Raw genomic sequence first — 68,287 nt, forward strand, 5'->3', positions numbered from 1 at the left:
GTTCGATGCCCGCTCACGGCCAACACCACTGGATTATCTGAACCGGTCCTGGGTCTCCCCAAGGTCGACTCAGCCTCAAATTAGTACTTGGTGCGGCACGTAAAAACATCACCACTCGGGAGACAAAGGCGGCTAGGCGTGGTGCTGGCCACCCACCCCCTCGTGTGCCGTTCTGGCCTTCATAGGTGCTCGCTAACAGCACTTGCCCAAAGAGTCTGTTGAGGCTACACGGGGGATCTTTGTCTTTCTCGAGTGTCCCAGTGTCCCCGTGTCTCCGTGTCTCAGTGTCTCAGTGTCACAGTGCCTCCGTGTCTCAGTGTCCCCGTGTCCCCGTGTCCCCGTGTCCCCGTGTCCCAGTGTCCCCGTGTCCCAGTGTCTCAGTGTCTCAGTGTCTCAGTGTCCCCGTGTCCCAGTGTCTCCGTGTCTCAGTGTCTCAGTGTCTCCGTGTCTCAGTGTCCCCGTGTCCCAGTGTCCCCGTGTCTCTGTGTCTCTGTGTCTCCGTGTCTCAGTGTCTCAGTGTCACAGTGCCTCCGTGTCTCAGTGTCCCCGTGTCCCCGTGTCCCCGTGTCCCAGTGTCCCCGTGTCCCAGGGTCTCAGTGTCTCAGTGTCTCAGTGTCTCAGTGTCCCCGTGTCCCAGTGTCTCCGTGTCCCAGTGTCCCAGTGTCTCCGTGTCCCAGTGTCCCTGTGTCCCAGTGTCTCAGTGTCCCAGTGTCTCAGTGTCCCCGTGTCTCAGTGTCCCCTTGTCCCCGTGTCTCAGTGTCCCCGTGTCCCAGTGTCTCAGTGTCCCCGTGTCTCAGTGTCCCCGTGTCCCCGTGTCCCCGTGTCCCAGTGTCTCAGTGTCCCCGTGTCTCAGTGTCCCAGTGTCCCAGTGTCCCAGTGTCTCTGTGTCTCCGTGTCTCAGTGTCTCAGTGTCACAGTGCCTCCGTGTCTCAGTGTCCCCGTGTCCCCGTGTCCCCGTGTCCCCGTGTCCCAGTGTCCCCGTGTCCCAGTGTCTCAGTGTCCCTGTGTCTCAGTGTCTCAGTGTCCCTGTGTCTCAGTGTCCCTGTGTCTCAGTGTCTCTGTGTCTCAGTGTCTCAGTGTCTCAGTGTCTCAGTGTCTCAGTGTCACAGTGCCTCCGTGTCTCAGTGTCCCCGTGTCCCCGTGTCCCCGTGTCCCCGTGTCCCAGTGTCCCCGTGTCCCAGTGTCTCAGTGTCCCTGTGTCTCAGTGTCTCAGTGTCCCTGTGTCTCAGTGTCCCTGTGTCTCAGTGTCTCTGTGTCTCAGTGTCTCAGTGTCTCAGTGTCTCAGTGTCTCAGTGTCTCAGTGTCTCAGTGTCTCAGTGTCTCAGTGTCACAGTGCCTCCGTGTCTCAGTGTCCCCGTGTCCCCGTGTCCCCGTGTCCCAGTGTCCCCGTGTCCCAGTGTCCCAGTGTCTCAGTGTCCCTGTGTCTCAGTGTCTCAGTGTCCCTGTGTCTCAGTGTCTCTGTGTCTCAGTGTCTCAGTGTCTCAGTGTCTCAGTGTCTCAGTGTCTCAGTGTCCCTGTGTCTCAGTGTCTCTGTGTCTCAGTGTCTCTGTGTCTCTGTGTCCCTGTGTCCCTGTGTCCCTGTGTCTCTGTGTCTCTGTGTCCCTGTGTCTGTGTCTCTGTGTCCCTGTGTCCCTGTGTCTCTGTGTCTCTGTGTCTCTGTGTCCCTGTGTCTGTGTCCCTGTGTCCCCGTGTCTCAGTGTCTCAGTGTCCCTGTGTCCCTGTGTCTCTGTGTCCCCGTGTCTCAGTGTCTCAGTGTCTCTGTGTCTCTGTGTCTCTGTGTCTCAGTGTCCCTGTGTCCCAGTGTCTCAGTGTCTCCGTGTCTCAGTGTCTCAGTGTCTCCGTGTCTCAGTGTCCCCGTGTCCCAGTGTCCCCGTGTCTCTGTGTCTCCGTGTCTCAGTGTCTCAGTGTCACAGTGCCTCCGTGTCTCAGTGTCCCAGTGTCTCAGTGTCTCCGTGTCTCAGTGTCTCAGTGTCTCAGTGTCTCCGTGTCTCAGTGTCCCCGTGTCCCAGTGTCCCCGTGTCTCTGTGTCTCCGTGTCTCAGTGTCTCAGTGTCACAGTGCCTCCGTGTCTCAGTGTCCCCGTGTCCCCGTCCCCGTGTCCCCGTGTCCCAGTGTCCCCGTGTCCCAGTGTCTCAGTGTCTCAGTGTCCCCGTGTCCCAGTGTCTCCGTGTCCCAGTGTCCCAGTGTCTCCGTGTCCCAGTGTCCCTGTGTCCCAGTGTCTCAGTGTCTCAGTGTCTCAGTGTCCCAGTGTCTCAGTGTCCCCGTGTCTCAGTGTCCCCTTGTCCCCGTGTCTCAGTGTCCCCGTGTCCCAGTGTCTCAGTGTCCCCGTGTCTCAGTGTCCCCGTGTCCCAGTGTCCCAGTGTCTCAGTGTCCCAGTGTCCCAGTGTCCCCGTGTCCCAGTGTCCCAGTGTCTCAGTGTCCCCGTGTCTCAGTGTCCCAGTGTCCCAGTGTCTCAGTGTCCCAGTGTCTCCGTGTCTCAGTGTCCCTGTGTCATAGTGTCTCCGTGTCCCAGTGTCTCTGTGTCCCAGTGTCCCAGTGTCTCAGTGTCTCAGTGTCCCAGTGTCTCAGTGTCCCTGTGTCTCAGTGTCCCTGTGTCTCAGTGTCTCAGTGTCTCAGTGTCCCCGTGTCCCCTTGTTCCTGTGTCCCAGTGTCTCAGTGTCTCAGTGTCCCAGTGTCACAGTGCCTCCGTGTCTCAGTGTCCCCGTGTCCCCGTGTCCCCGTGTCCCCTTGTTCCTGTGTCCCAGTGTCCCAGTGTCTCAGTGTCCCAGTGTCTCCGTGTCTCAGTGTCCCAGTGTCCCAGTGTCTCTGTGTCCCAGTGTCCCAGTGTCTCAGTGTCCCAGTGTCCCAGTGTCTCCGTTTCTCAGTGTCCCCGTGTCTCAGTGTCTCTGTGTCTCAGTGTCCCCGTGTCTCAGTGTCTCAGTGTCCCCGTGTCTCAGTGTCTCAGTGTCCCCGTGTCTCAGTGTCCCCGTGTCTCAGTATCCCCGTGTCTCAGTGTCCCCGTGTCTCAGTGTCCCCGTGTCCCAGTGTCTCAGTGTCTCAGTGTCCCCGTGTCTCAGTGTCCCTGTGTCTCAGTGTCTCAGTGTCCCTGTGTCTCAGTGTCTCAGTGTCCCTGTGTCTCAGTGTCCCCGTGTCTCAGTGTCTCAGTGTCTCAGTGTCTCAGTGTCCCCGTGTCTCAGTGTCCCTGTGTCTCAGTGTCTCAGTGTCCCTGTGTCTCAGTGTCTCAGTGTCCCTGTGTCTCAGTGTCTCAGTGTCCCTGTGTCTCAGTGTCCCCGTGTCTCAGTGTCTCAGTGTCTCAGTGTCTCAGTGTCCCCGTGTCTCAGTGTCCCTGTGTCTCAGTGTCTCAGTGTCCCTGTGTCTCAGTGTCCCTGTGTCTCAGTGTCCCTGTGTCCCAGTGTCTCAGTGTCTCAGTGTCCCCGTGTCTCAGTGTCCCAGTGTCTCAGTGTCTCAGTGTCCCTGTGTCTCAGTGTCCCTGTGTCCCAGTGTCTCAGTGTCTCAGTGTCCCCGTGTCTCCGTGTCTCAGTGTCCCCGTGTCTCAGTGTCCCCGTGTCTCAGTATCCCCGTGTCTCAGTGTCCCCGTGTCTCAGTGTCTCAGTGTCCCCGTGTCTCAGTGTCCCTGTGTCTCAGTGTCCCCGTGTCTCAGTGTCTCAGTGTCCCCGTGTCTCAGTGTCCCCGTGTCTCAGTGTCCCCGTGTCTCAGTGTCCCCGTGTCTCAGTGTCCCCGTGTCTCAGTGTCTCAGTGTCCCCGTGTCTCAGTGTCCCTGTGTCCCAGTGTCCCAGTGTCTCAGTGTCTCAGTGTCTCAGTGTCTCAGTGTCTCAGTGTCCCCGTGTCTCAGTGTCTCAGTGTCTCAGTGTCTCAGTGTCCCCGTGTCTCAGTGTCCCAGTGTCCCAGTGTCTCAGTGTCTCAGTGTCTCAGTGTCTCAGTGTCTCAGTGTCTCAGTGTCCCTGTGTCTCAGTGTCTCAGTGTCTCAGTGTCCCCGTGTCTCAGTGTCCCTGTGTCTCAGTGTCTCAGTGTCTCAGTGTCTCAGTGTCTCAGTGTCTCAGTGTCCCTGTGTCTCAGTGTCTCAGTGTCTCAGTGTCCCCGTGTCTCAGTGTCCCTGTGTCTCAGTGTCTCAGTGTCTCAGTGTCTCAGTGTCTCAGTGTCTCAGTGTCTCAGTGTCCCTGTGTCTCAGTGTCTCAGTGTCTCAGTGTCCCCGTGTCTCAGTATCCCCGTGTCTCAGTGTCCCCGTGTCTCAGTGTCTCAGTGTCCCCGTGTCTCAGTGTCCCTGTGTCCCAGTGTCCCAGTGTCTCAGTGTCCCCGTGTCTCACTGTCCCAGTGTCCCAGTGTCTCAGTGTCCCCGTGTCTCACTGTCCCAGTGTCTCAGTGTCTCAGTGTCCCCGTGTCTCAGTGTCCCAGTGTCTCAGTGTCTCAGTGTCCCCGTGTCTCAGTGTCCCTGTGTCTCAGTGTCTCAGTGTCTCAGTGTCTCAGTGTCCCTGTGTCTCAGTGTCTCAGTGTCTCTGTGTCTCTGTGTCCCAGTGTCTCAGTGTCTCAGTGTCTCAGTGTCTCTGTGTCTCAGTGTCCCCGTGTCTCAGTGTCTCAGTGTCTCAGTGTCCCCGTGTCTCAGTGTCCCTGTGTCTCAGTGTCTCAGTGTCTCAGTATCCTCGTGTCTCAGTGTCCCCGTGTCTCAGTGTCTCAGTGTCTCAGTGTCCCCGTGTCTCAGTGTCCCTGTGTCTCAGTGTCTCAGTGTCCCTGTGTCTCAGTGTCTCAGTGTCCCCGTGTCTCAGTGTCTCAGTGTCTCAGTGTCTCAGTGTCCCCGTGTCTCAGTGTCCCAGTGTCTCAGTGTCCCTGTGTCTCAGTGTCTCAGTGTCCCTGTGTCTCAGTGTCCCTGTGTCCCCGTGTCCCCGTGTCTCAGTGTCTCAGTGTCTCTGTGTCTCTGTGTCTCAGTGTCCCTGTGTCCCAGTGTCTCAGTGTCTCAGTGTCCCCGTGTCTCAGTGTCCCAGTGTCTCAGTGTCCCCGTGTCCCCGTGTCTCAGTGTCCCAGTGTCCCTGTGTCTCAGTGTCTCAGTGTCCCCGTGTCTCAGTGTCCCTGTGTCTCAGTGTCTCAGTGTCCCTGTGTCTCAGTGTCTCAGTGTCCCCGTGTCTCAGTGTCTCAGTGTCTCAGTGTCTCAGTGTCCCCGTGTCTCAGTGTCCCAGTGTCTCAGTGTCCCTGTGTCTCAGTGTCTCAGTGTCCCTGTGTCTCAGTGTCCCTGTGTCCCCGTGTCCCCGTGTCTCAGTGTCTCAGTGTCTCTGTGTCTCTGTGTCTCAGTGTCCCTGTGTCCCAGTGTCTCAGTGTCTCAGTGTCCCCGTGTCTCAGTGTCCCAGTGTCTCAGTGTCCCCGTGTCCCCGTGTCTCAGTGTCCCAGTGTCCCTGTGTCTCAGTGTCTCAGTGTCCCCGTGTCTCAGTGTCCCTGTGTCTCAGTGTCTCAGTGTCCCTGTGTCTCAGTGTCTCAGTGTCCCCGTGTCTCAGTGTCTCAGTGTCTCAGTGTCTCAGTGTCCCCGTGTCTCAGTGTCCCAGTGTCTCAGTGTCCCTGTGTCTCAGTGTCTCAGTGTCCCTGTGTCTCAGTGTCCCTGTGTCCCCGTGTCCCCGTGTCTCAGTGTCTCAGTGTCTCTGTGTCTCTGTGTCTCTGTGTCTCAGTGTCCCTGTGTCCCAGTGTCTCAGTGTCTCAGTGTCCCCGTGTCTCAGTGTCCCAGTGTCTCAGTGTCCCCGTGTCCCCGTGTCTCAGTGTCCCAGTGTCCCTGTGTCTCAGTGTCTCAGTGTCCCTGTGTCTCAGTGTCTCTGTGTCTCAGTGTCTCAGTGTCTCAGTGTCTCAGTGTCTCAGTGTCTCAGTGTCCCTGTGTCTCAGTGTCTCTGTGTCTCAGTGTCTCTGTGTCTCTGTGTCCCTGTGTCCCTGTGTCCCTGTGTCTCTGTGTCTCTGTGTCCCTGTGTCTGTGTCTCTGTGTCCCTGTGTCCCTGTGTCTCTGTGTCTCTGTGTCTCTGTGTCCCTGTGTCTGTGTCCCTGTGTCCCCGTGTCTCAGTGTCTCAGTGTCCCTGTGTCCCTGTGTCTCTGTGTCCCCGTGTCTCAGTGTCTCAGTGTCTCTGTGTCTCTGTGTCTCAGTGTCCCTGTGTCCCAGTGTCTCAGTGTCTCAGTGTCCCCGTGTCTCAGTGTCCCAGTGTCTCAGTGTCCCCGTGTCCCCGTGTCTCAGTGTCCCCGTGTCTCAGTGTCCCTGTGTCTCAGTGTCCCCGTGTCCCTGTGTCTCAGTGTCTCAGTGTCCCCGTGTCTCAGGGTCCGTGTCTCAGTGTCCCTGTGTCCCTGTGTCTCAGTGTCCCTGTGTCTCAATGTCCCTGTGTCTCAGTGTCCCTGTGTCTCAGTGTCTCAGTGTCTCAGTGTCCCAGTGTCTCAGTGTCTCAGTGTCCCCGTGTCTCAGTGTCTCAGTGTCCCTGTGTCTCAGTGTCCCTGTGTCTCAGTGTCCCTGTGTCTCAGTGTCCCTGTGTCTCAGTGTCTCAGTGTCTCAGTGTCCCTGTGTCTCAGTGTCTCAGTGTCCCCGTGTCTCAGTATCCCCGTGTCTCAGTGTCCCCGTGTCTCAGTGTCCCAGTGTCCCAGTGTCCCAGTGTCTCAGTGTCCCCGTGTCCCCGTGTCCCCGTGTCTCCGTGTCCCAGTGTCCCTGTGTCTCAGTGTCTCAGTGTCCCTGTGTCCCTGTGTCCCTGTGTCTCTGTGTCTCTGTGTCTCTGTGTCCCTGTGTCTGTGTCTCTGTGTCCCTGTGTCCCTGTGTCCCTGTGTCCCTGTGTCTCTGTGTCTCTGTGTCCCTGTGTCCCTGTGTCTCAGTGTCCCAGTGTCTCCGTGTCCCCGTGTCCTCGTGTCTCAGTGTCCCAGTGTCCCTGTGTCTCAGTGTCTCAGTGTCCCTGTGTCCCTGTGTCCCTGTGTCTCTGTGTCCCTGTGTCTGTGTCTCTGTGTCCCTGTGTCCCTGTGTCCCTGTGTCTCTGTGTCCCTGTGTCTGTGTCCCTGTGTCCCCGTGTCTCAGTGTCTCAGTGTCTCTGTGTCTCTGTGTCTCAGTGTCTCTGTGTCCCAGTGTCTCAGTGTCTCAGTGTCCCCGTGTCTCAGTGTCCCAGTGTCTCAGTGTCCCCGTGTCCCCGTGTCTCAGTGTCCCCGTGTCTCAGTGTCCCTGTGTCTCAGTGTCCCCGTGTCCCTGCGTCTCAGTGTCTCAGTGTCCCCGTGTCTCAGGGTCCATGTCTCAGTGTCCCTGTGTCCCTGTGTCTCAGTGTCCCTGTGTCTCTGTGTCTCAGTGTCCCTGTGTCTCAGTGTCCCTGTGTCCCTGTGTCTCAGTGTCTCAGTGTCCCTGTGTCTCAGTGTCCCTGTGTCTCAGTGTCCCTGTGTCTCAGTGTCCCTGTGTCTCAGTGTCCCCGTGTCTCAGTGTCCCTGTGTCTCAGTGTCTCAGTGTCTCAGTGTCCCTGTGTCTCAGTGTCCCTATGTCTCAGTGTCCCTGTGTCCCAGTGTCTCAGTGTCTCAGTGTCCCCGTGTCTCAGTGTCCCAGTGTCTCAGTGTCCCCGTGTCCCCGTGTCTCAGTGTCCCCGTGTCTCAGTGTCCCTGTGTCTCAGTGTCCCCGTGTCTCAGTGTCCCCGTGTCTCAGTGTCCCTGTGTCTCAGTGTCCCTGTGTCTCAGTGTCCCTGTGTCTCAGTGTCCCCGTGTCTCAGTGTCCCCGTGTCTCAGTGTCCCCGTGTCTCAGTGTCCCCGTGTCTCAGTGTCCCCGTGTCCCTGTATTGCTGAGACCTTCTGGCTTCACTTCGTCAGCTTCTCCGTAATATTCATCATCGAAGAATTTCTGAAAGCAGACAAGACACGGCCATCATGAACCTAGTGACATGGCGATTATTAACCCACTAACACGGCCATTATGAACCCACTAACACGGCCATTATGAACCCACTAACACGGCCATCATGAACCCACTAACACGGCCATTATGAACCCACTAACACGGCCATTATGAACCCACTAACACGGCCATTATGAACCCACTAACACGGCCATTATGAACCCACTAACACGGCCATCATGAACCCACTAACACGGCCATTATGAACCCACTAACACGGCCATTATGAACCCACTAACACGGCCATTATGAACTCACTAACACGGCCATTATGAACTCACTAACACGGCCATCATTAACCCACTAATACGGCCATCATTAACCCACTAACACGGCCATTATGAACTCACTAACACGGCCATTATGAACCCACTAACACGGCCATTATGAACCCACTAACACGGCCATTATGAACCCACTAACACGGCCATTATGAACCCACTAACACGGCCATTATGAACCCACTAACACGGCCATCATGAACCCACTAACACGGCCATTATGAACCCACTAACACGGCCATTATGAACCCACTAACACGGCCATTATGAACCCACTAACACGGCCATTATGAACTCACTAACACGGCCATCATTAACCCACTAACACGGCCATCATTAACCCACTAACACGGCCATTATGAACCCACTAACACGGCCATCATTAACCCACTAACACGGCCATCATTAACCCACTAACACGGCCATTATTAACCCACTAACACGGCCATCATTAACCCACTAACACGGCCATTATGAACCCACTAACACGGCCATTATGAACCCACTAACACGGCCATTATGAACCCACTAACACGGCCATCATGAACCAGGTGACACGGTCATTACGAACCCTGCGACAACCATTGCATTGTAAATAAAGTGACACGGCCATCATGAACCAGGTGACACGGTCATTACGAACCCGGCGACAACCATTGCATTGTAAATAAAGTGACACGGCAACTGTGAAACCCACCGCCATGATGGCGTCGTGGGCCTCCGGGTCAAAGTCCCCGTGGAGCAGTGCATTCCCTTCGGAGCCGACCCGCGCGTTGGCCGACGCCGCGTGGATCGTGCGGAGACGATCCTCCACAGCTCGCCGCTTGAGTGAGCGCAGACGCACCACCTGCCCCAGCCGGCGGCGTCCCTCCTGGCACGCGCGGCGACACGCGGGGGGACGCGCAGGGAGACATGGGTAGACACGGGGAGATGTGCGGAGACACGGGGAGACGCAGGGAGACACGGGGAGATGTGCGGAGACACGGGGAGACGCAGGGAGACATGGGTACACACGGGGAGATGTGGGGAGACAAGGGGAGACACAGGGAAATACATTCTTGATACTGGCAAAAATGTCCCTTCATTTCTAGTTAACAGTTATCGTTCACAGTTGTAGTGTATAGTAGTTGTAGTGTATAGTAGTTGTAGTGTATAGTAGTTGTAGTGTATAGTAGTTGTAGTGTATAGTAGTTGTAGTGTATAGTAGTTGTAGTGTATAGTAGTTGTAGTGTATAGTAGTTGTGGTGTATAGTAGTTGTAGTGTATAGTAGTTGTAGTGTATAGTAGTTGTAGTGTATAGTAGTTGTAGTGTATAGTAGTTGTAGTGTATAGTAGTTGTAGTGTATAGTAGTTGTAGTGTATAGTAGTTGTAGTGTATAGTAGTTGTAGTGTATAGTAGTTGTAGTGTATAGTAGTTGTAGTGTATAGTAGTTGTAGTGTATAGTAGTTGTAGTGTATAGTAGTTGTAGTGTATAGTAGTTGTAGTGTATAGTAGTTGTAGTGTATAGTAGTTGTAGTGTATAGTAGTTGGAGTGTATAATAGTTGTAGTGTATAGTAGTTGGAGTGTATAGTAGTTGTAGTGTATAGTAGTTGTAGTGTATAGTAGTTGTAGTGTATAGTAGTTGTAGTGTATAATAGTTGTAGTGTATAATAGTTGTAGTGTATAGTAGTTGTAGTGTATAGTAGTTGTAGTGTATAATAGTTGTAGTGTATAGTAGTTGTGGTGTATAGTAGTTGTAGTGTATAGTAGTTGTAGTGTATAGTAGTTGTAGTCTATAGTAGTTGTAGTGTATAGTAGTTGGAGTGTATAATAGTTGTAGTGTATAGTAGTTGTAGTGTATAGTAGTTGTAGTGTATAGTAGTTGGAGTGTATAGTAGTTGTAGTGTATAGTAGTTGTAGTGTATAGTAGTTGTAGTGTATAGTAGTTGTAGTGTATAGTAGTTGTAGTGTATAGTAGTTGTAGTGTATAATAGTTGTAGTGTATAGTAGTTGCAGTGTATAGTAGTTGTAGTGTATAGTAGTTGTAGTGTATAGTAGTTGTAGTGTATAGTAGTTGGAGTGTATAGTAGTTGTAGTGTATAGTAGTTGTAGTGTATAGTAGTTGTAGTGTATAGTAGTTGTAGTGTATAGTAGTTGTAGTGTATAGTAGTTGTAGTGTATAATAGTTGTAGTGTATAGTAGTTGTAGTGTATAGTAGTTGTAGTGTATAATAGTTGTAGTGTATAGTAGTTGTAGTGTATAGTAGTTGTAGTGTATAGTAGTTGTAGTGTATAGTAGTTGTGGTGTATAGTAGTTGGAGTGTATAGTAGTTGTAGTGTATAATAGTTGTAGTGTATAGTAGTTGTAGTGTATAGTAGTTGGAGTGTATAGTAGTTGTAGTGTATAGTAGTTGTAGTGTATAGTAGTTGTAGTGTATAGTAGTTGTAGTGTATAGTAGTTGTAGTGTATAGTAGTTGTAGTGTATAGTAGTTGTAGTGTATAGTAGTTGGAGTGTATAGTAGTTGTAGTGTATAGTAGTTGTAGTGTATAGTAGTTGTAGTGTATAGTAGTTGTAGTGTATAGTAGTTGGAGTGTATAGTAGTTGGAGTGTATAGTAGTTGGAGTGTATAATAGTTGTAGTGTATAGTAGTTGTGGTGTATAGTAGTTGTAGTGTATAGTAGTTGTAGTGTATAATAGTTGTAGTGTATAGTAGTTGTAGTGTATAGTAGTTGTAGTGTATAGTAGTTGTAGTGTATAGTAGTTGTAGTGTATAATAGTTGTAGTGTATAGTAGTTGTGGTGTATAGTAGTTGTAGTGTATAGTAGTTGTAGTGTATAGTAGTTGTAGTGTATAGTAGTTGTAGTGTATAGTAGTTGTAGTGTATAGTAGTTGTAGTGTATAGTAGTTGGAGTGTATAGTAGTTGTAGTGTATAGTAGTTGGAGTGTATAGTAGTTGTAGTGTATAGTAGTTGGAGTGTATAATAGTTGTAGTGTATAGTAGTTGTGGTGTATAGTAGTTGTAGTGTATAGTAGTTGTAGTGTATAGTAGTTGTAGTGTATAGTAGTTGTAGTGTATAGTAGTTGTGGTGTATAGTAGTTGTAGTGTATAGTAGTTGTAGTGTATAGTAGTTGGAGTGTATAATAGTTGTAGTGTATAGTAGTTGTAGTGTATAGTAGTTGTAGTGTATAGTAGTTGTAGTGCACCGACCTCCTCTTTGCGTGCCTTCACAGCGGCCCGGCGCTCCTTGCGACGCTCGTCGGCGCGACGCACAGACGCGGCGACGGCACGGGGGTGGGACTTGATCTGGTCGCGGGGACGGGGGGCGATGGTTAATCAAACAGTCTACTTGTGCCCGAGCGCGTTGTTTGATGTGTTGGTAAAGTGGCGCTTATCACACAGCACAAACAACAGCTGTCCTCGCCACAGATGAACCACAAGACCAGCTGGTGGCTGTGATGCTCGTGAAACATCGTCGTCACCACCACGCCAACTACTCGCAGCAGCAGCAGCAGCGGCGGACGCTTGCAAACCGTCGAACAAAGACGGCCACCGCATTGCGCGCTTTCAGATGCTTTAACAACAACCGCCATTCGCCACTAAGTGGCGGTGACATCACCACGGCGCTTGTGCCAGGCCAAGTGCACCTTGAGGCCACGTGAAGTGTCTAACGCCCGCTGGCAGGAGGTCACGGGGCAGACCCAGGTGCCATGGGTTGTCTGACTGAGATGACTGGCTGATGCACCACCTGTGCCTCCTGCTGTATATGCTACACTATACACTACACCATATACTATTGAAGTACCGGTGAGGACGCTTGACGCCGAGGTTGAGGCACACGTATGTTTATTCACAATACGACAGTGGGCATATACACACTCGAGGGGGTATCGGCCCCCTCACCCGTATAACTCGGGATACACCCCTAGCTAACTCTGTCCTAGCCCCGAATCCTCCACTAATGGGCTAGGGGAGGCTATCTGGCCCAACACTGGTAAGTCGGGCCCGGTACCCGGAGTTCCAGACCAGCTCTTACAAGAGCACCGGCTCTGGCTTTCGGGACCACGCCGCTGGCTCAATCCTGTCCGGCCCTAAGAAGGACATCGAACCAGGGGAGTCCAGGGCTCTATCTAAGACGTCTTCAATCTTCTTCCCTTAGCTTAAACATAACTGCCTTGAGCCCTTTCAACATCCCCTTTTATACCCAACCCCTCCCTGAGGGGTGGGGCCCCGGGGGATCATAACGTTCGAACCAGCCCCCCCCAGGGTGCCTGGCTCGGACGTCGTAGAGGGCACCTCCTCGTGCACTTACGTAGCCACGCCCACTGTGTTTGTTTTCCATAGGCTGCCATGCATAACGGGCCCTCTCTTTAACACCCCTACACTATTATACACTACATATACACAATATACACTACACTATACACTACACCATATACTATTATACACTACATATACACAATATACACTACACTATACACTACACCATATACTAGTATACACTACAAATATACAATATACACTACACTATACACTACACAATATACTAGTATACACTACATATACACAATTATACACTACACTATACACTACACCATATACTATTATACACTACATATACACAATATACACTACACTATACACTACACCATATACTAGTATACACTACAAATATACAATATACACTACACCATATACTAGTATACACTACAAATATACAATATACACTACACTATACACTACACAATATACTAGTATACACTACATATACACAATTATACACTACACTATACACTACACCATATACTATTATACACTACATATACACAATATACACTACACTATACACTACACCATATACTAGTATACACTACAAATATACAATATACACTACACCATATACTAGTATACACTACAAATATACAATATACACTACACTATACACTACACAATATACTAGTATACACTACATATACACAATTATACACTACACTATACACTACACCATATACTATTATACACTACATATACACAATATACACTACACTATACACTACACCATATACTAGTATACACTACAAATATACAATATACACTACACTATACACTACAACATATACTATTATACACTATATATACACAATATACACTACACTATACACTACACCATACACTATATTAATCACTATACAGGCAGTCCACAGGTTACGGAGGGTCAGGTTTCCTGGAACGATCCGTAACCCGAAATTTCTGTACGTCGGAAACTGAACAATTTCCCCCCAAAATTCGCGATAAAATCCCATCAGAGTTGTCGTCTCCCCTTCTCCCATCGCTGCTGGGAATCGAAGTGAAATTGCGTGAAATGAATTACAGTCAGTAAATAACTCACGAAATAAACTTGACATGAGGAAAACTAGCAACAGAAACATGGGAGAGAAAAACAGATAGTTCTAAGCATAGAAAACAAAAAATTACGTAATGCTACAAAAGTAATTGCGTAATGCTACGAACAATTCCATTAATACTCTTAGATTTTTTTCGGTAAAGTCACCATGTAGGTAAAAAATAAAATTAATTAAAGTAATAATAGAAATAACATAAAAAATCACGACGTTTCCGAGGCAACACAAGTCTCCGTCATCAGGTGGGACCGTCACAGCCAGATTTACTGTCTCAAGTGAAGCTTCAAATCTAGAATTCCATTCATCCTAATGGTGGTTAAGCTCAGGCTGGGTGGTGGAGGCGCCTCTCTGCGCGGAATTCATCAGCAACCTCGCCGCGCCGCACGACTTCCGCTGACGCAACTAAACGCAAACACTCCGCAAGTTGCCGCTGCTGTTGTTTAAACATCGTTCATGGGAGCGTTCACGTGACTTCGGATTTCCGTAAGTTGGGTCTTCCGCAACCGGGGGACTTAATGTCTATGGGTCTCTATTGGTCTCAATTGCTTCCTCTGCATCTCTATGTGTCTCTATGTGTCTCTATGTGTCTCTACGGGTCCCTATGCATCTCTATGTGTCTCTGTTCCTCTATGTGTCTCTTTGTCTCTGTGTGTCTATGTGTGTCTCTCTGTGTTTCTCTCTGTGTGTCTCTCTGTGTGTCTTTATGTGTCTCTGTGTGTCTCTGTGTGTCTCTGTGTCTCTATGTGTCTCTACGGGTCTCTATGCGTTTAAGAGGATTTCGCTGCAATCAACTTCCACGTGATGACGACGATGACGACGACGACGATGATGACGACGACGACGATGATGATGACGACGATGATGACGATGATGACGATGATGACGATGACGACGATGATGACGATGATGACGATGATGACGACGATGACGACGATGATGATGACGACGATGATGACGATGATGACGATGACGACGATGATGATGACGACGATGACGACGATGATGATGACGACGATGATGATGATGACGACGATGACGACGATGATGACGATGACGACGATGATGATGACGACGATGATGACGACGAATGACGACGACGACGATGATGACGATGATGACGATGATGACGATGATGACAACGATGACAATGACGACGACGACGACGAAGATGACGATGATGACGACGATGACGACGATGATGACGACGACGACGACGACGACGACGACGACGACGACGACGACGACGACGACGAAGACGACGATGATGACGATGATGACGATGATGACGACGATGATGACGATGACAACGATGACGACGATGATGACGACGATGATGACGACGATGATGACGACGATGATGACGATGATGACGACGACGATGATGATGACGATGATGATGACGACGACCCACTTCGTTGAGCTGCCACTCCTGGTGGCCAGGTCGCTTCTGAGAGAGAGCTCCGTTGGGCCTTACCGGGTAAATATAAAATAGTTTCTAGTTGAGCAGTCATCGACCACGAGTGCGGCAATGCTGCTCGCTGCTGGCCGCTTGGCGCTCGCCTGCTCACCAGGTGAGCGTCCGGCTCCTCAAAGCGGAAGTTGAACTTCCTCTCAAAGTCCTCCTGCTTCTTGAGGAAGGCCTCCTCCCCCTCCTCTCCCTCCTCTCCCTCCTCCCCCTCCTCTCCCTCCTCCTGCTGCTCGCACTCAGAGTCGGCACCAGCCTCCTCCTCCTGTTGCTCCTGCTGCTTCTTGCGTGTTCTGGAGAATGCATCGTCACAACCACCATCATCACCACCATCATCATCACCACCATCATCACCACCACCACCATAGTCACCACCACCACCATCATCGTCACCACCACTACCACCACCACCATCACCACCACCATCATCGTCACCACCACCATCATCACCACTACCACCATCGTCACCACCACCATCATCACAACCACCATCGTCACCACCACCACCATCGTCACCACCACCATCATCGTCACCAACACCACCATCATCGTCACCACCATCATCACCACCACCATCATCGTCACCACCACCACCATCGTCACCACCACCACCATCGTCACCACCACCACCATCGTCACCACCACCATCATCGTCACCACCACCACCATCATCGTCACCACCACCACCATCGTCACCACCACCACCATCGTCACCACCACCACCATCGTCACCACCACCATCATCGTCACCACCACCATCGTCACCACCACCATCGTCACCACCACCACCATCGTCACCACCACCACCATCGTCACCACCACCACCATCGTCACCACCACCACCATCATCACCACCACCACCATCATCACCACCACCATCATCGTCACCACCACCACCATCATCGTCACCACCACCATCATCGTCACCACCACCATCATCGTCACCACCACCATCATCGTCACCACCACCATCGTCACCACCACCACCATCGTCACCACCACCACCATCGTCACCACCACCACCACCATCGTCACCACCACCACCATCATCACCACCACCACCATCATCACCACCACCATCATCATCACCACCACCATCATCGTCACCACCACCATCATCGTCACCACCACCATCATCGTCACCACCACCATCATCGTCACCACCACCATCATCGTCACCACCACCTTACCCTTGCTGTCGGTCACCACCACCACCATCATCGTCATCACCACCATCATCGTCACCACCACCACCATCATCGTCACCACCACCACCACCATCGTCACCACCACCACCATCGTCACCACCACCATCATCGTCACCACCACCATCATCGTCACCACCACCACCATCATCGTCACCACCACCACCACCATCATCACCACCACCATCATCGTCACCACCACCACCATCGTCACCACCACCATCATCGTCACCACCACCATCATCGTCACCACCACCTTACCCTTGCTGTCGGTCACCACCACCGTCATCACTGTCACCGCTGCCGCCGCCGCCGTCGTCACCGCGGCTGTCGCGGTCGATGTACTTGCGGTTGAGGACGTAGTCCTTGAGGAATCTCTCGCCCTCGTCCAGACTCGGGTCATTCCAGTAGGTGTGCAGGAAGTCCTGCGCAGGGTTCAAGATGGCCGGCTCACTTGTGTGCACGCACGCGCACTATTGCACGCACACGCGTGTGCGTGGACGCTTCTCCCAAGCGCTTCGCTTCCGATCGACCAAGTGGCGTGATCTTTCCATCGGCTGCGTAAGCAACGCTGTGTCTGTGTTTCTATGTGTGTGTCTATGTGTGTGTCTGTGTGTGTGTGTCTGTGTGTGTGTCTGTGTGTCTGTGTGTGTGTGTCTGTGTGTGTGTCTGTGTGTGTGTGTCTGTGTGTGTGTGTGTCTGTGTGTGTGTGTGTCTGTGTGTCTGTGTGTGTGTGTCTGTGTGTGTGTCTGTGTGTGTGTGTGTCTGTGTGTGTGTCTGTGTGTGTGTGTCTGTGTGTGTGTCTGTGTGTGTGTCTGTGTGTGTGTCTGTGTGTGTGTCTGTGTGTGTGTCTGTGTGTGTGTCTGTGTGTGTGTCTGTGTGTCTATGTGTGTGTCTGTGTGTGTGTCTGTGTGTGTGTGTCTGTGTGTGTGTGTCTGTGTGTGTGTGTGTGTCTGTGTGTGTGTCTGTGTGTGTCTGTGTGTGTGTTTCTATGTGTGTGTCTGTGTGTGTCTGTGTGTGTGTCTGTGTGTGTGTGTCTGTGTGTGTGTCTGTGTGTCTATGTGTGTGTCTGTGTGTCTGTGTGTGTGTGTCTGTGTGTGTGTCTGTCTATGTGTGTGTCTGTGTGTGTCTGTGTGTGTGTGTCTGTGTGTGTGTCTGTGTGTGTGTGTGTGTCTGTGTGTGTGTCTGTGTGTGTGTCTGTGTGTGTGTTTCTATGTGTGTGTCTGTGTGTGTGTCTGTGTGTGTGTCTGTGTGTGTGTGTCTGTGTGTCTATGTGTGTGTCTGTGTGTCTGTGTGTGTGTGTCTGTGTGTGTGTGTGTGTCTGTCTATGTGTGTGTCTGTGTGTGTCTGTGTGTGTGTCTGTGTGTGTGTGTGTGTCTGTGTGTGTGTGTCTGTGTGTGTGTCTGTGTGTGTGTGTGTCTGTGTGTGTGTCTGTGTGTGTCTGTGTGTGTGTCTGTGTGTGTGTCTGTGTGTGTTGTGTGTGTCTGTGTGTGTGTGTCTGTGTGTGTGTGTCTGTGTGTTGTGTCTGTGTGTGTGTCTGTGTGTCTGTGTGTGTGTGTCTGTGTGTCTGTGTGTGTGTGTCTATGTGTGTGTCTGTGTGTGTGTCTGTGTGTCTATGTGTGTGTCTGTGTGTGTGTCTATGTGTGTGTGTCTGTGTGTGTGTGTGTCTGTGTGTGTGTCTATGTGTGTGTGTCTGTGTGTGTGTGTCTGTGTGTCTATGTGTGTGTCTGTGTGTGTGTGTCTGTGTGTCTGTGTGTGTGTCTATGTGTGTGTGTCTGTGTGTGTGTCTGTGTGTCTATGTGTGTGTCTGTGTGTGTGCGTCTGTGTGTGTGCGTCTGTGTGTGTGTGTCTATGTGTGTGTCTGTGTGTGTCTGTGTGTGTGTGTCTGTGTGTGTGTGTGTGTCTGTGTGTGTGCGTCTGTGTGTGTGTGTGTGTGTGTCTGTGTGTGTGTCTGTGTGTGTGTCTGTGTGTGTGTGTCTGTGTGTGTGTCTGTGTGTGTGTCTGTGTGTGTCTGTGTGTGTGTATGTGTGTGTGCGTCTGTGTGTGTGTGTCTGTGTGTGCGTCTGTGTGTGTGTCTGTGTGTCTATGTGTGTGTCTGTGTGTGCGTCTGTGTTTCTATGTGTGTGTCTGTGTGTGCGTATGTGTGTGTGTGTCTGTGTGTGCGTCTGTGTGTGTGTCTGTGTGTCTATGTGTGTGTCTGTGTGTGCGTCTGTGTTTCTATGTGTGTGTCTGTGTGTGTGTCTATGTGTGTGCGTCTGTGTGTGTGCGTCTGTTTGTGTGTATCTGTGTGTGCGTCTGTGTATGTCTGTGTTTGTCTGTGTGTGTGTCTGTGTGTGTGTCCGTGTGTGTCCGTGTTTGTCTGTGTGTGTGTCTGTGTGTGTGTCTGTGTATGTGTGTCTGTGTGTGTGTGTGTCTGTGTGATTGGCCTTTCCCCTCATGGCGTTTGTGACCACCACAGCGGCCAAATGGGGGCTCCGGACGGGTGCGAGGGGCTGGTAACCCCTCCACCTTCAATTAATTACTGCTAAACCACGATGGAAAAATGTAATTAATACAACAACGGAGGGCGGAGGAGCGACGCTCACAACAACGAGCGGAGCGCCGGGTGGCTAACACAGCAAGTTGGCACAGTAGGGGCACAGGTGGTGCATCAGCCAGTCATCTCGGTCATCTCAGTCAGTCGACCCGTGGCACCTGGGTCTGCCCCGTGACCCCCTGCCAGCGGGCGTTCGACACTTCATGTGGCCTCAAGGTGCACATAGCCTGGCACAAGCGTCGTGGTGACGTCACCGCCACTTAGTGGCGAATGTCGGTTGTTGTTGTTGTGTGCGAGTTACCATGTCCTCCACTCCTTCCGCCTGCTCGGCTTGGCCTTTCAGCCACAATCGGTAATCAAGCTCCTCTTCCTCCTGCACACGCGCAAACACACAGACCCCCCGTGTAGCATTAACAGGCTGCTGGGGCAAGTGCTGTTAGCCAGGAGCAGCACCTAAGAATGCCGGCACAGCTCACGAAGAGTGGGTGGCCAGCACCACGCCCGCCCGCCATTGTATCCCCAGTGGCGATGTTTACTACCCACCGCACCAGGTACTCGTTTGAGGCTGAGTCAACATAGGGGAGGCCCAGGATCGGTTCAAATAATCGCCACCGGTGTTGGTGGCCGTGTGAGCGGGAGTCGAACTCAGGTCGCCGGGTTGTCACTGAGCAGAAGACTCGGCCCACTGATTGGAGAGCCACAGCCAATCAGCATCAATCACACTCAGCCCCCTGATTGGATGATGACAGAGCCGCAGTCAATCAGCATCAATCACACTCAGCCCCCTGAGTGGATGACAACAGAGCCACAGCCAATCAGCATCAATCACACTCAGCCCACAGTGGATGACAACAGAGCCACAGCCAATCACACTCAGCCCTCTGAGTGGATGACAACAGAGCCACAGCCAATCAGCATCAATCAAACTCAGCCCCCTGATTGGATGACAACAGAGCCACAGCCAATCAGCATCAATCAAACTCAGCCCCCTGATTGGATGACGACAGAGCCACAGTCAATCAGCATCAATCACACTCAGCCCCCTGAGTGGATGACAACAGAGCCACAGCCAATCAGCATCAATCACACTCAGCCCTCTGATTGGATGACAACAGAGCCACAGCCAATCAGCATCAATCACACTCAGCCCCCTGAGTGGATGATGACAGAGCCACAGCCAATCACACTCAGCCACCTGATTGGATGACAACAGAGCCGCAGCCAATCACACTCAGCCCCCTGAGTGGATGATGACAGAGCCACAGCCAATCACACTCAGCCACCTGATTGGATGACAACAGAGCCGCAGCCAATCACACTCAGCCCCCTGAGTGGATGATGACAGAGCCACAGCCAATCACACTCAGCCCCCTGATTGGATGACAACAGAGCCGCAGCCAATCACACTCAGCCCTCTGAGTGGATGACATCAGAGCCGCAGCCAATCAGCATCAATCAAAGTTCGCCGCCCACTGTTGTAACAGAGATACGCAACGACTGCACGACTGTAGAGGCGATCGCGAGCACATTTGTTCGGCTTAAAAGCACCGTGTGACTTGTAATAAACATTTCCAAGAATAACAAAATACTATAACTGTTTAAAAATATTAATTTGGGCTTAAGGGGGTAATCCGCGCGTTATTAATGTATGTCAAAATCTCAGGTGCGTGGTTAATCCGCAAATCGGATAAACCACACGCGGATAATCCAGAGTTTAGTTTTACCCCATTGGTACCTCATTTGCCAGTAAAAAATACGATAATTGGTTTTTTACCCTTCCATCTGGCAACAAAACTGACACCTTTTTTACGAGGAGTCATGTTTGCATAGACCACAATACCTGCAGTCATAATGCAAACAAAAAACATAACTCTGATAATGTGCACTGTCCTTGAAGTTGATTGGTCCACACCCGAGACAGCTTTCCTGAGAGCCTAGTCTCACATGGGTTGGACCAGATGACGCCAAAAGGCGCACAACTCAAAGACAATGCACCATCAGAGTATGAGAGCTCGGGTAAGCATTTACACCATTGGTACCTCATTTGCCAGTAGCAAAATATGATAATTGTTTTTTTACCCTTTTATCTGGCAACAAAACTGACACCTTTTTTACGAGGAGTCATGTTTGCATTATGACTGCAGGTATTGTGGTCTATGCAAACATGCCTACTCGTAAAAAAGGTGTCACTTTTGTTGCCAGATAAAAGGGTAAAAAACAATTATCACAGTTTAGTTTTAGTTAAATAATGACGATGGGAACTATTCTAGGATGTCACGGAGGGCCTTACGAAGGCCAATGTATGAACCTGGTTCACGTCGCGCTATGAGCTCCACGATATCTCATCTCTTATGTAGGATTTCTAAAAAGTGCCTTTGTCGAATCGTTTTGCAAGAATTATAGATGGTATACATAAGTAGTGGCTGATGGGGAAAAGGGACGAGGTTTGAGTGTTGGGGAGGGGAATAGATGGGAAGGGAGGGTGATGATAGGGAAAGTGAGGTCTGACAAGGTTTGGAGTTGATTGCATTGGTGGAGCGGGGCGGGGCGGGCCGGCCCGTGCCGTGCCGTGCCGGGCCGGGCCGGCCCGTGCCGGGCCGTGCCGTGCCGAGCCGTGCCGGGCCGTGCCGGGCCGGGCCGTGCCGTGCCGTGCCGGGCCGTGCCGAGCCGTGCCGGGCCGGGCCGTGCCGTGCCGGGCCCAGACGCATGACCCTCGAGTGCAACGAACTTGTGGCTCGTCAAGACTTGGTGCTGAACGTTCTCAACTATTTAAAACGATTTTGTTTTCTTTTTCCCAGCTCAGGCGGCCCACTGCTGAGCTATGCAGTAGCTCTCTATCGGCAGGGAGCTGGCTGCCACAAATGATCGCTGTTCAATGGAAGCGGCTTATCATCATCGTGTGGAGATTTATAGCGGGAGCCAAATACTCCAATCGCACAGAGACGCATAGAGACTCATAGAGACTCATAGAGATACAGAGACATAGAGATTCTTAGAGACACATAGTGACCCATAGACATGCATAGACACCTATAGAGACCCATACACTAAACTATTATATTTCACAAGGTAGAGCCCACTGAGCTGTATAACTCTTTTTCAGAAGCATCCTGGCCTCAAACAAACAGCACAACGAAGTGGCGTTCTTATCACGTGGAAATGTGTCGCTGTAGCCACACATTCTAAATGCAAGACGTTGATTCTAAATGTGGAGGGAAAAAACCAGAGGACCCGGAGAAAAAATCCACGCGATCACAGGGAGAGAGACGCATACTCCAAATATACAGCAGCAGGCATCGTCAGGGTCGGGATCGAACCCACGAACTCCTGTAGGCCAGGCGAGGTCGTTAACATCTCCTAGCCACCGTGATGATGAGAGAGAGACGCAGACTCCAAATATACAGCAGCAGCAGCAGGCATCGTCAGGGTCGAGCTCACGACCTGCTGCAGACCAGGCGAGGTCGTTAACATCTCCTAGCCACCGTGATGATGAGAGAGAGACGCAGACTCCAAATATACAGCAGCAGCAGCAGGCATTGTCAGGATCGAACTCACGACCTCCTGCAGACCAGGCGAGGTAGTCAACATCTGTTAGCCACCGCGGCCCACGAGATCCATCCAGGGACCACGGTGACCAGCGAGAGAGGATCAGTCGTAGCGATCGCAGACTCCAGATTCCAGTTTTCTCCTCATCTCAAGTGCCTCGGCAACCGCACGCGACCAGAATGTATCATTTGATCACCGCGTGCAAAATGTAGCAAAGTCCTGCAAGTTTCATATCAGGGCACCACGACACATTCGGGCACTTACTGAGTCATGACACAGCCAACGCGGTTGGCGTGCGGCAGCAGTGTCGTAGGCAAGGCTCGATTGTTGCAACTCGCTGCTCTACGGGACGTCTGGCAAAAACATGAGCCAGCTGCAGCGTGTACATTGCCTGGCACACGTCGTGACGGGGTACAGCGAGATCCGACACCGTGTCCGTCTGGTGCTCGCCGAACTGCATTGGCTTCTGGAACGAATTCATTGCAAAGTCGCGCTCTTTACACACACAAAGTGCTTGCCACACGTGAGCCACCTTGCTGCTGATCTCGTAGAGGAGCGTAAAGCTTCACGCCACAAACTCCGCTCATCCTCACAGCGGCTTCTGGGTAACCATCATGCGGCACTTTCAGATGCCCTTCTGCGGCCGTCTGGAACGCTCGTCCTTACAATGTTAGGAAGTCACTGGGAGCTATAATGCACTTTGACATCATCATCATCGAGATTAACAAAACTAATTTCTTTAGAACTGCTGCTTGTTTAGTTTGTTGCCCTTCCCCCCGTGCCTCCGATGAGCACGGTTGGCTACGTACGGTGAAAAAAAAGTTCAACATACACACACTCACATAGTCACTCACATAGTCACTCACATAGTCACTCACCCACTCACACAGTCACTCACATAGTCACTCACCCACTCACATAGTCACTCACCCACTCACATAGTCACTCACCCACTCACAGTCACTCACCCACTCACACAGTCACTCACCCACTCACATAGCCCCTCACCCACTCACATAGCCCCTCACCCACTCACACAGCCACTCACCCACTCACACAGTCACTCACCCACTCACATAGCCACTCACCCACTCACACAGCCACTCACCCACTCACACAGCCACTCACACACTCACATAGTCACTCACCCACTCACATAGTCACTCACCCACTCACATAGCCACTCACCCACTCACATAGTCACTCACCCACTCACAAAGTCACTCACCCACTCATATAGCCACTCACCCACTAACACAGTCACTCACCCACTCACACAGCCCCTCACTCACTCACACAGCCACTCACCCACTCACACAGCCACTCACCCACTCACAGTCACTCACCCACTCACACAGTCACTCACCCACTCACACAATCACTCACCCACTCACACAGTCACTCACCCACTCACACAGTCACTCACCCACTCACACAGTCACTCACCCACTCACACAGTCACTCACCCACTAACACAGTCACTCACACAGCCACTCACCCACTCACACAGCCACTCACCCACTCACACAGCCACTCACCCACTCACACAGCCACTCACCCACTCACACAGCCACTCACCCACTCACACAGCCACTCACCCACTCACATAGCCCCTCACCCACTCACACAGTCACTCACCCACTCACACAGCCACTCACCCACTCACACAGTCACTCACCCACTCACACAGTCACTCACCCACTCACGTAGTCACTCACCCACTCACACAGCCACTCACCCACTCACACAGCCACTCACCCACTCACACAGTCACTCACCCACTCACACAGTCACTCACCCACTCACACAGTCACTCACCCACTCACACAGCCACTCACCCACTCACACAGTCACTCACCCACTCACGTAGTCACTCACCCACTCACACAGCCACTCACCCACTCACACAGTCACTCACCTACTCACACAGTCACTCACCCACTCACATAGCCACTCACCCACTCATACAGCCACTCACCCCTCACACAGTCACTCACCCACTCACATAGCCCCTCACCCACTCACACAGTCACTCACCCACTCAAACAGCCACTCACCCACTCACACAGCCACTCACCCACTCACACAGTCACTCACCCACTCACATAGCCCCTCACCCACTCACATAGCCACTCACCCACTCACACAGCCACTCACCCACTCACACAGTCACTCACCCACTCACACAGCCACTCACCCACTCACACAGTCACTCACCCACTCACACAGCCACTCACCCACTCACACAGTCACTCACCCACTCACACAGTCACTCACCCACTCACATAGCCCCTCACCCACTCACACAGCCACTCACCCACTCACATAGCCCCTCACCCACTCACACAGTCACTCAACCCACTCACACAGTCACTCACCCACTCACATAGCCCCTCACCCACTCACACAGCCACTCACCCACTCACATAGCCCCTCACCCACTCACACAGTCACTCACCACTCACCAGCCACTCACACCACTCACACAGCCACTCACCCACTCACACAGTCACTCACCCACTCACATAGCCCCTCACCCACTCACATAGCCACTCACCCACTCACACAGCCACTCACCCACTCACACAGTCACTCCACCCACTCACACAGCCACTCACCCACTCACACAGTCACTCACCCACTCACACAGCCACTCACCCACTCACACAGTCACTCACCCACTCACACAGCCACTCACCCACTCACACAGTCACTCACCCACTCACACAGCCCCTCACCCACCACACAGCCACTCACCCCTCACATAGCCCCTCACCCACTCACACAGCCACTCACCCACTCACACAGCCACTCACCCACTCACACAGCCACTCACCCACTCACACAGTCACTCACCCACTCACATAGCCCCTCACCACTCACATAGCCACTCACCCACTCACACAGCCACTCACCCACTCACACAGTCACTCACCCACTCACACAGTCACTCACCCACTCACACAGCCACTCACCCACTCACACAGTCACCCACTCACACAGCCACTCACCCACTCACACAGTCACTCACCCACTCACATAGCCCCTCACCCACTCACACAGCCACTCACCCACTCACATAGCCCCTCACCCACTCACACAGTCACTCACCCACTCACACAGTCACTCACCCACTCACATAGCCCCTCACCCACTCACACAGCCACTCACCCACTCACATAGCCCCTCACCCACTCACACAGTCACTCACCCACTCACATAGTCACTCACCCACTCACACAGTCACTCACCCACTCACACAGTCACTCACCCACTCACACAGTCACTCACCCACTCACACAGTCACTCACCCACTCACATAGCCCCTCACCCACTCACACAGTCACTCACCCACTCACATAGCCCCTCACCCACTCACACAGCCACTCACCCACTCACATAGCCCCTCACCCACTCACACAGCCACTCCCCCACTCACACAGTCACTCACCCACTCACATAGCCACTCACCCACTCACATAGTCAATCAGTCACTCACCCACTCACACAGTCACTCACTCAATCACATAGCCACTCACACACTCACATAGTCACTCACCCACTAACACAGTCACTCATCCACTCACACAGTCACTCACCCACTCACTCACCCACTCACCCCTCACACAGTCACTCAGCCACTCACTCAGCCACTCAATCACACAGTCACTCACCCACTCACACAGCCACTCACCCACTCACACAGTCACTCACCCACTCACATAGCCACTCACCCACTCACACAGCCACTCACCCACTCACACAGCCACTCACCCACTCACACAGTCACTCACCCACTCACACAGTCACTCACCCACTCACACAGCCACTCACCCACTCACATAGCCACTCACCCCTCACACAGCCACTCACCCACTCACTCACCCACTCACACAGTCACTCACCCACTCACACAGCCACTCACCCACTCACTCACCCACTCACCCACTCACACAGTCACTCACCCACTCACACAGCCACTCACCCACTCACTCACCCACTCACCCACTCACACAGCCACTCACCCACTCACACAGTCACTCACCCACTCACACAGTCACTCACCCACTCACACAGTCACTCACCCACTCACACAGTCACTCACCCACTCACACAGCCACTCACCCACTCACTCACCCAGTCACTCACCCACTCACACAGTCACTCACCCACTCACACAGTCACTCACCCAGTCACTCACCCACTCACACAGTCACTCACCCACTCACACAGTCACTCACCCACTCACACAGCCACTCACCCACTCACACAGTCACTCACCCACTCACACAGCCACTCACCCACTCACACAGCCACTCACCCACTCACACAGTCACTCACCCACTCACAGCCACTCACACTGTCACCCACTCACACAGTCACTCACCCACTCACGCAGCCACTCACCCACTCACTCACCCACTCACACAGCCACTCACCCACTCACATAGTCACTCACCCACTCACATAGTCACTCACCCACTCACATAGTCCACTCAGTCACTCACCCACTCACACAGTCACTCACCCACTCACACAGTCACTCACCCACTCACACAGTCACTCACCCACTCACACAGTCACTCACCCACTCACACAGCCACTCACCCACTCACTCACCCAGTCCACTCACCCACTCACACAGTCACTCACCCACTCACACAGCCACTCACCCAGTCACTCACCCACTCACACAGTCACTCACCCACTCACACAGTCACTCACCCACTCACACAGCCACTCACCCACTCACACAGTCACTCAACCCACTCACACAGCCACTCACCCACTCACACAGCCACTCACCCACTCACACAGTCACTCACCCACTCACAGCCACTCACACTGTCACCCACTCACACAGTCACTCACCCACTCACATAGCCCCTCACCCACTCACAGTCACTCACCCACTCACACAGTCACTCACCCACCTCACATAGTCACTCACCCACTCACATAGCCACTCACCCACTCACACAGCCACTCACCCACTCACATAGTCACTCACCCACTCACATAGCCACTCACCCACTCACAACAGCCACTCACCCACTCACATAGTAACTCACCCACTCACATAGTCACTCAGTCACTCACCCACTAACACAGTCACTCACCCACTCACACAGTCACTCACCCACTCACTCACCCACTCACCCCTCACACAGTCACTCAGCCACTCACTCAGCCACTCAATCACACAGTCACTCACCCACTCACACAGCCACTCACTCAATCACATAGCCACTCACACACTCACATAGTCACTCACCCACTAACACAGCCACTCACCCACTCACATAGTCACTCACCCACTCACATAGCCACTCACCCACTCACATAGTCACTCACCCACTCACATAGTCACTCAGTCACTCACCCACTCACACAGTCACTCACTCAATCACATAGCCACTCACACACTCACATAGTCACTCACCCACTAACACAGTCACTCACCCACTCACACAGTCACTCACCCACTCACTCACCCACTCACCCCTCACACAGTCACTCAGCCACTCACTCAGCCACTCAATCACACAGTCACTCACCCACTCACACAGTCACTCACCCACTCACACAGCCACTCACCCACTCACACAGTCACTCACCCATTCACCCACTCACACAGTCACTCACCCAGTCACTCACCCACTCACACAGTCACTCACCCACTCACACAGCCACTCACCCACTCACACAGTCACCCACTCACACAGCCACTCACCCACTCACACAGTCACTCACCCACTCACATACCCCTCACCCACTCACACAGCCACTCACCCACTCACATAGCCCCTCACCCACTCACACAGTCACTCACCCACTCACACAGTCACTCACACCACTCACATAGCCCCTCACCCACTCACACAGCCACTCACCCACTCACATAGCCCCTCACCCACTCACACAGTCACTCACCCACTCACATAGTCACTCACCCACTCACACAGTCACTCACCCACTCACACAGTCCCACTCACACAGTCACTCACCCACTTCACCAGTCATCACCACTCACATAGCCCCTCACCCACTCACACAGTCACTCACCCACTCACATAGCCCCTCACCCCACTCACACAGCCACTCACCCACTCACATAGCCCCTCACACACTCACACAGCCACTCCCCCACTTCACACAGTCACTTCACCCACTCACATAGCCACTCACCCACTCACATAGTCAATCAGTCACTCACCCACTCACACAGTCACTCACCCTCAATCACATAGCCACTCACACACTACCATAGTCACTCACCCACTAACACAGTCACTCATCCACTCACACAGTCACTCACCCACTCACTCACCCACTCACCCCTCACACAGTCACTCAGCCACTCACTCAGCCACTCAATCACACAGTCACTCACCCACTCACACAGCCACTCACCCACTCACACAGTCACTCACCCACTCACATAGCCACTCACCCACTCACACAGCCACTCACCCACTCACACAGCCACTCACCCACTCACACAGTCACTCACCTTGCCATTAACCCACTCACACAGTCACTCACCCACTCACACAGCCACTCACCCACTCACATAGCCACTCACCCCTCACACAGCCACTCACCCACTCACTCACCCACTCACACAGTCACTCACCCACTCACACAGCCACTCACCCACTCACTCACCCACTCACCCACTCACACAGTCACTCACCCACTCACACAGCCACTCACCCACTCACTCACCCACTCACCCACTCACACAGCCACTCACCCACTCACACAGTCACTCACCCACTCACACAGTCACTCACCCACTCACACAGTCACTCACCCACTCACACAGTCACTCACCCACTCACACAGCCACTCACCCACTCACTCACCCAGTCACTCACCCACTCACACAGTCACTCACCCACTCACACAGTCACTCACCCAGTCACTCACCCACTCACACAGTCACTCACCCACTCACACAGTCACTCACCCACTCACACAGCCACTCACCCACTCACACAGTCACTCACCCACTCACACAGCCACTCACCCACTCACACAGCCACTCACCCACTCACACAGTCACTCACCCACTCACAGCCACTCACACTGTCACCCACTCACACAGTCACTCACCCACTCACGCAGCCACTCACCCACTCACTCACCCACTCACACAGCCACTCACCCACTCACATAGTCACTCACCCACTCACATAGTCACTCACCCACTCACATAGTCACTCAGTCACTCACCCACTCACACAGTCACTCACCCACTCACACAGTCACTCACCCACTCACACAGTCACTCACCCACTCACACAGTCACTCACCCACTCACACAGCCACTCACCCACTCACTCACCCAGTCACTCACCCACTCACACAGTCACTCACCCACTCACACAGTCACTCACCCAGTCACTCACCCACTCACACAGTCACTCACCCACTCACACAGTCACTCACCCACTCACACAGCCACTCACCCACTCACACAGTCACTCACCCACTCACACAGCCACTCACCCACTCACACAGCCACTCACCCACTCACACAGTCACTCACCCACTCACAGCCACTCACACTGTCACCCACTCACACAGTCACTCACCCACTCACATAGCCCCTCACCCACTCACAGTCACTCACCCACTCACACAGTCACTCACCCACTCACATAGTCACTCACCCACTCACATAGCCACTCACCCACTCACACAGCCACTCACCCACTCACATAGTCACTCACCCACTCACATAGCCACTCACCCACTCACACAGCCACTCACCCACTCACATAGTAACTCACCCACTCACATAGTCACTCAGTCACTCACCCACTAACACAGTCACTCACCCACTCACACAGTCACTCACCCACTCACTCACCCACTCACCCCTCACACAGTCACTCAGCCACTCACTCAGCCACTCAATCACACAGTCACTCACCCACTCACACAGCCACTCACTCAATCACATAGCCACTCACACACTCACATAGTCACTCACCCACTAACACAGCCACTCACCCACTCACATAGTCACTCACCCACTCACATAGCCACTCACCCACTCACATAGTCACTCACCCACTCACATAGTCACTCAGTCACTCACCCACTCACACAGTCACTCACTCAATCACATAGCCACTCACACACTCACATAGTCACTCACCCACTAACACAGTCACTCACCCACTCACACAGTCACTCACCCACTCACTCACCCACTCACCCCTCACACAGTCACTCAGCCACTCACTCAGCCACTCAATCACACAGTCACTCACCCACTCACACAGTCACTCACCCACTCACACAGCCACTCACCCACTCACACAGTCACTCACCCATTCACCCACTCACACAGTCACTCACCCAGTCACTCACCCACTCACACAGTTACTCACCCACTCACACAGCCACTCACCCACTCACACAGCCACTCACACACTCACATAGTCACTCACCCACTAACACAGTCACTCATCCACTCACACAGTCACTCACCCACTCACTCACCCACTCACCCCTCACACAGTCACTCAGCCACTCACTCAGCCACTCAATCACACAGTCACTCACCCACTCACACAGCCACTCACCCACTCACACAGTCACTCACCCACTCACATAGCCACTCACCCACTCACACAGCCACTCACCCACTCACATAGCCACTCACCCACTCACACAGTCACTCACCCACTCACACAGTCACTCACCCACTCACACAGCCACTCACCCACTCACATAGCCACTCACCCCTCACACAGCCACTCACCCACTCACTCACCCACTCACACAGTCACTCACCCACTCACACAGCCACTCACCCACTCACTCACCCACTCACCCACTCACACAGTCACTCACCCACTCACACAGCCACTCACCCACTCACTCACCCACTCACCCACTCACACAGCCACTCACCCACTCACACAGTCACTCACCCACTCACACAGTCACTCACCCACTCACACAGTCACTCACCCACTCACACAGTCACTCACCCACTCACACAGCCACTCACCCACTCACTCACACAGTCACTCACCCACTCACACAGTCACTCACCCACTCACACAGTCACTCACCCAGTCACTCACCCACTCACACAGTCACTCACCCACTCACACAGTCACTCACCCACTCACACAGCCACTCACCCACTCACACAGTCACTCACCCACTCACACAGCCACTCACCCACTCACACAGCCACTCACCCACTCACACAGCCACTCACCCACTCACAGCCACTCACACTGTCACCCACTCACACAGTCACTCACCCACTCACGCAGCCACTCACCCACTCACTCACCCACTCACACAGCCACTCACCCACTCACATAGTCACTCACCCACTCACATAGTCACTCACCCACTCACATAGTCACTCAGTCACTCACCCACTCACACAGTCACTCACTCAATCACATAGCCACTCACACACTCACATAGTCACTCACCCACTCACATAGCCCCTCACCCACTCACAGTCACTCACCCACTCACACAGTCACTCACCCACTCACATAGTCACTCACCCACTCACATAGCCACTCACCCACTCACACAGCCACTCACCCACTCACATAGTCACTCACCCACTCACATAGCCACTCACCCACTCACACAGCCACTCACCCACTCACATAGTAACTCACCCACTCACATAGCTACTCACCCACTCACATAGTCACTCACCCACTCACATAGTCACTCAGTCACTCACCCACTAACACAGTCACTCACCCACTCTCACAGTCACTCACCCACTCACTCACCCACTCACCCCTCACACAGTCACTCAGCCACTCACTCAGCCACTCAATCACACAGTCACTCACCCACTCACACAGCCACTCACTCAATCACATAGCCACTCACACACTCACATAGTCACTCACCCACTAACACAGCCACTCACCCACTCACATAGTCACTCACCCACTCACATAGCCACTCACCCACTCACATAGTCACTCACCCACTCACATAGTCACTCAGTCACTCACCCACTCACACAGTCACTCACTCAATCACATAGCCACTCACACACTCACATAGTCACTCACCCACTAACACAGTCACTCACCCACTCACACAGTCACTCACCCACTCACTCACCCACTCACCACTCACACAGTCACTCAGCCACTCACTCAGCCACTCAATCACACAGTCACTCACCCACTCACACAGTCACTCACTCACTCACACAGCCACTCACCCACTCACACAGTCACTCACCCACTCACCCACTCACACAGTCACTCACCCAGTCACTCACCCACTCACACAGTTACTCACCCACTCACACAGCCACTCACCCACTCACACAGTCACTCACCCACTCACACAGTCACTCACCCACTCACACAGCCACTCACCCACTCACACAGTCACTCACCCACTCACCCACTCACACAGTCACTCACCCACTCACCCACTCACACAGTCACTCACCCACTCACACAGTCACTCACCCAGTCACTCACCCACTCACACAGTCACTCACCCACTCACACAGCCACTCACCACCTCCGATGACATCGGGTCAAGCTCAACGGCAACCACAGGGCAATGGCAACCAGCGGCAGAGAGCGCCCGAGAGGGAGACGGAGTGACGGGAGTGGGGAGGAATGACTCGGAGCTCCGAGAGTCCCGGTCACCTTCTCACCTTCTCCTCATTGCTCTTGACGCGTTTCTTCAGGAATCCTCCTCCTCCTCCTCCTGCTTCTTCATCATCTCCACCTCCACCAGCATCGTCGTCGTCTTCGTCGTCGTCGTCGCTGTCATCTATGAACTTTTTGAAGCTGTCGAAAGAGGAAGGGGCGGCGGTAGTTTTGGCTACGGCCACCAGCAGAGCCCGAAACAGCCCCAAGCCTCCTTGCGCTCGCCAACGCCTGAGCACGGCTTCATCGGCCTGCAGTCCACTCTCAATCACAGGCACTCCTCGACTTATGAACAAATCGACTTATGAACAAATCGACTTACGAACAGAGACACCTGGAGATCGTTTATTGCTAAATTTCGTTCGTAAGTAGAGGAGTCCCTGTATTATTATTATTATTTACGGCTGAATTGATATCTATGGATAACTTTCTTGGCATTATCCAAAATGATGAAAGATGAGATTAGATTTTAACCCCCATTTCATAACCTCTGCATGTACCCGAATCGTTTCGTGAATAAAATACTTTTGGGGAAAATAAAAATAGATTTCACCCTTTCTGCCAATATAACAGGAGTTGTTTTAACACCAAAATCGATACCTTCATCAAGTGAGCATTAACCACACGTACTGTAAGCGAACATGCAAACAAGCATGCTCTGATAAGTCATGCATTGCTCTATAGAAGAACGGGAGACAGAGCAGAGCCTCACCATTCTGGCAAATTGCCCGATGATGCTGGATGCAATTTCCAGCGAAACGTCATACAACTCAAATTGTAAATGTTGTGGTTTCACGCTTCAACACACCGGTGGGCTAAAGCAGTGAACTATTTGTCTTTTGTCAACGTGACACTTTTTTACTGATTGGCCGTGTCGGGTGGTGGAGGGTTACGACACATTTATAAATAACTCGATCTAAACCCAAAAACGTTGATTATGAATAATATTGATCGCGAAAGCCTCATACGTGTTAAATTGCCTTTCAAACTGATTGGCCGACACCAGACTCCCTTCTGTACTGGACTAGTGTCTCACTACCAGTGCCAGAACACGAGGAGTTCGGGTCGGGCAGCGATACTCCGACTGATGCTCCTGCTGTTGTAGAGTGACTCATGCAGCCAGATACGGCTGCACAGTTTGGTGGTACATGTCATGTAGATCGTTTATTGCTAAATTTCAATCACAGCTCCTATGATCACTGTTACATTGTTTTTATGGCTTTATTTTGGTGATTTCGAAAACGTTTGGATTAGCCATATTTGTTTGTTGTAGTACAGAGTTAGCCTGATAACTTTAATCTAAATTGTCTTATGGTTGTTATTGTTTGACTTGCATCCCACTGGGATTTTTGCACGCAGCGTTGATGTACGGTGCTTTTTCTGGAAGACTTTTGCTGTTTTTTTCCTGGATTTTTCTGATTGCGTGTAGTCACTTGAAGATGTTTTCTTGTTCATGTTTTTGTTTGTTGCGGTTGCACCCGAGTCAAGAGCCGAATGGCTCACAGGGCTATACCTAAATAGTGAAACTGAAAAAACTGAAGTGGGATATCTTTTTGGCAGTATCAAGGCATAGAAAATACGAATAGGTCGCAAAACGTTGCTGTTTGAACATCGTAACACCTGCTTTAATTGCCAGAAAGGGTAAAACCTATTCCTATCTGACATACTTTGACGCTGGCAACAATATCCCATGGTAATAACGATGTATTTACCACGCGTGTTTTTTCGCGTGAGAACCCCGACTCTCCGACACTCCGATGTGCTGAACTAGAAACGCATCGGCACGTCGTTGTATTTGCGTGACAGACATTGCCCATTGCCTGCGTCGGTGGTGGCCGGTTTAACGAGTCTGTGGGGGGGGGGGGGGGGAGCGGGGGAGGAGGCTCACCTGGCTTTCAGCTGCTTCTGTTCCTCGATGTAGGTGGGCGAGGCGCTTCTCTGTGCACACACGGACACACACACGCACGGACACACACACACACACACGGACACACACACACACGGACACACACACACACACACGGACACACACACACGGACACACACACACACACACGGACACACACACACGGACACACACACACGGACACGGACAGCACACCGCCCACGCAGCCACGTGTCAAGTAGCAACGACGTGGGGGTGGGTGGGCAGAGCCAGGACGAGTGACACGACCATGATGAACACAGTAACACGGCCATGATGAACACAGTGACACGGCCATGATGAACACAGTGACACGGCCATGATGAACACAGTGACACGACCATGATGAACACAGTGACACTGCCATGATGAACACAGTGACACGGCCATGATGAACACAGTGACATGGCCATGATGAACACAGTGACACTGCCATGAACACAGTGACACGGCCATGATGAACACAGTGACACTGCCATGATGAACACAGTGACACGGCCATGATGAACACAGTGACACGGCCATGATGAACACAGTGACACTGCATGATGAACACAGTGACACGGCCATCATGAACACAGTGACACGGCATGATGAACAGTGACACGGCCATGATGAACACAGTGACACGGCCATGATGAACACAGTGACACGGCCATCATGAACACAGTGACACGGCCATGATGAACACAGTGACACGGCCATGATGAACACAGTGACACGGCCATGATGAACACAGTGACACGACCATGGTGAACACAGTGACACGGCCATGATGAACACAGTGACACGGCCATGATGAACACAACGACACGGCCATGATGAACACAGTGACACGGCCATGATGAACACAGTGACACGGCCATCGTGAACACAATGACACGGCCATGATGAACACAGTGACACAGCCATCGTGAACAGTGACACGGCCATGATGAACACAATGACACGGCCATGATGAACAGAGTGACACGGCCATGATGAACACAGTGACACGGCCATGATGAACACAATGACACGGCCATCGTGAACACAGTGACACGGCCATGATGAACACAGTGACACGGCCATGATGAACACAGTGACACGGCCATGATGAACACAGTGACACGGCCATGATGAACACAATGACACAGCCATCGTGAACACAGTGACACGGCCATGATGAACACAATGACACGGCCATGATGAACACAGTGACACGGCCATGATGAACACAACGACACGGCCATCGTGAACACAGTGACACGGCCATCGTGAACACAGTGACACGGCCATGATGAACACAGTGACACGGCCATGATGAACACAGTGACACGGCCATCGTGAACACAGTGACACGGCCATGATGAACACAGTGACACGGCCATGATGAACACAGTGACACGGCCATGATGAACACAGTGACACGGCCATGATGAACACAGTGACACGGCCATGATGAACACAGTGATACGGCCATGATGAACACAGTGACACGGCCATGATGAACACAGTGACACGGCCATGATGAACACAGTGACACGGCCATGATGAACACAGTGACACGGCCATGATGAACACAGTGACACGGCCATCGTGAACACAGTGACACGGCCATGATGAACACAGTGACACGGCCATCGTGAACACAGTGACACGGCCATCGTGAACACAGTGACACGGCCATCATGAACACAGTGACACGGCCATCATGAACACAGTGACACGGCCATGATGAACACAGTGACACGGCCATCATGAACACAGTGACACGGCCATCATGAACACAGTGACACGGCCATCATGAACACAGTGACACGGCCATCATGAACACAGTGACACGGCCATGATGAACACAGTGACACGGCCATGATGAACACAGTGGCACGGCCATCGTGAACACAATGACACGGCCATGATGAACACAGTGACACGGCCATGATGAACACAGTGACACGACCATGATGAACACAGTGACACGGCCATGATGAACACAGTGACACGGCCATGATGAACACAGTGACACGGCCATCGTGAACACAGTGACACGGCCATGATGAACACAGTGACACGGCCATCGTGAACACAATGACACGGCCATCGTGAACACAGTGACACGGCCATGATGAACACAGTGACACGGCCATGATGAACACAGTGACACGGCCATGATGAACACAGTGACACGGCCATGATGAACACAGTGACACGGCCATCGTGAACACAGTGACACGGCCATGATGAACACAGTGACACGGCCATTGTGAACACAGTGACACGGCCATGATGAACACAGTGACACGGCATGATGAACACAGTGACACGGCCATGATGAACACAGTGACACGGCCATTGTGAACACAGTGACACGGCCATGATGAACACAATGACACGGCCATCGTGAACACAACGACACGACCATGATGAACACAGTGACACGGCCATGATGAACACAGTGACACGGCCATGATGAACACAGTGACACGGCCATTGTGAACACAGTGACAAGGCCATTGTGAACACAGTGACACGGCCATTGTGAACACAGTGACACGGCCATGATGAACACAGTGACACGGCCATGATGAACACAGTGACACGGCCATTGTGAACACAGTGACACGGCCATGATGAACACAGTGACACGGCCATTGTGAACACAACGACACGACCATGATGAACACAGTGACACGGCCATTGTGAACACAGTGACACGGCCATGATGAACACAGTGACACGGCATGATGAACACAGTGACACGGCCATCGTGAACACAGTGACACGGCCATGATGAACACAGTGACACGGCCATCGTGAACACAGTGACACGGCCATGATGAACACAATGACACGACCATCATGAACACAATGACACGACAATCATGAACACAGTGACACGGCCATGATGAACACAGTGACACGGCCATGATGAACACAGTGACACGGCCATGATGAACACAATGACACGACCATCATGAACACAGTGACACGGCCATGATGAACACAGTGACACGGCCATGATGAACACAGTGACACGGCCATCGTGAACACAGTGACACGGCCATGATGAACACAGTGACACGGCCATGATGAACACAATGACACGGCCATCGTGAACACAATGACACGGCCATGATGAACACAGTGACACGGCCATGATGAACACAGTGACACGGCCATGATGAACACAATGACACGGCCATCGTGAACACAGTGACACGGCCATGATGAACACAGTGACACGGCCATCGTGAACACAGTGACACGGCCATGATGAACACAGTGACACGGCCATGATGAACAGTGACACGGCCATCGTGAACACAGTGACACGGCCATGATGAACACAGTGACACGGCCATGATGAACACAGCGACACGGCCATGATGAACACAACGACACGACCATGATGAACACAGTGACACGGCCATGATGAACACAATGACACGGCCATGATGAACACAATGACACGGCCATCGTGAACACAGTGACACGGCCATCGTGAACACAGTGACACGGCCATGATGAACACAATGACACGGCCATGATGAACACAATGACACGGCCATCGTGAACACAGTGACACGGCCATCGTGAACACAGTGACACGGCCATGATGAACACAGTGACACGGCCATCATGAACACAGTGACACGGCCATCGTGAACACAGTGACACGGCCATCTTGAACACAGTGACACGGCCATGATGAACACAGTGACATGGCCATGATGAACACAATGACACGGCCATGATAAACACAGTGACACGGCCATCGTGAACACAATGACACGGCCATGATGAACACAGTGACACGGCCATCGTGAACACAACGACACGGCCATGATGAACACAGTGACACGGCATGATGAACACAGTGACACGGCCATCGTGAACACAATGACACGGCCATGATGAACACAGTGACACGGCCATCGTGAACACAGTGACACGGCCATGATGAACACAGTGACACGGCCATGATGAACACAGTGACACGGCCATGATGAACACAATGACACGGCCATCGTGAACACAGTGACACGGCCATGATGAACACAGTGACACGGCCATGATGAACACAGTGATACGGCCATGATGAACACAATGACACGGCCATCGTGAACACAGTGACACGGCCATGATGAACACAATGACACGGCCATGATGAACACAGTGACACGGCCATGATGAACACAACGACACGGCCATCGTGAACACAGTGACACGGCCATCGTGAACACAGTGACACGGCCATGATGAACACAGTGACACGGCCATGATGAACACAGTGACACGGCCATCGTGAACAGTGACACGGCCATGATGAACACAGTGACACGGCCATGATGAACACAGTGACACGGCCATGATGAACACAGTGACACGGCCATGATGAACACAGTGACACGGCCATGATGAACACAGTGATACGGCCATGATGAACACAGTGACACGGCCATGATGAACACAGTGACACGGCCATGATGAAAACAGTGACACAGCCATGATGAACACAGTGACACGGCCATGATGAACACAGTGACACGGCCATCGTGAACACAGTGACACGGCCATGATGAACACAGTGACACGGCCATCGTGAACACAGTGACACGGCCATCGTGACCACAGTGACACGGCCATCATGAACACAGTGACACGACCATCATGAACACAGTGACACGGCCATGATGAACACAGTGACACGGCCATCATGAACACAGTGACACGGCCATCATGAACACAGTGACACGGCCATCATGAACACAGTGACACGGCCATCATGAACACAGTGACACGGCCATCATGAACACAGTGACACGGCCATGATGAACAGTGACACGGCCATGATGAACACAGTGGCACGGCCATCGTGAACACAATGACACGGCCATGATGAACACAGTGACACGGCCATGATGAACACAGTGACACGGCCATGATGAACACAGTGACACGGCCATGATGAACACAGTGACACGGCCATGATGAACACAGTGACACGGCCATGATGAACACAGTGACACGGCCATCGTGAACACAGTGACACGGCCATGATGAACACAGTGACACGGCCATCGTGAACACAGTGACACGGCCATGATGAACACAGTGACACGGCCATGATGAACACAGTGATACGGCCATGATGAACACAATGACACGGCCATCGTGAACACAGTGACACGGCCATGATGAACACAATGACACGGCCATGATGAACACAGTGACACGGCCATGATGAACACAACGACACGGCCATCGTGAACACAGTGACACGGCCATCGTGAACACAGTGACACGGCCATGATGAACACAGTGACACGGCCATGATGAACACAGTGACACGGCCATCGTGAACACAGTGACACGGCCATGATGAACACAGTGACACGGCCATGATGAACACAGTGACACGGCCATGATGAACACAGTGACACGGCCATGATGAACACAGTGACACGGCCATGATGAACACAGTGATACGGCCATGATGAACACAGTGACACGGCCATGATGAACACAGTGACACGGCCATGATGAAAACAGTGACACGGCCATGATGAACACAGTGACACGGCCATGATGAACACAGTGACACGGCCATCGTGAACACAGTGACACGGCCATGATGAACACAGTGACACGGCCATCGTGAACACAGTGACACGGCCATCGTGAACACAGTGACACGGCCATCATGAACACAGTGACACGACCATCATGAACACAGTGACACGGCCATGATGAACACAGTGACACGGCCATCATGAACACAGTGACACGGCCATCATGAACACAGTGACACGGCCATCATGAACACAGTGACACGGCCATCATGAACACAGTGACACGGCCATCATGAACACAGTGACACGGCCATGATGAACAGTGACACGGCCATGATGAACACAGTGGCACGGCCATCGTGAACACAATGACACGGCCATGATGAACACAGTGACACGGCCATGATGAACACAGTGACACGGCCATGATGAACACAGTGACACGGCCATGATGAACACAGTGACACGGCCATGATGAACACAGTGACACGGCCATGATGAACACAGTGACACGGCCATCGTGAACACAGTGACACGGCCATGATGAACACAGTGACACGGCCATCGTGAACACAATGACACGGCCATCGTGAACACAGTGACACGGCCATGATGAACACAGTGACACGGCCATGATGAACACAGTGACACGGCCATGATGAACACAGTGACACGGCCATGATGAACACAGTGACACGGCCATCGTGAACACAGTGACACGGCCATGATGAACACAGTGACACGGCCATTGTGAACACAGTGACACGGCCATGATGAACACAGTGACACGGCATGATGAACACAGTGACACGGCCATGATGAACACAGTGACACGGCCATTGTGAACACAGTGACACGGCCATGATGAACACAATGACACGGCCATCGTGAACACAACGACACGACCATGATGAACACAGTGACACGGCCATGATGAACACAGTGACACGGCCATGATGAACACAGTGACACGGCCATTGTGAACACAGTGACACGGCCATTGTGAACACATTGACACGGCCATTGTGAACACAGTGACACGGCCATGATGAACACAGTGACACGGCCATGATGAACACAGTGGCACGGCCATTGTGAACACAGTGACACGGCCATGATGAACAGTGACACGGCCATTGTGAACACAACGACACGACCATGATGAACACAGTGACACGGCCATTGTGAACACAGTGACACGGCCATGATGAACACAGTGACACGGCATGATGAACACAGTGACACGGCCATCGTGAACACAGTGACACGGCCATGATGAACACAGTGACACGGCCATCGTGAACACAGTGACACGGCCATGATGAACACAGTGACACGGCCATGATGAACACAATGACACGACCATCATGAACACAATGACACGACCATCATGAACACAGTGACACGGCCATGATGAACACAGTGACACGGCCATGATGAACACAGTGACACGGCCATGATGAACACAATGACACGACCATCATGAACACAGTGACACGGCCATGATGAACACAGTGACACGGCCATGATGAACACAGTGACACGGCCATCGTGAACACAGTGACACGGCCATGATGAACACAGTGACACGGCCATGATGAACACAATGACACGGCCATCGTGAACACAATGACACGGCCATGATGAACACAGTGACACGGCCATGATGAACACAGTGACACGGCCATGATGAACACAATGACACGGCCATCGTGAACACAGTGACACGGCCATGATGAACACAGTGACACGGCCATCGTGAACACAGTGACACGGCCATGATGAACACAGTGACACGGCCATGATGAACAGTGACACGGCCATCGTGAACACAGTGACACGGCCATGATGAACACAGTGACACGGCCATGATGAACACAGCGACACGGCCATGATGAACACAACGACACGACCATGATGAACACAGTGACACGGCCATGATGAACACAATGACACGGCCATAATGAACACAATGACACGGCCATCGTGAACACAGTGACACGGCCATCGTGAACACAGTGACACGGCCATGATGAACACAATGACACGGCCATGATGAACACAATGACACGGCCATCGTGAACACAGTGACACGGCCATCGTGAACACAGTGACACGGCCATGATGAACACAGTGACACGGCCATCATGAACACAGTGACACGGCCATCGTGAACACAGTGACACGGCCATCTTGAACACAGTGACACGGCCATGATGAACACAGTGACACGGCCATGATGAACACAATGACACGGCCATGATGAACACAGTGACACGGCCATTGTGAACACAATGACACGGCCATGATGAACACAGTGACACGGCCATCCTGAACACAACGACACGGCCATGATGAACACAGTGACACGGCATGATGAACACAGTGACACGGCCATCGTGAACACAATGACACGGCCATGATGAACACAGTGACACGGCCATCGTGAACACAGTGACACGGCCATGATGAACACAGTGACACGGCCATGATGAACACAGTGACACGGCCATCGTGAACACAACGACACGGCCATGATGAACACAGTGACACGGCCATCGTGAACACAGTGACACGGCCATGATGAACACAGTGACACGGCCATGATGAACACAGTGACACGGCCATCGTGAACACAACGACACGGCCATGATGAACACAACGACACGGCCATAATGAACACAGTGACACGGCCATGATGAACACAGTGACACGGCCATGATGAACACAGTGACACGACCATCGTGAACACAGTGACACGGCCATGATGAACACAGTGACACGGCCATGATGAACACAGCGACACGGCCATGATGAACACAGTGACACGGCCATGATGAACACAGTGACACGGCCATGATGAACACAGTGACACGGCCATCGTGAACACAGTGACACGGCCATGATGAACACAGTGACACGGCCATGATGAACACAGTGACACGGCCATCGTGAACACAATGACACGGCCATGATGAACACAGTGACACGGCCATGATGAACACAGTGACACGGCCATCGTGAACACAATGACACGGCCATGATGAACACAGTGACACGGCCATGATGAACACAATGACACGGCCATGATGAACACAGTGACACGGCCATCGTGAACACAATGACACGGCCATGATGAACACAGCGACACGGCCATGATGAACACAGTGACACGGCCATGATGAACACAGTGACACGGCCATGATGAACACAGTGACACGGCATGATGAACACAGTGACACGGCCATCGTGAACACAGTGACACGGCCATCGTGAACACAACGACACGGCCATGATGAACACAGTGACACGGCCATGATGAACACAGTGACACGGCCATCGTGAACACAGTGACACGGCCATGATGAACACAGTGACACGGCCATGATGAACACAATGACACGGCCATGATGAACACAGTGACACGGCATGATGAACACAGTGACACGGCCATGATGAACACAGTGACACGGCCATAATGAACACAATGACACGGCCATCGTGAACACAGTGACACGGCCATCGTGAACACAGTGACACGGCCATGATGAACACAATGACACGGCCATGATGAACACAATGACACGGCCATCGTGAACACAGTGACACGGCCATCGTGAACACAGTGACACGGCCATGATGAACACAGTGACACGGCCATCATGAACACAGTGACACGGCCATCGTGAACACAGTGACACAGCCATCTTGAACACAGTGACACGGCCATGATGAACACAGTGACACGGCCATGATGAACACAATGACACGGCCATGATGAACACAGTGACACGGCCATTGTGAACACAATGACACGGCCATGATGAACACAGTGACACGGCCATCCTGAACACAACGACACGGCCATGATGAACACAGTGACACGGCATGATGAACACAGTGACACGGCCATCGTGAACACAATGACACGGCCATGATGAACACAGTGACACGGCCATCGTGAACACAGTGACACGGCCATGATGAACACAGTGACACGGCCATGATGAACACAGTGACACGGCCATCGTGAACACAACGACACGGCCATGATGAACACAGTGACACGGCCATCGTGAACACAGTGACACGGCCATGATGAACACAGTGACACGGCCATGATGAACACAGTGACACGGCCATCGTGAACACAACGACACGGCCATGATGAACACAACGACACGGCCATAATGAACACAGTGACACGGCCATGATGAACACAGTGACACGGCCATGATGAACACAGTGACACGACCATCGTGAACACAGTGACACGGCCATGATGAACACAGTGACACGGCCATGATGAACACAGCGACACGGCCATGATGAACACAGTGACACGGCCATGATGAACACAGTGACACGGCCATGATGAACACAGTGACACGGCCATCGTGAACACAGTGACACGGCCATGATGAACACAGTGACACGGCCATGATGAACACAGTGACACGGCCATCGTGAACACAATGACACGGCCATGATGAACACAGTGACACGGCCATGATGAACACAGTGACACGGCCATCGTGAACACAATGACACGGCCATGATGAACACAGTGACACGGCCATGATGAACACAATGACACGGCCATGATGAACACAGTGACACGGCCATCGTGAACACAATGACACGGCCATGATGAACACAGCGACACGGCCATGATGAACACAGTGACACGGCCATGATGAACACAGTGACACGGCCATGATGAACACAGTGACACGGCATGATGAACACAGTGACACGGCCATCGTGAACACAGTGACACGGCCATCGTGAACACAACGACACGGCCATGATGAACACAGTGACACGGCCATGATGAACACAGTGACACGGCCATCGTGAACACAGTGACACGGCCATGATGAACACAGTGACACGGCCATGATGAACACAATGACACGGCCATGATGAACACAGTGACACGGCATGATGAACACAGTGACACGGCCATGATGAACACAGTGACACGGCCATGATGAACACAGTGACACGGCCATGATGAACACAATGACACGGCCATCGTGAACACAGTGACACGGCCATGATGAACACAGTGAGACGGCCATGATGAACACAATGACACGGCCATGATGAACACAGTGACACGGCATGATGAACACAGTGACACGGCCATGATGAACACAGTGACACGGCCATGATGAACACAGTGACACGGCCATGATGAACACAATGACACGGCCATCGTGAACACAGTGACACGGCCATCGTGAACACAGCGACACGGCCATGATGAACACAGTGACACGGCCATGATGAACACAATGACACGGCCATGATGAACACAGTGACACGGCATGATGAACACAGTGACACGGCCATGATGAACACAGTGACACGGCCATGATGAACACAGTGACACGGCCATGATGAACACAATGACACGGCCATCGTGAACACAGTGACACGGCCATGATGAACACAGTGACACGGCATGATGAACACAGTGACACGGCCATGATGAACACAGTGACACGGCCATGATGAACACAATGACACGGCCATGATGAACACAATGACACAGCCATCGTGAACACAGTGACACGGCCATCGTGAACACAGTGACACGGCCATGATGAACACAATGACACGGCCATGATGAACACAATGACACGGCCATCGTGAACACAGTGACACGACCATCATGAACACAGTGACACGGCCATCTTGAACACAGTGACACGGCCATGATGAACACAGTGACACGGCCATCATGAACACAGTGACATGGCCATGATGAACACAATGACACGGCCATGATGAACACAATGACACGGCCATCGTGAACACAGTGACACGACCATCATGAACACAGTGACACGGCCATCGTGAACACAGTGACACGGCCATGATGAACACAGTGACACGGCCATCATGAACACAGTGACACGGCCATCTTGAACACAGTGACACGGCCATGATGAACACAGTGACACGGCCATGATGAACACAATGACACGGCCATGATGAACACAGTGACACGGCCATCGTGAACACAGTGACACGGCCATCGTGAACACAGTGACACGGCCATGATGAACACAGTGACACGGCCATCGTGAACACAGTGACACGGCCATCTTGAACACAGTGACACGGCCATGATGAACACAGTGACACGGCCATGATGAACACAATGACACGGCCATGATGAACACAGTGACACGGCCATCGTGAACACAATGACACGGCCATGATGAACACAGTGACACGGCCATCGTGAACACAACGACACGGCCATGATGAACACAGTGACACGGCCATGATGAACACAGTGACACGGCCATCGTGAACACAATGACACGGCCATGATGAACACAGTGACACGGCCATCGTGAACACAACGACACGGCCATGATGAACACAGTGACACGGCCATCGTGAACACAGTGACACGGCCATGATGAACACAGTGACACGGCCATGATGAACACAGTGACACGGCCATCGTGAACACAACGACACGGCCATGATGAACACAACGACACAGCCATGATGAACACAGTGACACGGCCATGATGAACACAGTGACACGGCCATGATGAACACAGTGACACGACCATCGTGAACACAATGACACGACCATGATGAACACAGTGACACGGCCATGATGAACACAGCGACACGGCCATGATGAACACAGTGACACGGCCATGATGAACACAGTGACACGGCCATGATGAACACAGTGACACGGCCATCGTGAACACAGTGACACGGCCATGATGAACACAGTGACACGGCCATGATGAACACAGTGACACGGCCATCGTGAACACAATGACACGGCCATGATGAACACAGTGACACGGCCATGATGAACACAATGACACGGCCATGATGAACACAGTGACACGGCCATCGTGAACACAATGACACGACCATGATGAACACAGCGACACGGCCATGATGAACACAGTGACACGGCCATGATGAACACAGTGACACGGCCATGATGAACACAGTGACACGGCATGATGAACACAGTGACACGGCCATCGTGAACACAGTGACACGGCCATCGTGAACACAACGACACGGCCATGATGAACACAGTGACACGGCCATGATGAACACAGTGACACGGCCATCGTGAACACAGTGACACGGCCATGATGAACACAGTGACACGGCCATGATGAACACAATGACACGGCCATGATGAACACAGTGACACGGCATGATGAACACAGTGACACGGCCATGATGAACACAGTGACACGGCCATGATGAACACAGTGACACGGCCATGATGAACACAATGACACGGCCATCGTGAACACAGTGACACGGCCATGATGAACACAGTGACACGGCATGATGAACACAGTGACACGGCCATGATGAACACAGTGACACGGCCATGATGAACACAGTGACACGGCCATGATGAACACAATGACACGGCCATCGTGAACACAGTGACACGGCCATCGTGAACACAGCGACACGGCCATGATGAACACAGTGACACGGCCATGATGAACACAATGACACGGCCATGATGAACACAGTGACACGGCATGATGAACACAGTGACACGGCCATGATGAACACAGTGACACGGCCATGATGAACACAGTGACACGGCCATGATGAACACAATGACACGGCCATCGTGAACACAGTGACACGACCATCATGAACACAGTGACACGGCCATCTTGAACACAGTGACACGGCCATGATGAACACAGTGACACGGCCATCATGAACACAGTGACATGGCCATGATGAACACAATGACACGGCCATGATGAACACAATGACACGGCCATCGTGAACACAGTGACACGACCATCATGAACACAGTGACACGGCCATCGTGAACACAGTGACACGGCCATGATGAACACAGTGACACGGCCATCATGAACACAGTGACACGGCCATCTTGAACACAGTGACACGGCCATGATGAACACAGTGACACGGCCATGATGAACACAATGACACGGCCATGATGAACACAGTGACACGGCCATCGTGAACACAGTGACACGGCCATCGTGAACACAGTGACACGGCCATGATGAACACAGTGACACGGCCATCGTGAACACAGTGACACGGCCATCTTGAACACAGTGACACGGCCATGATGAACACAGTGACACGGCCATGATGAACACAATGACACGGCCATGATGAACACAGTGACACGGCCATCGTGAACACAATGACACGGCCATGATGAACACAGTGACACGGCCATCGTGAACACAACGACACGGCCATGATGAACACAGTGACACGGCCATGATGAACACAGTGACACGGCCATCGTGAACACAATGACACGGCCATGATGAACACAGTGACACGGCCATCGTGAACACAACGACACGGCCATGATGAACACAGTGACACGGCCATCGTGAACACAGTGACACGGCCATGATGAACACAGTGACACGGCCATGATGAACACAGTGACACGGCCATCGTGAACACAACGACACGGCCATGATGAACACAACGACACAGCCATGATGAACACAGTGACACGGCCATGATGAACACAGTGACACGGCCATGATGAACACAGTGACACGGCCATGATGAACACAGTGACACGGCCATCGTGAACACAGTGACACGGCCATGATGAACACAGTGACACGGCCATGATGAACACAGTGACACGGCCATCGTGAACACAATGACACGGCCATGATGAACACAGTGACACGGCCATGATGAACACAATGACACGGCCATGATGAACACAGTGACACGGCCATCGTGAACACAATGACACGACCATGATGAACACAGCGACACGGCCATGATGAACACAGTGACACGGCCATGATGAACACAGTGACACGGCCATGATGAACACAGTGACACGGCATGATGAACACAGTGACACGGCCATCGTGAACACAGTGACACGGCCATCGTGAACACAACGACACGGCCATGATGAACACAGTGACACGGCCATGATGAACACAGTGACACGGCCATCGTGAACACAGTGACACGGCCATGATGAACACAGTGACACGGCCATGATGAACACAATGACACGGCCATGATGAACACAGTGACACGGCATGATGAACACAGTGACACGGCCATGATGAACACAGTGACACGGCCATGATGAACACAGTGACACGGCCATGATGAACACAATGACACGGCCATCGTGAACACAGTGACACGGCCATGATGAACACAGTGACACGGCATGATGAACACAGTGACACGGCCATGATGAACACAGTGACACGGCCATGATGAACACAGTGACACGGCCATGATGAACACAATGACACGGCCATCGTGAACACAGTGACACGGCCATCGTGAACACAGCGACACGGCCATGATGAACACAGTGACACGGCCATGATGAACACAATGACACGGCCATGATGAACACAGTGACACGGCATGATGAACACAGTGACACGGCCATGATGAACACAGTGACACGGCCATGATGAACACAGTGACACGGCCATGATGAACACAATGACACGGCCATCGTGAACACAGTGACACGGCCATGATGAACACAGTGACACGGCATGATGAACACAGTGACACGGCCATCGTGAACACAGTGACACGGCCATGATGAACACAACGACACGGCATGATGAACACAGTGACACGGCCATGATGAACACAATGACACGGCCATCGTGAACACAGTGACACGACCATCGTGAACACAGTGACACGGCCATGATGAACACAGTGACACAGCCATGCTGAACACAACGACACGGCCATCGTGAACACAGTGACACAGTCATGATGAACACAGCGACACGGCCATCGTGAACACAGTGACACGGCCATGATGAACACAGCGACACGGCCATGATGAACACAGTGACACGGCCATGATGAACACAATGACACGGCCATGATGAACACAGTGACACGGCCATTGTGAACACAGTGACACGGCCATCGTGAACACAGTGACACGGCCATCGTGAACACAGTGACACGGCCATGATGAACATAGTGACACGGCCATCATGAACACAGTGACACGGCCATGATGAACACAGTGACACGGCCATTGTGAACACAGTGACACGGCCATGATGAACACAATGACACGGCCATGATGAACACAGTGACACGGCCATTGTGAACACAGTGACACGGCCATGATGAACAGTGACACGGCCATTGTGAACACAGTGACACGGCCATGATGAACACAGTGACACGGCCATGATGAACACAACGACACGGCCATCGTGAACACAGTGACACGGCCATCGTGAACACAGTGACACGGCCATGATGAACACAGTGACACGGCCATGATGAACATAGTGACACGGCCATGATGAACACAGTGACACGGCCATCGTGAACACAATGACACGGCCATGATGAACATAGTGACACGGCCATGATGAACACAGTGACACGGCCATCATGAACACAGTGACACGGCCATGATGAACATAGTGACACGGCCATGATGAACACAGTGACACGGCAATCGTGAACACAATGACACGGCCATGATGAACACAGTGACACGGCCATGATGGACACAATGACACGGCCATGATGAACACAGTGACACGGCCATGATGAACACAGTGACACGGCCATGATGAACATAGTGACACGGCCATGATGAACACAGTGACACGGCCATCGTGAACACAATGACACGGCCATGATGAACACAGTGACACGGCCATGATGAACACAATGACACGGCCATGATGAACACAGTAACACGGCCATGATGAACACAGTGACACGACCATGATGAACACAGTGACACGACCATGATGAACACAGTGACACGGCCATGATGAACACAGTGACACGGCCATGATGAACACAGTGACACGGCCATGATGAACACAGTGACACGGCCATGATGAACACAGTGACACGGCCATGATGAACACAGTGACACGACATGATGAACACAGTGACACGGCCATGATGAACACAGTGACACGGCCATGATGAACATAGTGACACGGCCATGATGAACACAGTGACACGGCCATCGTGAACACAATGACACGGCCATGATGAACACAGTGACACGGCCATGATGAACACAATGACACGGCCATGATGAACACAGTAACACGGCCATGATGAACACAGTGACACGACCATGATGAACACAGTGACACGACCATGATGAACACAGTGACACGGCCATGATGAACACAGTGACACGGCCATGATGAACACAGTGACACGGCCATGATGAACACAGTGACACGGCCATGATGAACACAGTGACACGGCCATGATGAACACAGTGACACGGCCATGATGAACACAGTGACACGGCCATGATGAACACAGTGACACGACCATGATGAACACAGTGACACGGCCATGATGAACACAGTGACACGGCCATCGTGAACACAGTGACACGGCCATGATGAACACAATGACACGACCATGATGAACACAGTGACACGGCCATGATGAACACAGTGACACGACATGATGAACACAGTGACACGGCCATGATGAACACAATGACACGGCCATGATGAACACGGTGACACGGCCATGATGAACACAGTGACACGGCCATGATGAACACAACGACACGGCCATGATGAACACAGTGACACGGCCATGATGAACACAGTGACACGGCCATGATGAACACAGTGACACGGCCATGATGAACACAATGACACGGCCATCGTGAACACAGTGACACGGCCATGATGAACACAGTGACACGGCCATGATGAACACAACGACACGGCATGATGAACACAACTACACGGCCATGATGAACACAGTGACACGGCCATGATGAACACAGTGACACGGCCATGATGAACACAGTGACACGGCCATCGTGAACACAATGACACGGCCATGATGAACACAGTGACACGGCCATGATGAACACAATGACACGGCCATGATGAACACAGTGACACGGCCATGATGAACACAGTGACACGACCATGATGAACACAGTGACACGACCATGATGAACACAGTGACACGGCCATGATGAACACAGTGACACGGCCATGATGAACACAGTGACACGGCCATGATGAACACAGTGACACGGCCATGATGAACACAGTGACACGGCCATGATGAACACAGTGACACGACCATGATGAACACAGTGACACGGCCATGATGAACACAGTGACACGGCCATCGTGAACACAGTGACACGGCCATGATGAACACAATGACACGACCATGATGAACACAGTGACACGGCCATGATGAACACAGTGACACGGCCATGATGAACACAGTGACACGGCCATGATGAACACAATGACACGGCCATGATGAACACAGTGACACGGCATGATGAACACAATGACACGGCCATCGTGAACACAGTGACACGGCATGATGAACACAATGACACGGCCATCGTGAACACAGTGACACGGCCATCGTGAACACAGTGACACGGCCATCGTGAACACAATGACACGGCCATGATGAACACAATGACACAGCCATCATGAACACAGTGACACGGCCATCATGAACACAGTGACACAGCCATCATGAACACAGTGACACGGCCATGATGAACACAGTGACACGGCCATTGTGAACACAGTGACACGGCCATGATGAACACAGTGACACGGCCATGATGAACACAGTGACACGGCCATGATGAACACAACGACACGGCCATGATGAACACAGTGACACGGCCATGATGAACACAGTGACACGGCCATGATGAACACAGTGACACGGCCATGATGAACACAGCGACACGGCCATGATGAACACAGTGACACGACCATGATGAACACAGTGACACGGCCATGATGAACACAGTGACACGACATGATGAACACAGTGACACGGCCATGATGAACACAATGACACGGCCATGATGAACACAATGACACGGCCATCATGAACACGGTGACACGGCCATGATGAACACAGTGACACGGCCATGATGAACACAACGACACGGCCATGATGAACACAGTGACACGGCCATGATGAACACAGTGACACGGCCATGATGAACACAGTGACACGGCCATGATGAACACAATGACACGGCCATCGTGAACACAGTGACACGGCCATGATGAACACAGTGACACGGCCATGATGAACACAATGACACGGCCATGATGAACACAATGACACGGCCATTGTGAACACAGTGACACGGCCATGATGAACACAGTGACACGGCCATCGTGAACACAATGACACGGCCATCGTGAACACAGTGACACGGCCATCGTGAACACAGTGACACGGCCATGATGAACACAGTGACACGGCCATGATGAACACAATGACACGGCCATGATGAACACAGTGACACGGCATGATGAACACAATGACACGGCCATGATGAACACAGTGACACGGCATGATGAACAGTGACACGGCCATTGATGAACACAGTGACACGGCCATCGTGAACACAACGACACGGCCATGATGAACACAGTGACACGGCCATGATGAACACAATGACACGGCCATCGTGATTCACCCCGTTACCTGCTTCATGACTTCATCAGCATCGTCATCCTCATCTTCTTCGTCTTTGTATTTCCTGAGACGACAAACCCCGTTCATTAAACATCGCCAACAAGATCAACAGTGAATCTTAGTGGGTATCTCCTGGCTAAATAAAGGAGTCAGTCTCTAGAGACAGTGAATCTTAGTGGGGTATCTCCTGGCTAAATAAAGGAGTCAGTCTCTAGAAAGAGTGAATCTTAGTGGGGTATCTTCTGGCTAAATAAAGGAGTCAGTCTCTAGAGACAGTGAATCTTAGTGGGCTATCTCCTGGCTAAATAAAGGAGTCGCTAGAGACAGTGAATCTTAGTGGGGTATCTCCTGGCTAAATAAAGGAGTCAGTCTCTAGAAAGAGTGAATCTTAGTGGGGTATCTTCTGGCTAAATAAAGGAGTCAGTCTCTAGAGACAGTGAATCTTAGTGGGCTATCTCCTGGCTAAATAAAGGAGTCAGTCTCTAGAGACAGTGAATCTTAGTGGGGTATCTTCTGGCTAAATAAAGGAGTCAGTCTCTAGAGACAGTGAATCTTAGTGGGGTATCTCCTGGCTAAATAAAGGAGTCAGTCTCTAGAGAGAGTGAATCTTAGTGGGGTATCTCCTGGCTAAATAAAGGAGTCAGTCTCTAGAGAGAGTGAATCTTAGTGGAGTATCTTCTGGCTAAATAAAGGAGTCAGTCTCTAGAGACAGTGAATCTTAGTGGGGTATCTCCTGGCTAAATAAAGGAGTCAGTCTCTAGAGAGAGTGAATCTTAGTGTGGTATCTCCTGGCTAAATAAAGGAGTCAGTCTCTAGAGAGAGTGAATCTTAGTGGAGTATCTTCTGGCTAAATAAAGGAGTCAGTCTCTAGAGACAGTGAATCTTAGTGGGGTATCTTCTGGCTAAATAAAGGAGTCAGTCTCTAGAGACAGTGAATCTTAGTGGGGTATCTCCTGGCTAAATAAAGGAGTCAGTCTCTAGAGAGAGTGAATCTTAGTGGGGTATCTCCTGGCTAAATAAAGGAGTCAGTCTCTAGAGAAAGTGAATCTTAGTGGGGTATCTCCTGGCTAAATAAAGGAGTCAGTCTCTAGAGAGAGTGAATCTTAGTGGGTATCCCCTGGCTAAATAAAGGAGTCAGTCTCTAGAGAGAGTGAATCTTAGTGGGTATCTCCTGGCTAAATAAAGGAGTCAGTCTCTAGAGAGAGTGAATCTTAGTGGGGTATCTTCTGGCTAAATAAAGGAGTCAGTCTCTAGAGACAGTGAATCTTAGTGGGCTATCTCCTGGCTAAATAAAGGAGTCAGTCTCTAGAGAGAGTGAATCTTAGTGGGGTATCTCCTGGCTAAATAAAGGAGTCAGTCTCTAGAGAGAGTGAATCTTAGTGGGGTATCTCCTGGCTAAATAAAGGAGTCAGTCTCTAGAGAGAGTGAATCTTAGTGGGTATCTCCTGGCTAAATAAAGGAGTCAGTCTCTAGAGAGAGTGAATCTTAGTGGGTATCTCCTGGCTAAATAAAGGAGTCAGTCGCTAGAGACAGTGAATCTTAGTGGGGTATCTCCTGGCTAAATAAAGGAGTCAGTCTCTAGAAAGAGTGAATCTTAGTGGGGTATCTTCTGGCTAAATAAAGGAGTCAGTCTCTAGAGACAGTGAATCTTAGTGGGCTATCTCCTGGCTAAATAAAGGAGTCAGTCTCTAGAGAGAGTGAATCTTAGTGGGGTATCTTCTGGCTAAATAAAGGAGTCAGTCTCTAGAGAGAGTGAATCTTAGTGGGGTATCTCCTGGCTAAATAAAGGAGTCAGTCGCTAGAGAGAGTGAATCTTAGTGGGTATCTCCTGGCTAAATAAAGGAGTCAGTCGCTAGAGGCAGTGAATCTTAGTTGGAGGCTCTCGCCGGGTTAAATAAACGACTCACCCTTGTTGCTCCAGGATGATTTTCCTCTCGTAGTCATGGATGTACAGGGGAGTTCGCTCTGCACGCTTGGAGTTCCTCTCTGCGGTATCGGCCTTCGTGTCATTGTCTGCAACGCACGCACACACAGACACGCACACACAGGTACGCACACACACACACACAACAGTGAGTGGTTGAGTGGGAGACTGTGCGAGTGGGTGAGTGAATGGATGATTGTGTGCGTGGGTAGTTAAATGGGTGAGTGGATGAGTGAATGGGTGAGTGGGTGTGTGAGTGGGTGAGTATTTGAGTGGGCGAGTGGTTGAGTGAGAGGGCGAGTGGTTGTACTAGTGAGTGATTGTGTGTTCTTGCCCGATGAAGCTGATTGTAATTATCAGCGGAACGTCGTACTACTCAAATTTTAAAATGCTGTTGATTCTCTCTTCAGCACGCCGGTGGGCTAAAGAAGTCAATCAATTTGTCCTTTGAAAACGGACACATTTTCTACTGTTTGGCCGTGTCGGGTGGTGGAGGGTTACGACACATTTATAAATAACGCGATCTGACCCAAAAACCTATATTATGAATATTGGTCGTGAAAGCCTATGTGTTAAAAAGGTGAGTGGATGGTCGAGTGGGCGAGTGAATTTTTGCGTGTGTGAGTGGTTGAGTGATTGGGTGAGTGGATGGTTGAATGGGTGAGGATTTGTGCACTAATACATCTGGGAGTTTCTCTCCTTCTCACCGGGTGAGTTGAACTTTCACCCTCACCGAGCCGTTTAAACGCCGAGTGCGCTGCGTGGCAATGCAACTTGCATGGCTGTGTGCGGTGGTGGAGGTCTTGCGACACAAATGTGGCCAGGTCATTGTCACATGGCCTAACCCAGAACATCGACAACGGATCGAAGTCCTAATGGTAATGCTCACACAAAGACAAAGGTCAAGCGTGTAGCCTCCAACACTGTTGGGAGCAAGTGCTCGTTTTGGTGGTGGCCGTGAGTGGGAATCGAACTCGGGTGTCTGCCGGGTTCATTGCCCGGCACCCGAACCGCTGCGCCGCCACTCCAAACATCTCGCCACGGTGGCTAGGAGATGTTCACTACCTCGCCTGGTACGCAGGGGGTCGTGGGCTCGATCCCGACCCTGACGCCTGCTGCTGTATATTTGGAGTCTGCGTGTCTCTCTCTCATCATCATCATCACGGTGGCTATGAGATGTTAACTACCTCGCCTGGTCTACAGGAGGTCGTGGGCTCGATCCCAACCCTGACACCTGTTGCGTATTTGGAGTTTGCGGTGTGGAGTCTCTCTCTCTCTCTCTCCCGCCCAGAGGTCGTGTGAATTGTCTTCCGGGTCCTCTGGTTTTCCCCTCCACATTTAAAATCAACATCGCCACGAGTTCAAGAATATTTGGCTGCTGATATAAATTTCCACGCGATGATGATCATAATACGCCGCCAATTCGTTGAGCTGCTGTCATTTGTGATGGCCACGTCGCTTCTGAGAAAGAGCTACGTAGCTCAGTGGGGACTTGCCTGGTAATAAGTAATATTTAAACATACTTTTTGTTAAACTCGCTTTAATGAACCGTACCGCACGAGTAATGGCAGAACTCCACGACTCCAGGAAGTGGCCCCGAAGCTTGCCATCACGTAAGGCGCCGTGGTCAATTACAGCCAACGTCAGTTTACCGTGGACAATTAGAGCCAAGCCGAAACATAACATATATATTACAATCATGTTTAAAAATATTATATTTATTTTTAATGATAGAATATAGTATTGTCATCAGTATGACATAAATATACCAAGTTTGCAGTCGATAGCACATTGAGAAGTGGGTAAAAAATTAGTTACAATATTTGAGGATACGACAACAACAACAGACAGAGCGCGTTAATAGAAAGTGTGCAAAAAGATTATTTAAAAATATATTTTTAATGATATAATATAGTATTGTCATCAGTAAGACATAACTATACGAAGTTTGCAGTCGATAGCACATTGGGAAGTGGGTTAAACTTGAGTTACAAGATTTGAGGATACGACAACAACAACAAAGTGAGTTAACTAAAAGCGTGTAAACAAACTAACTAGTTTCAACGGTGGTCGAGTTTTAGTTTGGGTGCACACGCACGTGCACGCAGACTCTACTCACCCTCATCCTCCGCCTCATCATCGTAGAAGCGCTCGCTCTGCTCGTAGACTCGGGGGTCTCGCTTCTTCAGCAGCGACAGCGTTCGGTAAAACTGCCGCTCCACCTTGGGTGAGAAAACCTAGGGCAGAGGGAGACTCACTCAGCCACCCACTCATCCACTCGATCACCCAGCCACTCCCCAGCTCGCTCGCCCACTCGCACTCAACCACACGTCCACCCACTCGCTCACCCACCCTCTCACTCAATCAACGACTTACTCACTGACTCATCCGCTCACCTACCCGCTCACCCACCCACTAACTCGCCCACCCAATGACTCACTCGCTCACCTACCCAATCGCTCACCCACCCTCTCGCTCACCCACTCATGAAATCAACCACTCACTTACCGACTCACCCACTCACTATCGCAACCACTCACTCACCTCAATCGACCACTCACACACCAACCAACTCACTAAATCACCCACTCACCCAGCTCACTAACCCAATGACTCACCCACCCACTCACCAATGCCTACACCCACTTACCCATTCACCCACACACTTACCCATTCACCCACACACTTACCCAATCACTCACTCACCCACTCAGTAGCTCACTCACCCACTCATCCACCCACTCCCCAATGCCTCCACCCACTCACCCATTCACCCACACACTTACCCAATCACTCACTCACCCACTCACCCACTCATCCACCCACTCACCAATGCCTCCACCCACTCACCCATTCACCCACACACCCAATCACTCACTCACCCACTCATCCACCCACTAACCAATGCCTCCACCCACTCACCCATTCACCCACACACTTACCCAATCACTCACTCACCCACTCAGTAGCTCACTCACCAATGCCTACACCCACTCACCCATTCACCCACACACGTATCCAATCACTCACTCACCCACTCATCCACCCACTAACCAATGCCTCCACCCACTCACCCATTCACCCACACACTTACCCAATCACTCACTCACCCACTCAGTAGCTCACTCACCAATGCCTACACCCACTCACCCATTCACCCACACACGTATCCAATCACTCACTCAACCACTCATCCGCCCACTCACTTGCTCACCCACCCACCCTATCACCCACTCACCCACCCTGATGCATTCAAGCAGTGGGATTCGCCATGCTACAGGTCTACTCCAACAGAAATCCCAACAAAGCTCTTACCACATTCTCCTCCTCACTCTCGGAGCTTGAGTCGTCCTCTTCTGAGCTGTCCACATTCCCATGGCGGGAACTCACTGCAGCAAAACAGTGTCCAGGGTTAGCGAGCATCTCTTCATCACAGAGGCTCACAGAGCAAGACTACGGCTCCTATAGGGCTCGGTGTTAGACTCTGAGGCTCCCACAGGGTTCAGTGCTGCACTAGGAGTGTTTCACTAGGATTGTTGGGCTAGGAGTGTTTCACTAGGAGTGTTGGCTAGGAGTGTTTCACTAGGAGTGTTGGGCTGGGAGTGCTGCACTAGGAGTGTTTCACTAGGAGTGTTGGGCTGGGAGTGTTTCACTAGGAGTGTTGGGCTGGGAGTGTTTCACTAGGAGTGTTGGGCTGGGAGTGTTTCACTGGGAGTGCTGCACTAGGAGTGTTTCACTAGGAGTATTTCACTAGGAGTGTTGGGCTGGGAGTGTTTCACTAGGAGTGTTGGGCTGGGAGTGTTTCACTAGGAGTGTTTCACTAAGAGTGTTTCACTAGGAGTGTTGGGCTGGGAGTGTTTCACTAGGGGTGTTTCACTAGGAGTGTTGGGCTGGGAGTGTTTCACTAGGAGTGTTTCACTAGGAGTGTTTCACTAGGAGTGTTTCACTAGGAGTGTTGGGCTGGGAGTGTTTCGCTAGGAGTGTTTCACTAGGAGTGTTTCACTAGGAGTGTTTCACTAGGAGTGTTGGGCTGGGAGTGTTTCACTAGGAGTGTTTCACTAGGAGTGTTTCACTAGGAGTGTTTCACTAGGAGTGTTGGGCTGGGAGTGTTTCGCTAGGAGTGTTTCACTAGGAGTGTTTCGCTAGGAGTGTTGGGACTGCGGGTGACTTACGCGGCTCCCCTCGCGCCCCGCGCCGCGTCCCGGGCACCGCGCGGCGCATTCCGCCACGAGGCCGAAACCCCTCGGACGGCTCCAGCCCCTCACACTCCCCTCACTCGCCCCCCTCACGCTCTCTCCCTTCGCTCTCTCTCTCTTCGCTCTCCCCTCACGCTCTCTCCCCGCTCTCCCTGCTCTCTCTCTTCGCTCTATCCCCGCTCTCCCCTCACACTCCCCTCACACTCTCTCCGCACTCCCCTCACACTCTCCTCACACTCTCTCCGCTCTCCCCTCTCTCTCTTCGCTCTCTCTTCACTCTCCCCACTCTCCCCTCACTCTCCCCTCACTCCTCACTCTCCCCTCAATCTCCCCGCTCTCTCCACTCTCTCTCCCCGCTCTCTCTTCACTCTCCCCACTCTCTCTTCGCTCTCCCCTCACACTCCCCTCTCTCTCCCCGCTCTCTCCCCACTCTCTCTTCGCTCTCTCTCCACTCTCCCCACTCTCCCCACTCTCCCCTCACTCTCTCTGCACTCTCCGCTCTCCCCTCACTCCCTCTGCACTCCCCCCGCTCTCTCTCCGCTCTCTCCCCACTCTCCCCTCACGCTCTCTCCCCACTCTCCCCGCTCTCTCCCCGCTCTCCCCGCTCTCTCTTCGCTCTCCCCTCACGCTCTCCCCACACTCTCCCCTCACTCTCTCTGCACTCTCTCTTCGCTCTCTCTCCGCTCTCTCCCCACTCTCCCCTCACGCTCTCTCCCCACTCTCCCCGCTCTCTCTTCGCTCTCCCCTCACGCTCTCCCCACACTCTCCCCTCACTCTCTCCGCGCTCTCTCTTCGCTCTCTCTCCCCTCTCCCCACACTCTCCCCACACTCTCCCCGCACTCTCCCCGCACTCTCCCCGCACTCTCCCCGCTCTCTCCCCGCTCTCTCTTCACTCTCCCCTCACGCTCTCCCCACACTCTCCCCTCACTCTCTCTGCACTCTCTCTTCGCTCTCTCTCCACTCTCCCCACACTCTCCCCTCACGCTCTCCCCGCTCTCTCCCCGCTCTCTCCCGCTCTCTCCCCGCTCTCTCTTCACTCTCCCCTCACGCTCTCCCCACACTCTCCCCTCACTCTCTCTGCACTCTCTCTTCGCTCTCTCTCCGCTCTCCCCACACTCTCCCCTCACGCTCTCCCCGCTCTCTCCCCGCTCTCTCCCCGCTCTCTCCCGCTCTCTCCCCGCTCTCTCTTCACTCTCCCCTCACGCTCTCCCCACACTCTCCCCTCACTCTCTCTGCACTCTCTCTTCGCTCTCTCTCCACTCTCCCCACACTCTCCCCTCACGCTCTCCCCTCACTCTCTCTGCACTCTCTCTTCGCTCTCTCTCCACTCTCCCCACACTCTCCCCTCACTCTCTCTGCACTCTCTCTTCGCTCTCTCTCCACTCTCCCCACACTCTCCCCTCACGCTCTCCCCTCACTCTCTCTGCACTCTCCCCGCTCTCTCTCCGCACGTGGAGCGAGCCGAGCGCGCTCCCCGGAACTTCCGTAGTTTATGCAAATGACTCGCGCATCGATTCGTCGATTCCAAAGTCCTATACTCTGCTCAGGTTTTCGATTCCCCGCGGGTCGCTTCGTGCAGCGTGCTGCAGCTGCACAGAAAGGAACTCCTCCACGCGCTCCGCGCTCAGTGCCCATGCACGAGGCGGATGCCACGAGGCGACGTTTCGGGCCATGCCCCTTCTTCACTGCGCTGAACTCGTGGCTGGAAGATTATCGATTCCAAAATCACAAAAGCTAGTGCGTCGATGCAATCGCGCGTCTCGATTCGATTCCGTAATCGGGCGACCAAACGCTCCCCCACTAATCGATGGTAATCGATTCCCACGTGGCGCGCGCGCGAATCGATCCCCGACAGCGCGCGGGCGGAAATCGATCGCCGCGTACGAACCGCGCGACTCGATTCTCTCGACTGCGAGACGAGAAGTTCGATTCCTATCGATTCGCTGATTAATCGATTCCTATTGGAGCGCCGATTATCGCTTCATGTTGTTCGCCGATTCATCGCTTCATACTGAATCGTCGATTAATCGATTTATTGGAGTCGCTGATTAATCGATTCCTATTGAATAAGGAAATCTGAACCGGTCCTGGGCCTCCCCTAGGTCGGCTCAGCCTCAAATGAGTACCTGGTACGTTGTGCAGTAAACATCGCCACTGGGGAGACAAAGGCGGCCGGGCGTGGTGCTGGCCACCCACCCCTCGTGTGCCGCGTGCCGGTAGCCTTCACAGGTGCTGCTGACAGCACTTGCCCCTGCATCTGTTAGAGGCTACACGGGGGAGCTTTGTCTGTGTCTACCTTCATAGGTGCTGCTGCTACTCGCTACTCACAGCACTTGCCCCTGCAGTCAGAGGCTACACGGGGGATCTTTGTCTTTAAGGGGACGTCCATAAATGACGTCACGCGAGTTTGGACGATTTTTGACCCCCCCCCCTTCGTCAGACGGCGTCGTAAAAAATCAGACCCCCCCCTCAAATATGACGTCACAAAGCTCTGCCCCCCCCCCAAAAACCATATTTCCATTTTGAAAATGAAACATGCTTCAAATCGCTATAAACTATTGTTGTCATTGTGGTGCGTATTTAATGTGGCGCTGCACTCTGATGTTGTAGGAGAAAATCATTTTTTTAAATTTTCTTGCTGCGGGTTTCACGCCTGATGATGATTGCTTGTGTTGCAGTCGAAACGTCGTGAGAATTTTAATTGTTTGATATTTTTACTATTTTATTATTTCCCTTCTACGTGACTTTACCGAAAGAACCAAGAATATGAGAAAACATGTATTAAAAGTCTATTTAATTAATTAGAACGTGTTGTCTATATTTATTTAAAGTTGCGCATTTTTACGTGACGTCACATTTCTCAAACCCCCCCCTCGTCACACATCGTCACACATGTCTAACCCCCCCCCCCCCCCCCTAGGCACGTGACGTCATTTATGGACGGCCCCTTAGAGGCTGCACGGGGGATCTCTGCCTTCGAGGGACGTCGTTGACGATCGCTGCGGCCTCCACTGGCAGCAACCATCTGGGCGCCTGGTCGCAACTGGGCGCAGCGTCACCCACGTCGCCCACGTCGCCCACGTCGCCCACGTCACCCACGGCACCCACGTCGCCCACGTCACCCACGTCGCCCACGTCACCCACGTCGCCCACGTCACCCACGTCGCCCACGTCACCCACGTCACCCACGGCACCCACGTCACCCACGGCACCCACGTCGCCCACGTCACCCACGTCACCCACGGCACCCACGTCACCCACGGCACCCACGTCACCCACGTCGCCCACGGCACCCACGTCACCCACGGCACCCACGTCGTCACCAACCAGCTGCGCTACTACGCGGCTTCGCCCGGGACTTGGATTCACCACGGCCGGCCGCCTTTGTCTCCCCGGTGGCGATGTTGACACACCACACGACTTACTCGTTTGAGGCTGAGTCGACCTAGGGGAGGCCCAGGACCGGTTCAAATAATCGTCACCGGCGGTGGCCGTGAGCGGGAGTGGAACTCGGGTCGCCGGGTTCGTAGCGCAGCGTGGCGCTACCCGCTACACTACAATGCGTGACGCTTCCACATGCGCGGGTCACGTGACAGATGTGACGTCACAGCTCACTTGCTGTGCAAGAAAAAATGCATTATTGAGCTCCCCCCCCCCCCCCCCCCAAAAAAAAACAGAAAGTGTATTTTTATAATTGTTTAATGGTGTACAGTCTGGAAAGTACCCACATGACAAATTTAAACTTTGTTGCATGTCGGGAAGTACGCTAAACATTTTGAACAGACACACATAATCACAAATTTGCCTTGTATATATGTAGCGGTGTTACGGGAGGGCGAACAAACACACCAGGGGTGGTTATGCCCGCACGCGGAAGGATGCTTACATCCACGTCCGCACCGTTTAGCCTGGGGGGCTGAAACGGCGCTGGGATCCCCCACGGCCCCACCCCTCGGTGGGGGAGTTGCTATATAAGGCGGTGAGCCGGTGGGCTCGGGGTTCAGTGTTTAGCTTAAACCAGTGAAGCAAGGAAGACCGGCTAGATAGGCCCTGGGACTCCCCTGGATCGCCGTCCTTCTAAGGACCGACCAGGGCAAGCCAGCGGCGTGGTCCCGAGAGCCCAGAGCCGATATTCTTGTAAGAGCCGGTCTGGGGACTCAGGGTGCCGTAATCCCAGCTTGGCCAGAGCTGGGTCAGCTAGCCTCCCCTAGCTCTGTAGTGGAGGACCTGGGAGTAGGCTAGCCAGGACAGAGATTGTGGGATCTCCCTGTTAGATGGAGGAAGGGGCCGATACGCCTTCGAGTGTTGTATATCTCGGCCTGTATATACAACTGAAGTTCAATAAATAAGTGTTCCTCCGACTACGTCGTCCAAGTCTCCTTGAACCTACTACATATATATGGAGATGACTTCGTTGCATGCGACTGAGTTGCCCTGTGACCGAGTTGCAAGCATTGCATGAGGGGGGGCTGACGCCCCCCTCCTCCTCGCCCCCCTCCTGCTCGGCCACTCCTCGCTGGGCCCCCGCCGATCGGGTGACCCCCCCCCCCCCCGCACCAGCGCCCTCTCTGAGGGACACGGCTCGTGGCTAGCTCCCCACCGCCCGGAGTGAACCCACTCGCACGCCCCAAGTGCACCACCACCAGCACTCACGCCGAGGTGGCCGCGTGCACGCGCAGGCGCACGGCGCCCGCCACGTGCCCCTCCCCCCTCCTGGGGGTCGGCCTTCATCCACTGCTGGAGCGTGAGCACGCGGACACAATGGCGGCCGTAAACGTCATATGCCAACGTCGCTACGTGAACACACTGCGTAGAATGCGCCGTTAATAGAATTACTGCCCGCGTGCTTCCCACACATACACTCGCTCGAATTACGCACCACGCCGACACACACAGAAACCACGCCGACACACACAGAAACCACGCGGCGCCGGTGCTCTGTGCTAAAGTGTATTGATGGCGCGTCTATAGCGAGCCCTGTGCGGTCCAGAGTAGATACCCAACGAGCAGCGCCGAGTCTACCCCTAGTCAATCCCTGAGTGTACCCTCCCTCGACGTCTCACCCTGCAGACGTACTCGCGGGGTCGCACGGACGCGGTGGGAGTCGGACCGGGCAGCTGGACGGCTGGAGGAGAACTGCTCAACGTTTCTCCGCCCCCTCCTTTTATCCCCTCGGAATCCAAAGATCCAGGGTCACGTGGTGTTGTCCTGCCCGGCCAATCGGGCGCCGACCTTTAGATTTTAAACCGATGCCCCGCCCTTGCCTGGAGCCGTTCCTCCGGAGCGCCTTCACCCATTGTCTACACACCCGTCCTCAGCCACCCCGGCCACAACCCGTTTGGTCGTGGTGGCCGTCCCGCGGTTCCACAGCTTCAGTGGCTCCAGGAATGTCCCTCCCACCTCCCCTCATGCCCTCGAGGCCCTATCCCCCTGTGCTTGGGGGGGGTCGGTCAATCTCCTGGTACTGGGAAACCAGTGGGACATCCCCACTAGGGGCCCCTCGGCAGTTAAAAACCCATGGCACCAGGTGACCCCCCCACGAGACCCTACGTGGGTGCGTGCGTGTGTTTTAGTGAGTGAGTGGGTGAGTGAGTGGGTGAGTGGGCGAGTGAGTGGGTGAGTGTGTTTTATTGGGGGTGTGCGTGCGTTCATGGAGGGGTTCGAGGGGATGGCAGCACCGGCGGACCGAGTCGCGCGCGACCGAGCGTCATCACGTGCCGGCAGACAGGCCGTACAACCGTTTGGATGATCGTGAGATTTTATTGAAAACGCGGAGTTTCGGCACACAACAAAAAGAACTCGATCCAAGCTACTCTCTGCTAATCTTTATTGTCCTCTACTGCTCGTAATTAACAAATCACCATTCGCATCCCAACCGGGGCTACCATCCGGTCGATGATACCGAAATGATTTACAAGCGCAGCACTTCGGGCGCCACGGTGTCTAGAGAGATGTCGACTAGCTCGCCTGGTGCGCAGGAGGTCGAGGGTTCCATCCGGATCCTGACGACGCCTGCTGCTGCTGTATATAATGGAGTTCGCATGTTCCCCGTGGTCGCGTATATTTTTCTCCGGGTCCTCCGGTTTTTCCCCTCCATATTTAGAATCGAACATCACGCATTGAGAGTAGTTGGCTACTGCTGTACATTTTCACGTGCACGATGATGATGATAATCCAATTCGTTGAGCAGCTATCATCTGTAATGGCCAGGTCGCTTCTGAAAAATACTGTAGTTTAGTTTTAGTATGGGTCTCGATGAGTATGGGTCTCTATGGGTCTCTGTGGGTCATCACGTGACACACAGGGATAGCTGATTCACCACGTGACACACAGGGACAGCTGAGTGACAATGTTTCACGTGGAGATGCATGGCGAGATCCTCGTTCGTGTAGAGAAACCATCACAGAAAGTGACCACGGCGCTGATAGTTTTAGAGCGTGTGGGGTTTACTCAATATGAGCTCCTTGCCACCACCACCACCACCACCCTCCACTTACTCATCTTGCCAAGCAACTGCTTTGACCACGTCCGAGCGAGTAGTTGCGCGGCAAGGGATGAGTGAGGGCGTGGCTATAATGTGTGACCGCGCCCCATACAGCAATGGTCCCCGCTCCCTTGTCTACGCGAGTGGGTAAGCGAGCGTGCGAGTGAGAGGGTGAATGGGCGAGTGGATGATTGAGTGGGCAGCTGAATGGGTGAGTGAGTGGGCAGCTCAGAGGGTGAGTGCATGGATGAGTGAGTGGGTAACTGGGTGAGTTGGTGAGTGAGTATGCAGTTGAATGGGTGAGTGGGTGAGTAACTGACTTGGTGAGTGGCTGAGTGAGCGAGTGGGTGGGTGAGTGAGCGAGCCAGCAAGCAAGCGAGTGGGTACGTGGGTGGGTAAGTGAGTGGCTGAGTGAGTGGGTGAGTGGGTGGGTGAATGAGTGAGTCGGTGAGTGAGTGGGTGAGTGGGTGAATGAGTGGGTGGGTGGGTTAGTGGGTGGGTGAGTGAGTGAGTCGGTGAGTGGGTGAGTGGGTGGGTGAGTGGGTGAGTGGGTGAGTGAGTGAGTGGGTGAGTGAGTGGGTGAGTGAGTGAGTGGGTGAGTGAGCAGGTGAGTGAGCAGGTGAGTGAGTGGGTGAGTGAGTGGGTGAGCGGGTGAGTGAGCGGGTGAGTGAGTGGGTGAGTGAGCAGGTGAGTGAGTGGGTGAGTGAGTGGGTGAGTGAGTGGGTGAGTGAGTGGGTGAGCGGGTGAGTGAGCGGGTGAGTGAGTGGGTGAGTGAGCAGGTGAGTGAGCAGGTGAGTGAGTGGGTGAGTGAGTGGGTGAGTGGGTGAGTGAGTGGGTGAGTGAGTGGGTGAGTGAGCAGGTGAGTGAGTGGGTGAGTGAGTGGCTGAGTGAGCAGGTGAGTGAGCGGGTGAGTGAGTGGGTGAGTGAGCAGGTGAGTGAGTGGGTGAGTGAGTGGGTGAGTGAGCAGGTGAGTGAGTGGGTGAGTGAGTGGGTGAGTGAGTGGGTGAGTGAGTGGGTGAGCGGGTGAGTGAGCGGGTGAGTGAGTGGGTGAGTGAGCAGGTGAGTGAGCAGGTGAGTGAGTGGGTGAGTGAGTGGGTGAGTGGGTGAGTGAGTGGGTGAGTGAGTGGGTGAGTGAGCAGGTGAGTGAGTGGGTGAGTGAGTGGGTGAGTGAGTGGGTGAGTGAGCAGGTGAGTGAGTGGGTGAGTGAGTGGGTGAGTGTGTGGGTGAGTGAGTGGGTGAGTGAGCAGGTGAGTGAGTGGGTGAGTGAGCGGGTGAGTGAGTGGGTGAGTGAGTGGGTGAGTGAGTGGGTGAGTGAGTGGGTGAGTGAGCAGGTGAGTGAGTGGGTGAGTGAGTGGGTGAGTGTCCGCGCTCAGAAGAAAGTGAGCTGCTTGTCAGCAGGCACGCCGTAGGTCTCCTTGTGCTTCTCGAAGAGCGCCGTGAGCCGCTCCAGGTACCGCTCGTGCAGCCGCGTGATGTCGTCGGCGCTCGGACTCGGGGTCAGCTCCACGGCGATCGGCTCCCCCACTAGCAGAATGTTGGGGCAAGTGCTGTTAGCGAGGAGCACCTTTGAAGGCCGGCACTGTGACACACGAGGGGAAGGATGGCCAGCACCACACTGTAGTGTGGTAGTGCAGTGTGTAGTGTCGTACGGTGTGGTAGTGCGGTGTGGCTGACGGTGCAGTGTGGTAGTGCAGTGTCGTACGGTGTGGTA

At 52.6% G+C, this 68,287-nt stretch overlaps 2 protein-coding genes across 2 annotated transcripts in view; both read right to left on the reverse strand.

Moving 5' to 3' along the window:
• Positions 1 to 7,725: 7,725 nt before the first annotated feature.
• On the reverse strand, positions 7,726 to 60,274 carry LOC133362946 (protein KRI1 homolog). Its single transcript, XM_061581924.1, has 13 exons — positions 60,069 to 60,274; positions 59,212 to 59,285; positions 58,016 to 58,133; positions 55,880 to 55,985; positions 53,982 to 54,036; positions 34,849 to 34,898; positions 32,966 to 33,101; positions 19,034 to 19,105; positions 16,458 to 16,621; positions 15,095 to 15,284; positions 11,335 to 11,430; positions 8,842 to 9,015; positions 7,726 to 7,809 (listed from the first exon to the last, which is right to left on the reverse strand). The coding sequence occupies exons 1-13, from the start codon at positions 60,115 to 60,117 to the stop codon at positions 7,726 to 7,728; spliced, it is 1,368 nt and encodes a 455-aa protein (XP_061437908.1). The 5' UTR covers positions 60,118 to 60,274.
• A 7,671-nt stretch (positions 60,275 to 67,945) lies between these two features.
• Positions 67,946 to 68,287, reverse strand: part of LOC133362947 (protein KRI1 homolog) — a 25,295-nt gene continuing 24,953 nt past the window's right edge. The window contains exon 6 of the mRNA XM_061581925.1: positions 67,946 to 68,123. Within this exon, the coding sequence (XP_061437909.1) occupies positions 67,946 to 68,123 (178 nt within the window). The remainder of the gene's footprint in view (positions 68,124 to 68,287) is intronic.

Source organism: Lethenteron reissneri, unplaced genomic scaffold, assembly GCF_015708825.2.
Source record: "Lethenteron reissneri isolate LAM-NWPU_2019-01 unplaced genomic scaffold, ASM1570882v1 scaffold_1638, whole genome shotgun sequence".
In the NCBI taxonomy this organism is placed as follows: Eukaryota; Metazoa; Chordata; class Hyperoartia; order Petromyzontiformes; family Petromyzontidae; genus Lethenteron; species Lethenteron reissneri.

Excerpts from the sequence above, each read along its gene's own strand:
- LOC133362946 (XM_061581924.1), bottom strand. The coding sequence starts at position 60,117 with ATGCGCCGCGCGGTGCCCGGGACGCGGCGCGGGGCGCGAGGGGAGCCG. Across the intron at positions 59,286-60,068 it reads CGGGGCGCGAGGGGAGCCGC|TGAGTTCCCGCCATGGGAAT; the intron begins GTAAGTCACCCG and ends GTTTTGCTGCAG. Across the intron at positions 11,431-15,094 it reads AGGAGCCGGACGCTCACCTG|ATCAAGTCCCACCCCCGTGC; the intron begins GTGAGCAGGCGA and ends CCCCGCGACCAG.